General features: G+C 42.6%; 3 protein-coding genes across 5 annotated transcripts; all 3 read left to right on the forward strand.

Moving 5' to 3' along the window:
- The first annotated feature begins 631 nt into the window (after positions 1-631).
- On the forward strand, positions 632-8,316 carry serinc2 (serine incorporator 2). The gene is made up of 10 exons (XM_076755388.1): positions 632-751; positions 2,497-2,658; positions 3,005-3,192; positions 3,356-3,435; positions 4,000-4,137; positions 5,280-5,449; positions 6,584-6,674; positions 6,797-6,959; positions 7,174-7,389; positions 7,481-8,316. The coding sequence occupies exons 1-10, from the start codon at positions 713-715 to the stop codon at positions 7,617-7,619; spliced, it is 1,386 nt and encodes a 461-aa protein (XP_076611503.1). The 5' UTR covers positions 632-712; the 3' UTR covers positions 7,620-8,316.
- A 4,709-nt stretch (positions 8,317-13,025) lies between these two features.
- hivep3a (HIVEP zinc finger 3a) lies at positions 13,026-48,404 on the forward strand. Of its 3 annotated transcripts, none has more exons than XM_076753816.1 (7): positions 13,026-13,088; positions 34,526-38,805; positions 39,279-39,457; positions 42,167-42,336; positions 42,426-42,497; positions 43,992-44,614; positions 47,047-48,404. In XM_076753816.1, exons 2-7 carry the CDS (start codon positions 34,912-34,914, stop codon positions 47,587-47,589), a joined length of 5,481 nt encoding a protein of 1,826 aa, XP_076609931.1. In that variant the 5' UTR covers positions 13,026-13,088; positions 34,526-34,911; the 3' UTR covers positions 47,590-48,404. The 3 variants fall into 3 exon arrangements, with proteins under 3 accessions (XP_076609931.1, XP_076609933.1, XP_076609932.1); XM_076753818.1 differs by having other exon boundaries at positions 13,041-13,141; XM_076753817.1 differs by lacking the exon at positions 13,026-13,088 and adding an exon at positions 30,082-30,337.
- Positions 48,405-54,586: 6,182 nt separating this feature from the next.
- Positions 54,587-58,100, forward strand: edn2 (endothelin 2). The gene is made up of 5 exons (XM_076754877.1): positions 54,587-54,760; positions 55,425-55,578; positions 55,770-55,883; positions 56,485-56,568; positions 56,676-58,100. Exons 1-5 carry the CDS (start codon positions 54,694-54,696, stop codon positions 56,773-56,775), a joined length of 519 nt encoding a protein of 172 aa, XP_076610992.1. The 5' UTR covers positions 54,587-54,693; the 3' UTR covers positions 56,776-58,100.
- Positions 58,101-61,792: the final 3,692 nt, after the last annotated feature.

A 61,792-nucleotide genomic window follows, 5' to 3' on the forward strand; every position in this document is an offset into this window, starting at 1 on the left:
AGTCTAAAGAGGCATCAGCAGGCAGGCAAGGACAAAGACAAGGCACAAAACAAACTCAGTTCCTTTGGAGATTCATGTGTGTTCTGCTCAGCAGCTACAGCCTAAATCAGAGATGAGGAGCTGCTCCAGAGGTTTGCTTAGATCACTCTGTAACTCCACAGCACAGCTGCCTCTGCACACGTTAAAGGTTTTATACAACTTCTTTCACACATGCAGTGGTTCCCCCGAACACCTGGAAACAGACTTTGGTGCTTAAAATGACTTGACAAACTGACAACACAGCAAAATATGGTAATATATATAACTTAACGATGCAGTATATGGGCCACAGTTTGTGAACTGTGAAGTTAAATCACAGATGCGTTTACTCCCAGATCACTCAAACAATGCCGGAAGTATAGTGAATTAGCTGTTAAAATAAAACCGAGGACATTAACATAAACAATATCTACAGCAACGACACCTTTCATAATACTTAGTTGATTCGTTGTTTTCCATATGGCTATTTAACCCAAAATGTACAGATAAACAAAATGAAATAATATCATATCTCGTTAGTGTGCATACTGTGAAAACGATGTACACACCTTTTATTTTGAAAGAAGCAGACGGATTTCCGTCTGTGCTTTTTAAAGTACTTGACGTCGCCATTTTGACTCAGTTTCCTCCTGAAGTTTTAAGACTCTTCGTCGGAGTTCTGGATTAAGACAATATGGGTGCTTGTTTGGCTCTGGGTTCTCTTGCCAGCTGTGTAAGTACACATTTACCGGTTATAGAACTGCTACATGTATGTTTCACCGAGTATGTCTGAATTTCTTGACTAACTCAGCAGACGCTAAGTTTACGTTGTTCAACCAAAACATTAGCAGTGCGATGTCGACTCATCGTCATGTGAAACTTGCTGTTAAAGCCAAATATGTATTGCTGCCTGTAGCAGACATATGAAACATCTGTCTCATGTGACATGTCTGCTCTGAATACTTGGATACTAGTTAAATACGGAACACATCCTGTTAACCAGGTGACCTAATTAACATCGTAGTTGCGTTAATTTGTTCCCACGTTTTTCAGTTTAACAGTCCTCTCATGGTGGAACCCAGTGAAAATAAGCGGTCCTAACATTAAAAGTCGATAAACGTGCTCCACTTTGTTAGGTTCAACGCAATACCTAAGTGAAACAACTTTGAGACCGATTTGTAAAATGTTTCAGCAAAATGGCGATCTGTGAGGTGATAAATGCGCTGATATGTAAAGTGGTAGAGACAGATGTCTTAACAGGAGCTGGACGTCCTGAACTGTTCTTTGACATTGTTCACTGTTGTCTACCAGGGTTGTTCGTCTGTTTTAAGTTTTGAAAATACTGTAGTTCTCAAGTAATATGAAGAAAATATAGCTTCGGTCAGAGCTGCAAGGTGTTTTCTTCAGGCGCATTTCCGGGTTCGCTCGGTTTTCCTCGTGACTCCGTGTTCGGAGGAGGAAGTTAGTGTTTGTTATTCTTTACTTACTGTGGCCATCATAGTCATCCTCCCCTTCATCGGTGTGTGATAGATAGGTAGATACGGATGTTTAACACACAAATGAGGGACTAAAATGAAAATAAAGGAAAAATCTTAACTGTGGTCACCACTTCAAACAAACAGGGTAAGGATACAGTATCCAAGCATCTGTATACTCTTCAGGACAGCGAGGTCACTAATAAAATATGGGAGCAAGTATGGCACATCTGTAAATCTGCAGGCATGTCTAATTTGTATCAAATTCTTAGACTTTGACCTTTTCCGTTTATCCACTAAGCATGGACTGATTCAGGGCCGAGCATCGGCAGCATTGTTCGATACAAGTACTGTTACAACCTTAGTTTCAGTACAGCATCGAGGGTGATTTATTTTATATGCTTTGCTTTGAGAACTGTAACAGTTTTTTTTTTCGACTAAAACCCCATTTTATTAATTTAATCAATAAAGCTCAGCCTCTCAAATGTTACATATTGTCCAAACAAAAGCAGCAGTAGCTAAAGTTATCGTGCGAATTGTCAGAATTCTGGTGTCAGGCAGCAAACATTAGATGCCAGCTGTTAACCGTGATGCTTTCTGATAGGAACCCGATCTCCACTTCAGTCTCCGCCTCTCGTGCTTCACACACCTCTCAGCAGTCTGAATCATTGGGAATCCTCTGCGACGCTGTTCACGGTGCTGATAAGAACAGAGAGAGGAAGAGATTTGTCATGATGGCAGCTCTAATCACAAGACAGATTATTGCCACTGTAAATCACTTCTCCCTGCTTCTCTGAAAGTGTGCAGAAGGAGGAGAAAGATGGCCGCCCTGACAGCAGAGACTGTGTTATTTGTTTTTTTTTTTTTCTTCACAGTCCCTTTCGTTGCAAGCCGTGCATGCATTACCCTAATTATCCCACACCCCAGAGCCCTGTCCCTGAGTTTCATAATCTATGAATCTGTATGAAGGCCCTGCTAACGCTCTCCCTCGTCTCTTCTCAAGGCGTCTTGTTTGTGCGGCTCGGCCTCCTGCCTCCTGTCATCATGCTGCCCATCAGCCTACAACTCCACCATGAGCCGGCTGGCCTTCTCCTTCCTGCTGCTGCTCGGGACTCTGGTGTCTGTCATCATGATTCTCCCCGGCATGGAGGATCATCTTAAAAAGGTACATGAGATAAGACGACTTCACATCAAATTTAATGGCCCACATGGAGCTTTTGCATGAGAGTTTTCTAATCGTTAGATAAGGCTCAAGTATCATTATGTTTTCAGGACCCACATGTCGTATCCAATTCAAGACAAGACAGGAAAATAGTCCAAATTGGTTTCACAGAGCTGTAACCCAGCAACAGTGATACTGTAGAGCAGCTGGGCAGGATGCTTGTTTGTTATTTTTCAACCAGAGCTCATCATCATCATCATCATCATCATCATCATCATCATCTGAGGCTCAGTTTGATCCTTGCCTGTCCTCCACCCCTTCTATCCTTTGTGTGCTTTCACACTGTCAGATACCAGGTTTCTGTGTCGGTGGCACAACCATATTTGGCCATGAGAACAAGGTGAACTGTGACGTCATTGTCGGCTACAAGTCAGTGTACCGCATGTGCTTCGCCATGACCTGCTTCTTCTTCCTCTTCTCCGTCATCATGATCCGAGTGCGCAGCAGCAAGGACCCCCGTGCCGCCATCCAAAATGGGTTCGTACTGTGCAAGCTTCAGCACCACAGTCCTGGATGGTGAAAACGTGGTGCACTCTGGTGGCCAAACATGTAGACTGCACCTCTAAAATTGCCTTTATATGAAGACAAAAACACTCGTGTTCTCTACATACTCAGAAGTACTTTACTCTTTTCTTCTCAGTTTCTGGTTCTTCAAGTTCCTGGTGCTGGTTGGCATCACTGTGGGAGCTTTCTTCATTCCAGATGGGACCTTCAATACAGGTACATGAGAAAGGACATCTGGCAGCGGATGCTTACTCAGATTTCTGCTCTTTATTTTTTTTTTTTAAGCTTTTTCTACCATCAGAAAGTCTTTGTTTTATATCATAACATTCAAGTTTTGATGGTTTTATTCATGTGGAGTTTTTTTTTTATAAAGCTATTTGTGCTTAGATAGATTAAATTTATGTTTGAGAGGTGGCCTCTTGTTTAAAAATAGGGATGTTTTTGGAGAGAAAATGCTTGTATTCCTCAAAGTAAGATCCTGGAAGAAGCTTAATTTAAGTGTCTGTTCCTAAATGTAGGTGTCATATCTGTGCTGGCATCACTTTTACTCAATGTGTTTGCTTGAAATGTTGAACATCTTTCAGTTGTGCATTCTGATTTGTTGTGTTTTGTTCATAAAGAAGCTAAACATCAGTTTATAACAACAACCAGAACTGATGAGGGTTGACCTACAATTGCACACACTGTCCGGATATTGTCCTGCTTTATGGTTTAGTGCTGTAAAAGAAAGCCTGATAACCCTCTAACAAATGCTCTGAATGTCTTTCTGTTTGCTCTCAGTGTGGTATTACTTTGGCGCAGCGGGCTCTTTCATCTTCATCATCATCCAGCTCATCCTGCTGGTGGACTTCGCCCATTCCTGGAACCAGTCCTGGGTGGAGAAGGCCGAGGAAGGAAACCCCAAGTGCTGGTTTACAGGTAGAGGGGAAACCTCCATTTAGCCCAATAAACCTTTTTAAAATTTAGGATTTGCCTAATGAGATTGTGTAGGTTTTTGTTATACCTCTATTAGGATTCAGCCTCCCGTAATATTTACATTGTTATGCCCCTGTGCTGGAGACAGCCGAGTCTGGAAACACTGTGTTTTAATTATGACAAAATTTCACACGAATACCTCAAAATGGGGGGGGGGGTGTGAAGAGATGATATTTTATATCCAAAGGTCAAAGGTCAGCTTCACTGTGACTTTATAGTGCTTCCAACAACACTACTATCCATAAAACCATAACTGAGGAACAGAAGGCAGACTGTGACCATATTTCACATTTGTTCAAATACTGAATTGGTGACACTAATCTTTGTGTCCACCTGTGCTGATTGTAGAGATCTTCTGTGCTGCATGCATCTTTGCAGCATCATCCATATTTAAATGATTGTAGTCCATCACAAGCTCATTGGTTCTGCTGATATTGAGCTTCAGGTGATGTTGTTCCATGTGATGAAGCTCTCTGCCAGAGTGAAGACAGCATGTTCCTCACTGGAATCGTCCGTGTTAATAGAGCGAAACGTTTCTGTTAAATTCCTTCAAAGTGTTCACTGCTTGTATTCTAGGAGTGCGGACACTAAAAGACTAAAGCAGTCTTTTAGTGTCCTTTGGGCTGTATGCAGGTACCTCACTGAGACCAGTGATGCTCAGTAGAAGGTTATAAAAGATGTTTTTGGCTGTTGTAATCACCTGCCACAGATCCTTCCTGACCTGAGCCGAGCACTAACCGATGCTTGAGCTGAACTACATTTGAGTCAGGTTTGATATGATGCACAGATTGCAGTGACAGTGCATATGGAAAGTTTTCAGACCCTTTCAAATGTCCCGCATTTGGTTATGTTTCAGACTTGTCTTAAAATGCATGTAGCTAATGTCTTTCAGTACTCCACAATGATGAAGCAAACGGGTTGTAAATTCATTAAAAATGAAAGACTGACCCTTCACTTACCACTTACTACTGCAGGTCTCTAAATCGGAGAAAATAACTTGTTGAGATGTGTGGCGGGTGGATACGTGTGGATTTGGATGAACTCCGGTCTCATGACTTCACTCTCTGCTCGTGTTTTTCTCGTAGCTCTGCTGTTTTTCACCATCGTCAACTTTGCCTTGGCTTTCACTGCTGTTGTGCTCTTCTACGTGTTTTACACCCAACCTGACGACTGCACAGAGCACAAAGTCTTCATCAGCCTCAATCTGATATTCTGTATCATCGTGTCCATTGTGTCCATTCTGCCCAAAGTTCAGGTAATGTAAAGACTTCAGGTGTGTTCATATGGGTATTTCTGGACTGAGGCTGTGGACTGGAGATATTTTCTGCCCTAATCCTTCATGTATCATACTGCAGTCGTACAGCCCTGTTTCAAAAAAGTTAGGACACTAAAATCTGAATAGAAGCAGAATGCGATGATTAGCAAACACTGAACCCCTAAATTTAATTGAGAATAACACAAAGACAGCATATCAAATTGTGTTACTGAAAGATTTCATTGTTTTTGAAAATTCTATCCTGATTTAGAATTCAATGTCAGCAACACGTTTCTAAAAAGTTGGCTCAGGGTCACGTTTAGCGCTCCGGTGCATCAGCTCTTCTTTTAACAACACTGTAAGCGTTTGGAGACTGAGGAGACCGACTGCTGTCAGTGGAATGTTCTTGCTTGATGTACGATTTCAGCTGCTCAACAGTTCAGGGTCTCCTCTGTCGTAATGTACGTTTCATGATGCACCAAACATTATTAATGGGTGACAGGTCAGTACTGCAGGCAGACCGGTTTAGCAGCCGGACTCTTTTACTGTTGGCCTTGCTGTTGGTATTCGTGCAGAATGTGGTTCCTCATTGACCACAGGACAGTATTCCACTTCGTCTCAGTCCATCTTAAATGTGCTGTGGTGAACCCCTCCCCATCTTTCAGACAGACTCAGCCTCTTTTTATACCCAACCATGTGACTAACCTGTTGCCAGTTAACCTTATTATCTGTGAAATGTTCCAGCAGCTCTTTTCTTTGAGCTTTTCACAACCTTTCCAGTCTTCTGTTGCCACTGTCCCTGTGCTGTATCTCTTTTTTCAAACATGTTGCTGTCATCAAATGAGGATATCATTTTCAAAAAAAACAATGAAATTTCTCAGTTTCTTCATTTGATATGTTTTCTTTGTGCTATTATCAATTAAATATGGAGTTTCAATGTTTTGCAAATCATTTTTCTGTTTACATTTTACAGTGTCCAAACAATGATGCATGTGCATTTTATAAGAAATGAGTATACCTGCTATTTGATGCTCAGTCTGGAAGACAAGATAATATCAAATTAATATTTGTCTGAGCTTGTTTTACTGGCACAGTGATTTATTTTGTGACTCATCCCTTGTCATTTCTCCACAGGAGGCTCAGCCCAGCTCAGGCCTGCTGCAGGCCTCCCTCATCTCCCTCTACACCATGTATGTCACCTGGTCCGCTATGACCAACAATCCCAGTGAGTCACAGCGCAACTGCTTTTTCTTCAGAGAGTAGAAAGACATGTGTCACCCCACCCCCAAGCCCCTGTAGCTGTAGTCGTTACTAGTTGCCATATGTTTTCTCTGTTTCCAACGTCAGACCGGCAGTGTAACCCCAGTCTGTTGAGTTTGGTCCAACCCAGCAGTCCAACTGCATCACCAGGACCCGCTCCTCCTGCTCCAGCCTCTTCAAACGTCCAGTGGTGGGACGCACAGGGCATCGTTGGATTGATCATTTTCTTGTTCTGTACTCTTTACGCCAGGTATGTCATGGTTTGTCTTTACAAGAAGATTCTAGATATTCTTAGAAATGGCTTAAGACACTTTTAAGTTAAAGTTTCCTCATCGACTACAAATAGCTTTTCCCCGCTGTCAGAAACCACAGTGCCACCAGTAGAAGTGCATTTCTGATGCGGCTGTGTGCTGCCGTTTGTTATCGCCTGTCAAGATGACTTCCTGTGCTCTCGCCCACCACAGTATCCGCTCCTCCAACAACGCCCAGGTGAACAAGCTGATGCAGACTGAGGAGAATCAAGATCTGACCGCCGCCGAAGAGTCCGCGATGGGGGAGGACGGAGTCCGAAGGGCCGTGGATAATGAAGAGGAGGGAGTCACCTACAGCTACTCCTTCTTCCACTTCAGCCTCTGCCTGGCCTCCCTCTACATCATGATGACCCTCACCAACTGGTACAAGTAAGTATCTGTTTGTCATGCTTGGCTCACTCCTTCAGACGCACCTTCTTGCAACGCTGACCTCTCTCTGGCTTTGTTCTTCACCCGTCAGGCCCAACACCGACTACGAGGCCATGCAGACCTCCATGCCGGCCGTGTGGGTGAAGATCAGCTCCAGCTGGATTGGCCTGGCCATCTACCTCTGGACCCTGGTGGCCCCGCTAGTGCTCCCCGACAGAGACTTCAGCTAAAAACGGTGAAGTCTGACAACACGCTAGCCTCTTGCTGTTTGCACCTTGGAGAGAGAGATAGCTTTAGCCTCAAACTGATCTGCTTAATTGTTTAGTTTGCTTGCGAATCCACATTTAAAGTTGGAGAATGAAATAGCGATATGCTTCGTTTTTCACCTGAAGCCATCACGTGTTGCCTAAATTTTGACATTTTGTGGCTTCAAGTTGAAATTCACAGTTTTGCAGATTCACACGCTTATTTGAGCTTTAATGACACAAGCCAGTTTTTCCACCTCAGGTTATTTTTTTAGTTGTTAGTCTAGTTGTCACTGTTACAAGTAATGTAATGGAAAGCACTACGTGCCTTTTATAGGACGAGACCAAATGAAACTCAGACGATGCCTGTAGGCAAACAGGTGTTTTTGTTTTGCCTTTTTTTCACTACATTTATGTTAGTTTTTCATACTTTTGTCATTCTCTTTCTGGTCTGATCCCATGGAAAGGTGTTGAGATTTGTTTTTTTAATGTACATTTTTATTGCACGGCTTTGGTCTACTGCACAGTTTTATAAAGAGTGCCTTATTATATATTGCACGCAAGCTATTCAGAGGGACCATTTTGATATATTTTTGACAATCGGAGTTCAGTGTAAAGTTGCTTTCTCAGTATACTGTATTTTCACTTTTCATTATAATCAATAAAGTTACCATTTCTTCAATCAGAGTGTAGGCAACCTTTCCGTCCTGTAGGTGGGGCTGTTGTCCATGGAATGTGACTGTTTCTTTGTCGGAGCTGCTGACTTTCATCGTTTCGTACATATGTGATGTAAGATTTCTAAAGCTGTATAATATCCTGTTCTTTTAATACACTTTCATACACACGACTTTGGGAACAGGCCTGTGTTTTCTTCAGAAACGGCAAAAACAATGTCATCAAGTCGGGTCAGCAGGGATTTCCAAATGCTTCACTGCCCTCCCTCCATTAATCACATGATCCTGCTAAAATGTGATTTATTGTGTTCCTTCAGTGCAGGATTCCCCAGTGCAACACACACACACACACACACACACACACACACACACTTGGCAAGTAATGTAGAGAGAATGTGTTTTCCTTCTATCACAAGATCAGCATGGGCAAGCGGGCTGAACACAACACTTAATTATTCTTCACAGTATTCATTCAAGGCTTGTGTTGGGGAGAACAGACTATCTCTGAAGTGATGTGTGGACATCTGGTGACAAATCTCACACACCGTATTTGGGACATTACTGCATGCATGTCCTCTAATATTGTCATAAAGTAATATTTTTTAAAACCCTCTTTGATTTCCCCTGCTGTTTTCACTCTCATCTTCATATTACAAATTCAACCAGTTTCTGTGTATTCCAAACTGTTCTGAACCGTCAGACCATAGTGCCCTCAGAAGCATAGATAAACTGATGTGGTTTTGCAGTTATGTCATGGTCTGATGAATGAAATGCATTCTCAGTAGTTCTGAGGCACCACTTAAGTTATATTGATGGATTAAAGAAGGGAGATTCGCACAAAAGAAAGAAGAAATAGAAATTTGAATAGATTACACCCCGAAAGCAGTTTCTTTTTTTCATGCATTTATGTACAACAACCTTCACGGCTTCGATAGTTTCCCTCCTGCTCTTCACCATCTGTGTGGCCGTTTCTCTGGCTCTGGAGCAGAAAGATGATGTCCCAGTTCTTAAAAGAATACCCCACTGACTTGAGATTTGGGCATGTTATGCTAGTAGTGGCTAACGTAGCCTCATGCCTATGGAGTTGTATAGGGTTTTTCCATGTACTTTCGGCTACGCCAGATCAAAGCATGCTGTGTTAATATGCCTTTCCATTACCAGTTTGAATCACGCCCGAGATGGATCATCTCTGGAGAGTGTGCCCTACTGCCTCCAAACGGGTTGTGACGTCAGATGGTTTGTTTCAGCGACATGTTTCAGACAGCAGATACGTCATGAGTTCCACGCTAATCTCACCTCCAAAACTCTGGCTGGTTCGGTTGTTTTTCCAACTGCAGGAGCGGCCATCAGCGAGCACAGCGCCACACCTATTTGAGCTGGTGACGATATTAAGAGATGTGGGCAGGGATTCAGAGGGCTGGAGTCTGGCTACAGTAGAGGTCCACTTTATGGAAAATTACCAAACTTAAACATTTAAGTCTTAAAGGCCTTGAAAACTTTCTCAACCAGTCAGTACAATCAGTGTTACTATGAGTCATGAAATGAAAACACTATTTTCTGCAAAGATTAGAACAGTTTTGCTCGTTTCACATGAGAGATTTTGGTGCTTTATCTCACTGGTTTGAAGTAGGAAGCTGGCCAAGTCGGAAAAAGGTGATGTCATCCTCTTCTGTACTGGTTATGTCATGGACAGACAGCATGTTGTTCGTAGTGTTTGAGAGTAAAGAGCACAGCAGCAGCTCACCGGGCCAAGTAGTCCAGTTTAGGTGCCGTTTCGTGTGAGCAGCTAAGGACACTTTAGCGTGAAAGCTAACGTGGGCTGTTGTTCAGAGTCTGGTTCTCGTGTCGCAGGCTGCTGTCTGGCTGTTAGTCATCGTGACCGCCAGCCTACGTTAGAACGCCTGTGTTCCTGCTTTGTGCAAGATTTGATTGGCTGTATTGAAAAATAGTCTCTATTGAGGAGAGATCATGGAACACGTGGATTTCTCCCCTTAGCATTCAGATTTTTTTTTCAGATTTTCCAAAGCAGAAAAAGTGATTTACAGAGCAGATATGTACTATGTGCTGAGGCAGACAAAAACATGCTATTTCATTTCAGTTGGACTCAAAAAAAAAAGTTAACTTGATTGCTGCTTATTTAGTCATAAATGCATAATGATATTAAAAAAAAAGTTTACTCCATAAATACTGTAAATTGACTGGTGAGAAATGGTTGGGTTGGACATTGAATAAAATTCCCTAATTTCTGAATTAGTGTTTCCCAAGCTTTTTGAGCCACGGCACATATTTTACATTAGATAAGTCACAGGGCACACCACCATGCAAAAATGTCACAAAAAGTACATTTATTGAAATAGAATGAAAATCTAGTCTCAATTTACTCACTCAGTGTGAAACCTGGGCCTGTTCACTTGAACACAAAGCTGATATTCTTGCAGGAATTGAAAGACACACAGGAAGATTTCACCTGATTGGTGCTCTAAGCCTTAGAGCCTTCGAGCACCAATCAGGTGAAATTGGATAATCTTCCACGGCACACCCGATGATTTCTCACGGCACACTTGGGAAACACTGATATGAATAATAACAGAAAGCATCAGTGTTTCCTCTAAGCTGATAGGTCTGTTGACATTCATGACATCAGGCAGGCTAATTTAGCACAGCGACAAGTTATGTCAGTAATCTGCCGTTGGTCCAATTTCTCTGCGGAAATTCAGCCTACTCATGCACGTCGCACTTAACATTTGGTGGCTAATGACATTAGATGCAGGGACGATGACACCCCTGCTCCACCTCGGCGCTCTCCTCTCACACTCAGGCTGTGCATAAAGGGTAGCTGCATGGCTAAAGTTGTGATCTGACCCACATTGTTGTGGGTGACAGTGACGGTGGTAGTCCCCAGCCCAGCTGTGAGCAGCAGGCTGACCTAATGCTGTTATATAATGCTGAAAGAGGCTCTGATCAGTTGCATAAGGCAGTTATAGGATCACCCTCTCATTGGGGGCTCACCACACTCCTCTGTGTGTTATGGTTTGGTTTTCTGGGCTCTGCCCTTTGGGACCTTCACCATCATCAACAGCGATCACACCCCTCGTCCGTGGAGGGCTTGAAGCACCTGGCAAGCAGGTAGAACAACAAGCTAAATGGAGCCCTGAAGGTTTGTGTGGGGCAGCCCCAGTAGTCTTCATTAAACGGCTTGTTATCACAGGTTGGAGAGTGTGAGGACAAAAATAATGTCAGGGTACATCACACACTCCTGGAACATGATGCGAGTGTGATGAGACATCAAAAGGGAATGTTTTACATTTAACATGTTAATATTCAAATCAATAAAATAAATTCTAGACTCAAATATTTGTTGAATAATTGATGAGTGCAGCTCTTGGTGATTCTAATGAGGCCACATTGAAATGAGATCATGTTTGGATGATTAAGAACTGTTTCTGTGATTCCTCTTTTACTTGTGCTACATCTTGTCCATAATATGTTTTATTCCGTTTCAGTCTCGTGATGCTCTGCGGTTTGAGAGACTTTCACACACTGACAGAAGCCAAACCTCTGTGTGGAAGAAGAAAAAAAAAAAAACTAATATAAATAATATTAATGTCAATGAAGTGACTAAACGAAATACATTTATTCACGTTAGAGTCTCAAAGCAGCGCAAAGATTTTAGGGTTTTTGTAAAAATTATAATTATTATTTCTAATGCCTCTGGAAGGGGGCGGGGTCTCGCGGCAGTGCGCGTGGGTTTTGCACAGCTGGCGCTCCAGCTGTTCCGGCGTGAGTTCGATATCAGCTGATTCTCAGAATCATTGGGCAAAAATGTGCCAGTTGACTTAACAATCCTGCTTTATTTATTCTCATTTGTGACTTTATATCACGTGTTATATACAGCGTTAATAAATTAGTGATTTGGGGGATGAATAGCGCGAGCTGTGGGGCTATTTCATCGTTTATTTCTCTCTGTGTATGAGCGTCGCCTCTCATAGCTTTGTGTTATTAAAAGTTGTTCTTATTGGCCACAAACGGCTCTTTTTTTTTTTTGAACAACTGAAGGCTACGTAACTACGCTCACTGGACTTTGCTGAAAAAACATTGCCCGGAAATACCGTTTTCTGTTTACCAAACAATGACAGTGATGATGCCAGCGCGGTGGTAAATTGCAGCAGCAACTTTCAGGAGGATTCATTCCGTCCCGCTACCACCAGAGCATCTGGACTGAACCACTCACCTGATCAGCCGGTAACAACTACACTACTTCTTTGTTCCAGTCCGACATGAAGCGAAAAGCCACAGCTAGACCTGTGTTGACAGGTTAGGAAGCCAGATATCAGCAGTTGGAGGTGCTCCGATACATTAGCATAATCACTGTTATCTTAGGTATTGTATGAGATGTTGCTGAAGATGCCAGTATCAAACCAACTGAAATGAAACAGGGCGTTTCCGGTCTAAAATGTAACCATTGGCTATCAAAACACGAAGCTCTGAATGAAGCTCTGGATGAAAACAGATGGATGTGGTGATATTTATAACATAAATTACAGATACATATACGTATACACGTGGAGTCAAAGACAGGAATGGGAAATATTGCTTCAGTATTTGAGCTCTGCTTAGCGTTGCGCATTTTGTCAACGCCCCAAGGCGCGTGCTTTTCCGCTTTTATTTTGAACGCCATTTCTGTAAATTTCCTGTCTCGTCTGGACACACCTCGGCTGACTTGACGCAGCTCGTGAAGCCGTGGCCGCACCGCAGAGAAGTGAAGTTGAGCATCCTGCAGGTAATGTAAGCTCATACTCGGTGTCAGTGACGCGCTGTTGGAAATATTAGCAGGTATTTTCTTGCTTTGTTTTATTACTGTTTTGTCGGCTATTATTATTCAGCATGTTGTTTTCTTTCTCGCTATTTGTTCGGAATGGTAATTAAGGTAGCTAACGTTAAGCTGAACGGCGTAACCACAGCTAAGAGGGAGGATTGTCTGGTTTCTATAATGTTTTTGGTAAACATTTTAGAAGGGTGTTTAGCTACCCGGACTGGTCCTGGGCTAGTCCATTCCCAAAACTGGCTTCATTCATTGTCTGTGAGAGGGAGGAGGAGGTGGTGAGCTGCGGCAAGTCAGCCAGAACTGGACATAAAGAGACAGGAAGTATCGTGATTTCATGTTCAAAATAAACGTCATGAATTTGTCTCGTTTAGTAATATAGGTACAGTATATAGATGGTCTTTATACCAGCTGAGGTGTTGTTAAAATACTCGTAATAGTGAACAGAGTGGGCTTTTTGCTGAAACAGCAGCATGAGTAGAATAGTTTTGTTTTGTGATGTGGTTTTATTTTGAAAGCATATTATTTGACGGCTTTGTTATTCCTGTTAGCTTGACGCTGATTGTAGTAGCAGAACTGCATGGTTCGGTGTGTGGCGCTACGTCGGAAAACTACAGTATGCCACCTCTACGTTGCCCAAGTGTTTTGTTAATCGATGTTGCTTCGTGTCGCTCCAGCTGTCGCTTCAAAAGACAGATGTGCGGGTTTGAAATAATTGCAGCTGCCGCCTGTTACCCAGCCGCCCCATGTTAAAATGCCCAAGTGAGAGTGACACAGGTGCACATCTTTCTGTCATGGCTTTTGGTTATTGGCTCTTCCCCTCAGCTGCGCGTTATGTTGCGTTGGGCTTTATCACCGCTATGCGCCCCGTTTGTAGCAAACCAACCTCCATTCAAAAAATATTCAGTATATTTTACTAATTCGTCTGCAAGCGCGCATGCACGTTATGACGTTTTATAAATTAACGGTATTCTTTGGGGGGAGAAATCAACCACCAACTCGTAATGCTTTTCTGTCCCATTTGTTTTATACAGTCCAGCCTCATACACTTCTGTCCACTGCTGTTAGTGGAGAATCATTGTGAGAATCGGCGCTAAAGGTCCACATTTACTGCATTTATAAATGCCGAATGCACAAACAGACCTTCAATATCTATGACAGAATAATATTCGTGTTATTGGATGTATTCACGTTGTTGAGAAGCACATTTAAACTAAAATGTGGGGTTCTTTTAACGGGGTTTTGCGTTGGCGTTTCCCCACATGCAACAAAACGAAACTCATGGGCTCCAGCGCTGCCTGCGTAATGCCTCCCTGCTGCTCGGACGCTTCTGCATAACCTGCTTGCAAGGAATCCAACATGACATCATGCGTGAGAAACAGTGGCGGATTTTTTGTGGCCTCGGGATCAAATCGCCGATAATATTACATAATCACAACTGAGCTTAAATTGGTGAGTTGATTTGGATGCCAGCGTCGTGGCCAAGTGGATAAGCTTCAACGTCCCATGTCACAGTGGATTTCGGCAACCCCCGTGGTTTTGCTGCTTCTGTTCGGGTTTACATAAAACCAAATATACATGAGAATATAGGTCCAAAGCAGAGGGAATGACCTACTGTACAGACGAGCTCTGCAGCCCAGAAACGCTGCTCATTGCAATGATGCCCGCTGGATTAGAGGGCATCTGAGGACAGCTAAAAAAAAAAAAAAAAACACTTGATACATCAGAGCCTTTTTTCATTTCCTCCATGACAATGTGATTGGTTTATCGTGAGATTTAGAATAAACTAGTTCTCCAAAGGCTCACACCGTTCGTGGACACAAAGCAGAGCCTGCTCTGTGCATGCTGGGATGTACTGTGGTCATTATGATAAACTGACTGTTATGATCCTGAACAGAGCTGCGAATTATCATTGTTTTCATAATCTGCTAATCCATTGATATGCTTTTTTATGGAGTCTATGAAACGTGACATCTTTTGGTTGCTTGCTTTTTAGGATCTACACCCAAAAACCCAAACATATTAATTTTACAGTGATGAATCTGTACATTAACCAGAGAGTGTTCCGCACATGTTCCTGGATAAATAATAGGAATTATTAATCAGTTATCAACATTCTGTAATGTTTTTGTTGATAAACTGTTTAATGTGACATACTCCATGCCCAGCTGATGTCTGTGAGCACAGTGCCAGTAGTCATGCTCGTGTATTTATAACTCCTGTTTCTATGAAGTTTTAACATAGCAAACAGTAATGTGGCAGAGTGTTGCTGCCACCACGACAAAGAAGTTCTCTTGTTTTTAAAGAGACCCTTTTCATGTTATAACCAGACGTTTTCATGTTATAATGAGATTCAGTGATTTGTTGTCATTACATTACATTCAAATAGTAAAAAAAATTTGCTAAAAAATAAGGAAAGAAACAGAGCAGAAGCCTTTTGGTCATTGGAGCATCAATGCAAAGATGCACAGAATGACTCAGGCCATCTTTGTATATTTACAGTAAAGTCACAGTTTGCAGTGCATGTGGTGCTTTCACCCTTTAACTCCAACCTGCGGCTGCCTCTCCCTGTGTTATGCTGTCCTGCCGTCTCACTCCGTACCGACGGGGTCAGATTTTTGGCATTCTTTTGTCAGACTGCATCCTCAAGAGGGATTTTCTTTCCTCAAAGGCTCCGTGGAAAAGCCAGTGGCTGTGACTGCGGTTGTTTATTATCATTTTTCTTGCCTCGGAGTCGTCCTTCACCTCAGGAAGGATGCACAGGGGACATAACAATCCACCGCCGTGCGTTCCGGCAGTCAGGTTCGATGCTGTGTATACCTGCATCAATCACTCACCCAGATGATGTACGGGAGGCGGCTCGTGTCATCCGTCGGCTGGTCAGGGAAACGTTGACCTCGTGGATCTTTTCAAAGCACAACACAGCATTACTGAAACACAGTTTTTTTTTTTTTCCTGTGTCATAAATCCATCTGTTGCACCATGAGTATACACATATTTAAAGGAGCAGTTCAATTCATGTGTCATGTGGCTCTGAGGGGAGCTGTTCAGAGTCTGCAAAATAACCCTGATGATGTCATCAGCTTGGCCTTGGAGACTGCGTTTTTTTTAATGGCAAGCTTGTGTTACGAACTGGGAGCAGGAGTTTGAGAGATGTCGACATTTAGCAGCCAGGGAGGGTCTGACAAATGATGCTATTGTGTTGCATTATGGGCATTTTAGATTCCAATGTTTTTGAGCTGGAGCCACACTGGGGAGCAGAAGTCAGGATATCTGCCCTCTGCTGTATTGATCTGAACCGTTCTTTCTCTGCGGCTCTTTAAAGCCCCTCAGCATTATGGACGTGTGATCCTGGAAAGCCCCTTTGTTGTTAATTGCTCACTGTTTCATGATATCCCAGAGATAACCTGTCAGCCGGGTGTTTTCTCCCTTTGATTTCACGTGGATCAAGTTTCTGTTGATGCCGCTTATTTTTCACTCCTCATTTTTGCTTCCATTTGTTGGGCTCTGATCATCTAAAATGCATAATATTGTACACACTGGAGTGTTTTCCCCCACCAAAGACCAGACGTCAGGTGTTTGAAACAGCCTCTCAATCTCGTGAGCTGGACATTGGTTGGATCATTATTGTTTTATATCAGTGAGCGAGGAAACGGCGCCTGCTCTAATGCGCTTTGTCAGCACTTTTATCCAGAACAACTTCCCAAGCTCTTGTTGTGTCTTCCAGTGTACCGAGCATTACCAAAACCATCATCATGGCCATTATCGATGCTGTAGTTCCTGTTGGTTTGTTATGGATCCCTGCAGGTTAGAGTTGCTTCTATCAATAGTGATGCTTCATGGGTGCTGAAGTGGGACCATAATGGCCTTACTGTGGCACTGATAGGCCCCAAGCTCGAATGACTTTCACTGTGTTTGCAAGTGGAGCTAGAATGGTGTGTGTGGTTTCTTGACACTGGACGTAAGCAGTGCCTAACACATGCAGTGGTGGTATGGTAAACATTTGTGCAGGCTCTCAGAGTGTGTCCTGAAGTTCCACAGCGTGCTGTTGCATTATGAAATGGCATACACTGTTTTTACGGCCCTGTCAAAGGTCCCTCTGTTCAGCCAAGGGCAGCAGAGCCGGAGAGGACAACATCGATATTCATGCAGCTCGTTCTTACGGAGTCACCAGCGAGGTACCTCATCCCTCAAACGTCAGTCATTACAGTGTCCTTGGTAGCAGGTGAAATGTGAGGGCACTTGTATCTCTGGAGCTTCACTGATGTCCACATCACTCTGGCAGGCACTTAGCGAGGGGAGGAAATGCCAAGCAGACATACAGTACAATCTGAACCTTATTGAAGCATGAAGTCGTTCAGGTGAGGGAGTGGAAATGTATTTACACACATGAGAATGTGGAATGGTCCTTTAAGTGGAACGTATGGATGACAGAAAATAGAAAGATTTTCTGTTACTTGTTCCAGTGTGTTACGTGAGTTTTAGTACAATACCAAAACAAAGCACATGAAGGGCCTGTCAGGTGGTCAGATACCGTCTGAAGACCTTTCCCCTGCAGCTCTCTGATGGTGAAATTGTGGGGAATGCATCCAATCATTTTCATACCTTGATGGAGTAGGCACCTCACAAGCTCTTTTTTAATCATTAAAAAAAATAGAATTATTCATAAACAGTCCATACTTCACATTTTTGGATTAAACTCATAACTTTTTAATACTACACAGAAGTCAAATTTCAAAATTATTCCATTAAAAGTTTTGTTTCTGATGTCAGAAAGTAGTGAAAAGTTATTCACAAATTGACCTGTTTAACTTCATTATTTATTTCAAAACAAATGAATTATCACAGAAGATACTTTTGTTTGGATTTGGACACCATGATTTATTTATTTATTTTTTTGTCAATTTGGCTTCATGAAATGATCAGTTGACCATCTAATTTGTTGCAGATGATTTGTTTTTGTTCACAGATGAATCAGATGAATGAATGGACGCGTGTACGTACAGCATGGTTGGTTGGTACCACAAGTGTTGAGGCTCAACACACAGTCTTGGTTAACGTATAACCTCTATAGTGCCGTAATGTGTCCGAGCATCCTCCAGGTCTTAAGAAGCCCGTTCGGGACATCACAACATTAATTCTCGCCATCCACTACAATTTAAAGACGAAGTAGGAAATGACCACTCTCCATTCCCTACAGTGCTTACTGTACATAATGCTGAACTTGCATTGCTCTTATTGGAACAAATCTCTTCCCAATGCAATCTATCATCAAACTCCACGTTCTTGCCTCCGAAGCTGGAAAACACCATTTTTTAACTCTAAGTGACTACAGCAGTAATAAATCATAGATTCCTTGCGCAAAACCGTGTGTTTATGATTTAAGATGTGTCATGTAACCGGCACTCACATGCGAGTTAGGATGTGTAGTACGTACACACATACATCCACAGCAGCAGGGGACCCTATGGTGGCCCTGGTCATCAATCTGTAGGACTTCCCCCTGTCACTGAGACACAAACTCAAATGTCAAAACTGCCGTAAGTGAACAGATTTCCTCCCTGCCAGCAGCCGGCCTGAGACAACAGGAGCGGAAATTGACTCTCCTCATTGTTAATGAAAGGATACACTCACTTGTGTGTGTTTCTGTGTGCGTTTGCGTTCTTGTCTTCGCTTGCGCACAGGAAGACGTGTTGGCACGAAAGCTCGCACGTGAGCTTTGCGAACACCGTATGCTCGGGTGCTAAGTGCCGTGTTTACATGCAGTGTGTATGTGCGTGTGTGTAGAGGTACATGGGAGTCAGAGTGCGTGTGCACTGGCTGCGAGTTGTTAGGCCCTTGGCTGAGCTGCCGCCCTTTGCTGGAAGGGGTTGGATGCCGTCAGTGACCCTGGAGGCGAGCGTATGGACCCAGCTTGGGTTGCTCTGCGAGGTGGAAGGGCCTCTGGTTTCTGCGACCCCCACCGAGAGAGCAGCCTGTCAGGCAGAAGGCCTGTCAGCTGCACTTCTCATTCACAAATAGTGGACACACACACACCCACACACACACACACACACACACACACACACCCATAAGCCACTAAATGTGCCTGCATTTGTGTTGAAAGCTGCCCCTACTCTCTGGAAACATGTCATTCACACAGTGTTAACATTGTGTTTGTATGTGATTATTATGTCATGATTGTGTCATTACAAAGCCGGTGTCCTGAAGTCTGACCACAGATATGCGTGAGGGCTTTGTTATTGCGCCTACATATTCTTCTTATTGTTAGTAACATCGTCCGTTTACTAAGAAGACTGTTGTAGATATTTGACATGTTATAGCAGGTGTAACTAATGACATGAATAATGACTGCTGTCATTGCTGACTGCTTAATGGAGCCGAGCAGTAATTATGATTGTAGTGACACCTCTGCTTTTCCTGCAATGACAAATCAAAATGTCTGTGGTCTAAATGATTTCCATGATCAATTATTCAGACGATTTATTTTTTTTTTTTTGATAAATGATTCAGTCTATAAAATCAGAACATCGTTTACTGTTATATAAAACAGAGAAAGGAAGCAAATCCTCACATTTGACGAGCTTGAACCAACAACTGTAGGACATTTTTGAATGTTGATAATGATAATAACATAATAACAATGATAATAAACTTGATTTAGATGTTACAGCTCCAATGCTTTACAACAAATGAAGTACATCCACCGAGTGCTTTACATAAAACGACATCGAATGAGGGGGGGGGGGCACCCTGATACAATTCCTCCCCACTGAAAGATTGTCCACGCCACACTGTGTGTCCTCTGCTCCCTCCTGTTGACATTGCGATCGTTGATCAAGGTCGTGTTTTCCTCTGAGCGGAGAGGACTATATGGTGGTAGACCACAGGCTTTTGTGTTATGTAACAGCAGTTGTGTCTATTTTTCTGGATTTGTCCCACAGTAGGTCTTTTGTGATCCTACTCTGATAGAGACCGCAGCCCTAGTAGATAGCCTGGCTTCACGTGGAGGTACTGCTGACTCAGCTGGCACCTACAGGTAGACCTCAGTATCATTGGCAGCCATGTCCCAATCATTGCTTTGCATCGTGAGTGTAAAATGTCAAAATATTACAGCTGCCTACAGTAACACTAGCTTCTCCCTGTCCCTCTGTGTGGAAGATATGGATTCTTGGACAGGCAGGCTCTTTGGCAGGCTGCCTCATCCCTGTCTGTTGATCCACTGTTGGTGAAATAAGAGAACATATGGCTGCGCTCTGCCTGCATTACATCACCTTGAGATCCAAGCAGATTGGTTTGCATTTACAGCCCAGCTCAGGCAAAAAAAAAAAAAAGAAAAAAAAAGCTCATTGTGTTTGGATGGGTTTTATCCGAGCTGTGTTTTCCACAAAAATTGGCATGCTGGCCTCTGAAATGAACTGTGTCTTAATGAAGTGGATGCGCAAAAGGTCAGCGACTTTTTTTTTTTTTTGGCTTGAAATAAAAGCAGGTTGGGGTGTACTGTTTTGTGCTCTCTATCCTGCTTAACCCAGCGCACAGCCCAGCCAGATGCATCAGGCTCAACAGAGTTAGTATTGATCCATCTGAGTTATATCACATCATGCAGAGTTACTGCCCGCTGCACGCGTTCAGGCTCCTGTGAAGACTTTGCATGTGGTTGTTATCAGCTATTCACTGGTTTCCATTAGCTTCCTGATTTGGCTTTTCTCCCTGGATCTTTTCATGCACTGATGCACTGTGCATTCTAATTGCTCTGATATTGGTAGTGATTTGGTTTCAAACATCTTTATGGCATCTCAACCTCAGCTACTGTTTCTTCTTTCAAAGAGCCAAAGCTGCAGAACTGAAGCACCAGTTTATTCTGGAGTTTTCAACTGAGTTTGCTCAGTTGTCGTGGAGATGCCTCTGTTGGCATGCAAACTCGGCAGCTTTCTCATCCGTGTTAGCCCATTCTTGATCATAGAAATAGTTCGACAAAACAAGCCCAACTCAAAGTCCAGTTATCAGCTTTTCCAGAGCTTTCAACACCGCTGAGGAATCCCAAAGTGCTTTGTATGAAAATGCTAAAATGCCCTTTGTGCACACTTCTCCATAGATTAATTTAGCTTATCAATTAGCCCTTATGCACAGTTTGTCTTTGGGGCTTCCGTAGCTCAGTATTCTTACTTTGGCATATTTTCCAGATTTGTTGAGTCACCCTCGAGTAGTTAGAAATTGCTGAGTGCATTTTTAAGTTACGTCAGGCCGGTTCGTGTCATAATTGCTAGCAGTTATAATGCTCTTTCTTCATCTTAATAGTGAATAGTGGATCTTGAAGACAGACTGTTTTTGCAGGTAATCAGTTCAGATTTATGTGTCTGGACATGCATGGGTTGCTGTGGTAACAGCGTAGGTGTCGGTAACTGCGTATGCTGGCAGTATGGCTTTCCAGAGCAGTGTGGATGATGCTCAGCTGCTCTCGATTCCGTCACTCTGGATTTGACGTCACTGTGGTGTGTCGTGTTGCGTGTGATGCAAAAGAATCTTTAAAATCTGATTTGAGCTGCCGCTGCATCCTGGAATGCATCTGTAAAAATCTGTTGTGGATCGCATTTCAAACCACCTCTAAATGTGGCTTTGATCTGATTTGCAAAAATCGTATTTCATGTGTTTTTTTGTCCAGACTTTGTAAAATCAACCTGGATTCACTCTGACATGCCAAAAAACAGATTTGGGCTGGCAGTCTGAACAAGGCCTTTGAGACAAATGACTTCAGGGTTTAATGATGATAATTTTGGTCCGGACAGTTCTGCTGAAGGACCCTCCTGTACTTCTGACTTGCCTCCCTCCTCTTCATCTTTCACCTTCCTCCTCTTTCTCCTCAAAATCCCCGACCACAACTCACTGCAGCATAGAAGCTATAATTGAAAACTTGCATTCGAACCCATTGTCCTTGACCTATTGCATGCCCTATTGGCTATTGATCAGCAAACAAAGCTCATAAATAAAAATGGAAGAGGTCACAAGCAGACAAAGCCGTACTGATTGGATTATCATGACATCAAAGCCTCTGAGAAGCAGTGTGTGGAAGTACTTTTGGTTCTACTTGGTTCTCAACTTTGTAAAAAGCAGCTACCTTAGTCTGCAACCACAACAAATCTGAGAACTCAGCTGCTAGCTGCAACCCAAGTGAGGCAGTGGAGGGACCAAGAACAAGAAGAACAACGTCAGTTGTACCTACAACCTACATATTTGTATTTCATGAAGTAAAGAATCTCAAAAGTATCAGAATCCAAACAGAGAAATGGTATTAGCACTAGTACAGAAACATTTGTACGATTCATAGCCGTAGGTTATCTGTCACAGTGTCCCAGTATCCCTTGGGCTACTTCCTGTATAAAAAAACCTTTGTTGCACTTCAAAACACATCTGCCGATTACTTCTTCAATTAATTGAATAATCACTTGGGTCTAATGTCTAAAAAAATGTCATAGAAAAGTGACAAATGCTTATGATAATGTCCCACAGCCCTGCAGGTGTAGCCTTTAGCAGTGTGCCTTTGTCACCATGATGGTGATGAGTGCATGCAAACAGTGTCACAGTTTCAGTCAGCGGCCTTCCCGAAACCCACATTCACACCCTGAAACCACAAACACTTTCAGAAACAGCCTAACTTAGATGCGGGGACAAATATAGCAAGTGGCAGGTCACATTTCCTATATTTAGCATTTTGTCTATTTTCAACTTGTTTTCTCTTTGCTTGCACAATGCCTCCCATTCTATGGGTCTTTGTGCCTCTTTCCTTGTTCCTGATTTGGTTTGCTGGTGCTCTAAATACATGCTTTCCCCACTTTTTTGTAAATGAATCTGTTGTCAGTCTCTAAATACCAATCTGACATATTTTTATTTCTAGAGTGATTACCCTTGCTTTAGCCAGCCTATAGGATAAACATTGGGTTCAGTGAAGTTTAAAGAACAGAAAAGGAATCTCCAGCCAAATGCTCTAGCTTTTATGACAATATTACAGTCATCAGAATGATTATTGTCAACTGTGTCACTATTTGCATGTCCAACTACACCGTGTGGCTTGTTATTCAGATCCTTTCCTCTGCTGTTTTTATCATATAAGGCCATGAAGTAAGTCAACTTTAATCATCCGGCGCTGCTGACCAAGGAGCTGCAGAAACATCAGCCGGTGTCTGGCACAGCTTTCAGTGGCCTGTAAACAGAGTTTTTCCTGGCTCAAAATAGGGCTTTGGTGGTGGACCACCCGTGCAGATCAGTATGGGGAGCATGATTGACTGAAACTGTTAAGGGATTGGTTAACACATTGGTGGTCCGTGCTGCACATCTGTCAATGCACATAAGCTTCCTGTAAATTCTGACAAGGATAATGTGAAGCATTTACCAGGACTTATTTCTGATACCAATCCATGTGTCTGCAAGTAAGATACATACAATCACATTAATGTTCTTAAAAACATCAATTAAAAATGACATATTATGGCCACACTTTATGTGAAGGTGCACATATTTAACATTAACCAGTTGCTCATTAGCACACATATTAGTAGTATATTGGCTCTTTATTTGTAATTATAAATAACTTATTAATGCCTTATTCTAGGGGCTAGGATTATTGAGAGTGAGATTTAGAGTTACTAATATCATAATTCATTTACAACAACTTCCTTACTCACTGTCAATAAGCAGTAATTCAGGGGTGATTGAGGGAAAACTTGGTTAATGGTGTGGTAGTTGTAGAATATGGTTATGCAGAGTAAGGCATTAATAAGTGTTTTATACAGCCTAACAAAGAGCCAAAATGATGCTAATATGCATGCTAATAAGTATCAAGTTATTGATGAATATGTGTCCCTTAATAGAAGGTGTTACCCATATTACTGACAGGACTCTGAGACGTATCAGACACCTGGCTCTTCGTGTCCACTTTGAGAGGACAAGCTGCTGCTCAACTACTGTAGCTGAATAGCTATCCTGGCTCTGTAGGGCCCTAAACCTAACCCAAAGTTCAAGAAAACTGCCTACCAGCGTCTCTTAATCTCTGCAATTAACATGCTTAATCTAGTTTGTTTCATTCGAACAAAGCCCAAAGTATAAAAAGACTAATTGTGGTTTTATGTTTCTTTGCCATGAGGAGTGACACTCTGAAGTGCTGTCATCACTGATCCAGTCTAGCTGTTTACCCGTTTCCAGTCAGTTACCATAAAGGCACACCTCTGAAAACCTTTAATCTTGTGTATTTGGTTTCAGTTTTCCTTTTGGTAGAATCGAAAATAAAGCCCTGGCTGTCTGCGAGTGGCAAAATGGCAAATAAAAGCAAGAAATCCAACACAACAGACATCACTATGCAAAGAGCTTTGACATAATGAAGTACTTGACGAATGAAAACACATCATGAAGCATGGTGTGTAGGATTGGGAGGGTCTTGAAAAGGCAGTGGGCTGGTAGCTGTATGATGGTCATAGTGCTGTGGGGCACAGTTAAAATCTTAATTATTGCACCTTGAGTCAACACAAGGGCCTCTTTGAGCCATAAAGGTACATTTGTACATACATGGAATTAGTATGTTATTGGAACATTTGGTAGTCGGGTTTGAACCTGCACCACCCACCACAGCTGAGCTCTGCACAACGTTCTGTCAGCATGCTCTGCTGCTGGGAAGTCAGGTTGCCAGATTTTTTTTTTGTGAGCTCACATGGCTATTTCTCTCTGTGGACTATAAATCGTAGCATGGTAGCCTTCCATGTGTCGGTCATACTGCTGCTTTCTGTGGCCGTCAGGGCACGTTGAGGTTGAGAGGAGCATCTGTTCCCTTCTGGTTGTTAGTGGTATGGCGGGGGGCTCTCTGGTCTGTCTGTGGCTGGATGTCTGGAGGGAGGCACGGGGATCTGTGATTAGGGTTATATGTTAGGATTTATTGGCTGGCTTTGCAAACACACACTCATGCAACAAGGTACACATCAGCCTTCTAGATCTAGACACACTGTTATTTTTATAGCCAGGTACACACACTGCGCATGAAAAAGGCCCTCTTCTTCTTTGCTGTCTTCACCATACCCTGAGCCTATGATATGCACTTCCACAGATGTGTGTTACCTCAAATGTGCAGTCCCACATATTCAACAGACAGTGATAATGCATTTTAGAAGTCAGAAAGTAATACAGACTGTCTCCATAAAGACCACCCTGTGCTATAGGAGGTAGTAACAGATTCTACGGTCTAAGTGCTGTTTAAGGACCATATGTGTAGCCCTGGACCGCTGGGATGCTGAGGAGGACACTGCCTGTGTTTTCTCCCCTCTGACAGGTGGCACAGTGCCCAGAAACTCCCTCTGTGGCACTGCAGGATGGAGCCAGCACTGTCCTAAGCTGGGATGCTGCTACCAGAAACCAACCAGGGTCGCACCGTTACTTCCCTGTTGTTACTACTTACAGTTATTAAGCAAAATGTTGGTGATTACAAAAGGGGTCACATTCGAATATATTATTTTCAGTAAAAAGCTTCTATGTTGCTTTGCATCTTTTGGCCGTGCAGGAATTCCTTCTTTTGGCATATTTCCAGACAACGTGGGTCAGCAAAGCTGTTGGGACAAATTTAAGTGCAACACCATCAAGGGTAGGATGACTTACAAGGAGCTGTCTGTACTGTTAGAGAGGCTCCATTCATTGGGCACCGCCTCTCATCTGCCAATCATGTGTAATCAGTGTACTGTCACGAGGTTTACACTACCTGGTTTAAAGTTAGGACTTGTCAGGTTTACTGCCAGTTTAAAACATTTGGTAGAAAAAGAATCAAAAAGTAATCAAACGTAATAAGTTACATGACTTTGATGAATTCATTAAAATAGCTACATTACTTATTACATTTTAACAGGGGAACGTATTGACCAGTCACTGTCATGGAGGTTTGTTCATGACGACAGCAAGTCTGCCAAACTTCAAAGCAGAGAAATGATTTCATCGTGGTGTTGTGGGGTTTCGCTCAACTGCTCAGATGTGCAAAAACAACCTGAACTCAGTTAGCAGTGGTTGTGACACACAGGTCATAAAAGACATTTCCTTTAACTCCAGAGCTTGCCTGATATATTTTTACACATTCCTTGGAATTAATAGAATCCAGTGTCGGTACGTGTATGAGCACATTGCAAACAGGAACTGCTAATCGTTGATTCAGCATAGTTTTAATGATGCCTATAGGCCAAAATGTGAAAAAGTTGGGTTTATTTTGTGTGAGGGGAAGCCCATAATGTCAAACTTTGAAAACCCCCACTTAGATCATGTCCTGTGTGGTGAATGAACAGGATTTTCAAATGCCACATCCCTAGTTTGTAACACATCTGTGATCTCTAAGCCAAGATACTCCGGTGATGTCACTTCAGTAATTTTCGCAGACACGAAAAACAGGACAGGCACATTAAAAGTGCTCAGCACCGAGTGATAGCCTTGAAGCCCTTCTTGAGCAGAGTCGCCATGTCGGAGTCGTAAAACTGGTGTTTCTTCATCCGGCCTGAGGCATTAACAGCTTTTACTTGAATCCTGCACTCTGTTAGGCTGAAGGTCATCTGTCCCGGCCTTGTCCTGCTAAAGTCTGTTCTAATGTAGATCACTATTAGAGATTACCCAAATGATGAGATGGGCCATGCAAAGTGAAAACACAAGGCTTTACTGCAAAACAGTGTTGACAGAGGCAAAGTGCTAGACCTGTTTTTAGCATCACCATCAATAAACAGTGATTTTTACAGATGCACATACTTTTGTCATGTTGCAACAGCCAGTGAGCCTGTGGTAGATAAAGAAAGATGCATAAAGTACGCGCTCCAGTACTACAACACACATAAAACCCTTTCAATTTCAGAGAATAATTATTGTATGTTTTTCCCTTTCTCCTCCGCCACAGGTTTATGTCAGCCAGAGAAGAGGGATAAATAAATACAAGTGAAATTAGGCGGATTTACTGTACCCTGTACATCTGCACCTTTAAAAATAGCCCATCATTTCTATTCATCCTCTGCTAAATGTTAATGTATTGTACAGCTTGAGGTACAAAATGAATTCAGTGTTTGGCGTAGTGAAAAGAGGACAGTCTTGCGAGACCTTATCTTTTTGTTTGCATCCCTTCCTCGTCCTACATTCCTAACAAAAAGAAATATTCCTGTTGAGGAAACGTGTTTGGTGGCACGATGTTCACACTGTGACAAGGCCATCCAGACAAGCCCCAGCTGCACAGAGGCAAACCTCCCCTGTGAAAGAGCTCAACACTGGCAGCTCTGTCACCTCCTGAGAGGCTGACAAGTGGAGGAAGACTGATTTACTACACCAATATTAGTCTTCGTGTCATGCTTAAATAATATGACAACAAACCAGAATGTGTTGAAAGCAAAAACCACCTTTATTTTCAGCAGATTTAGGCCTCAATAAACAGTAATTTGTCATAAATGACAGGGTTTTAAGGATGTGTGAGAAACCTCAAATAACCAACATACTCTATCTTGCCATGCAACTGTCAAATGTTGTTTTGTCAAATATTGGCAAATGTGGTTAACACGCACTATTATTAGACCAATTAGGGATATCTATAGTGTTCACTACACCATTTTAATGCAGTCATTATATGTACCTGTATCAGCTGCTGTATGTCTGTTGCAAACATCTTCCCCAGGCCTCTCGTACCATATTGCGAAGAAACGCAGTTTGTCCCAAAGTCAACACTGAATACGTGAAAAATGTTTCTTGTCAGTTATATATTCAGAGGCAGTTCAAATTCAGAAACAGTTCTCAATACCCAGCCCTACCTCCAATATGATGGATGTTTCTAGTCACAGCTATTAACCATGTTTATTTTTCTTCTTCTATCAAATGTTTGAACAGACACTGGAATCCACTGTGGGAAGATTTAACCACCCAGGGAGGGAAGCAGAGTTTCCAGGTGTTGCCAAAAAAACAACTAACTCCACAATCCAGAATTAGCATATTTTTTGGACCGACTATTGTACACTAATCCAGAGCCGGGCCACCCAGAACTGAGTTTGCAGTGTATGTGACATTTCACCAAGTTGACTGGAATAACTATTTACTACAGGCCAGAAGTTGTTATGGAGTCTGCACAAAGGACGTGGTAAAGAGCTAAATTATTACACAAACACAAATACTACTTCCCTCAAGTTTAACCTAAAATCGTATAGTTGTAACATGAGATGTTATTAGGTGGGCGACAGAGATATGTCATCTCATTAGCTCAGTATCAGTAGAAGCTAATGGCTCATTGGTGCTAATTATATATAATATATATCAGAAATATATAGAAATTGTTGAGTTTGAAAGTCAAGTTGCTAACTGGATTGTAAACAATGACTGGAAGAGTGACAGAAGAGGTGGACAGATGATGAGGTCTTGGCCCGGTTATCCATTATCCTGATGTCTGCCGGCTGCACCGAAGCCCCAAATCATTTGCTGTTGCCACCAGAGGGTAAATCATCATGAGACGATACCTGATGAGTTCTGAGATTGACAACGTACAAATGTAATTAGCTGTTCTTGCTAACAGTAGCTAGTGTAGCATTAGCTGCAAACTGTTCAAATTAATGTATGAACACTCATTGCCAAGACACAAATATTACTGTAGCTTGCTGGAGTATTTGCCAGAGCCAGTTGTTGTGTTGGCTGCAGGTGTGAAGCTGGATGGTGCATGTGCCTTCATGTCAGATCATAGAGAATGGGAAGAACGTTCATGTCTGTCTCCAAGTTGTAAGTCCAAGTCTATAGCTATGATATTTCCCAACAGAAGATGTGGCTGCAAAACCTCCATCATCAATATTAATACCAACACAAATAATTCAGCAACTACAAGGTTAGCAATGGGTGGAACTATTTTAGAATAACGACCACACCCAAGTCATGAAAAATGTTTTTTGAACTGGTATGAAGACGTCATTAGTGTTTAGGGGTTTGCTCTCATTTAACGCAGCAATTAACGCAGGATTTAGTAGTATATTTGAAACTGGCAGAACTTCACTGCACACGTCACCACTGAGGAGGTTTCCATGCAAATATAGGGCAGATTTCCATACACAGGAGTGCACAAGGTCATGATTAAAAGAGCTCCCGTCAAACCTCAAATGAGAGAAAACTGTGGAAAACCTGATGGAAATATGACATTTCTCTTTGTTTCATGTAAGACATGCTGGAATGTTTTGTCTCCCCGGTGGAGCAGAGGACATTTAAATCACATGGAAAGTATCATAGTAGTATGTAACATGTCAGTATGGCCTTCACGTTTCAAATTTGGAGCCCAGGTCACAAAAACGCTCTGTTGCCTGGTGCAGGATGGACACCCTGGGCTCTCTTCCATTCCCCTCTCAGCGTCCCCTTTTCAGGCCCGGCCAGATGAGAGGCTGACCGCCTGCCTTCATCCCACCGGCTGGTATTCCCTCAATGCTTCGCATGTCTGCAAGCTTTCAGGCTGCTGAAAAATGTCAGTTGGCAGAGGGGGGGGGGGGGGGGGACCCATGGTCTAAAAGAGCAGAGAGTGATGTCAGAGCTGCCTGGACTCGGTTGAGCTGGACCCGGTGTGGACATTCTCCAGAGCAGCTCTTAAAAACTGGATCCCTGTGCTTTTTTTCCTTTCGGGTCCTTACTGTATAGCTTTTCACATTTTCCAGGGGTTTCTCAGAATGCAGTAGCAATAGCCCTCCACCTATGCTGGAAAATTAGACCTGAATGGGGAAACTGTGTTTTAAAAATATGAAGCAACCCCCTCCACCCCCGTCTCCCAGTCAAATTAAAACACCGACCACTCACCCTGCCCCTCTGCCTCTCACCGCTTTGCCAGCTGTGCAGCCAGAGACCGCTGCCAAAAGAAACACAAGCTTACGTCAACTTCCAAATAAGGAGCTGCTACTTCACTTTGACCTGAAAGAGAAACACTGGGGTGGGGGGGTGGGGGGGTATGGGGTGTATGAAAGAGGTGGAGATAGACAGGGAGCGTGTCCCCTCCTCCTCATTCATACACATAATATACTCAGCTACCTGTTTGTCAGCCCAGTGCACGTAGTGCGGAGACTCGATTACTCCTCTCTCCTCGCCGTCACTCTCATTCATCCTTTCTCTCTCTCTCTCTCTCTCTCCTTCCCTTCACCTCTCTCTGGCTCTCTACTCTCCCCGTCTCCAGTCATTCACAATCGGAGGACAGCAGCACCTGCTACCAGGTAAAAAAAAAAGAAAGCCATTGACATCCTTTTTTGTCAGCTGCAGCGATTTTGATGTGTGTGGGGTGATGTGAGTGACGTGATGTGAGGACTCGGGGATTTTCTCCATTCAGGTCTTTGTTATTGCAAAAGGCTGCTACATCAATGAGCCAGAGAGTGGTGGAAAAAAACCCGAATCATTCGTGGAAACATGTCCTGAGCAAACAGAGACATTTGAAATGAGATGAATATTTTGGCTGTTTTAAACAAATGCAGACAGTGCAGCTTCTGCAGCGAGGGTGTTTGTGCTCATGTGTGTGTGTGTGTTTGTGTGTCTGTGTGTGAATGAAGGAGAGTGCATACAGTGAGTGGTCCGTGGGCTGTGTATGTATTAAAGCTCACATCTCAGACTGGGAGTGAATGAGCTCCCTGTGTCGTGCATCCAACCTCCTATGCTTGGCATGTCCTCCTGTGGACTGGGGAGCACTCCCGACTCGGTGCGCGTGCACACACACACACACACACACACACACACACACACGCACAGGAATGGCTGTGTATGCACTGACTCCCAGAGGGCTCTCCTCTGTCCCTGGAGAGCGCCACTATCAGGCTGCTGATGAAGCTGCGCTTTCTGACTTGACAGCATTGGTAATGCTCAGCTGACATTGTGGTGAAAAGACAACAACAAATGAGAGCATTTGTTGCTAAGTTCAGATGAGTCTGCAAGATGATGACTTAGGATGATGGCGAATAACTCCAAATTAGTCCAAATTCCTACTTTTTACCTCAAGATGTGGATACTATGAATGTCATTGTATTAGTTGAAACCTAATTTTAGGAAACACTTCATAAGTAGCTGATATTCAAGCCAATGTCCTTATTTTTTACACATGAATCTGTTGTATATGCCATTTGAAATACTGGACCTGTTTCACTTAAAATATTGCATTTTTAGATTATGGAAACAGAAGAATGGTTTAAAATAGTTCATGTGGTTGAATTGTTTCGAATAATGTTGAGCGTATCGTGGAGACAGTGTTCTTTGTCATCCCCATGTACAGTATACCTTTTCCTTTCTGCTTCCTCCTGAAAGATTGGAGGAGTATCAGCGTAGTACGAATTCAAGACTCCCAGAGTATTGATTTTCTTTTGAGATGTGTACCGTTCTCTCCTCAAAAAGCCGTAGCTTCTAGGAGGGAGGCACCTTCGACTGCCTCGCTCTCTCCCTCCCTCTGTAGTCGGTGAGGATGCTGGAAGATAAATTTAGCCCTCCAGCTCTCCTTCCATCTGCTACCACATGGTTTAGGGCCGTTACCATAGGAACCACCGCTGGGTGCCCATTAGTGTGAGAAGAGGAAATTGACAAGATTTTTAAAAAGCCATTTATACAATATTCTCTTTCTGTGCGGTGCGTGAATGGACGCAGCATTTCACAAATTTATATCGGAGTTTTTTTCTTTACTCGAGGTGACGTGTATCAGTAGCTACCTGCACATTTTGAGCACATGCTGCAGATTGTAACTGTAAGTGCGTGCCCACGCTGCAAAGATATACACTGCAGCCATTAGAGACATACCAGAAAATGACTTTTATGTTGTGTCATTATATATTGTAGTAGCCTGTTTACAGATTTTTGGAAGATTCTATACTAATACATTATATATTTATATTGCACACATTGCTCATACCCCTGTCTCTTCTTGCTCTATAGGCTGGCTATAGGCTAATGTTCATGCCAGACATTAGCAGGAAAAGCCCAGATGTGATTAGTCATATTAATGATGTCTACATTACATTAACTTCCATGCTAGTTCCATGAATTTGGTTTTGTGCATCCTTGTCTATGGTTTACTGGAACACACAGATGGAGTAATGCCATGAATTGTGTAAGATTTAGCAAAATGTCTACTGAGAAAAAGGCCAGTTGTTTTTTTGGAGAGGATGTCTGACAGTGGTTAAAAGAGCTACCCACTCATTTAGCATTGCACTCCTCTAACATTGTTCGACTCGGACAGATAGATTTTATTCCATGCATCCTTCTGTCTTGACAAAACCTGGCCTACATTACTCACAATGCGACTTCACTGCTGGCAGTTTGGTGAGGGATTTGCGTGTTTTACAGTAGTAGCGGCTAACATCTGGTAAGAGATCTCTTAAGTTCACTCCACACCCCCACATTGTTTTCATTTTCAAACTCATGGTCTTCAGACCCGACCAACGCTGACTCAGGTGAGTCAAGTGACCACTTCAGCAATTTAGCACTCAAAAGGCTTAGCACAACTTTTTAAGCAATGCAGTAGTACTCCTCAAGACCTGTACACAGACTTTCATGTCTAAAGTTCCCCATTAAGCGGATATGTGTTGATTTTGGATGGATTGTACCTATAGAAAGACACTGATATTCAATTCCTACTAAATATGTAGTAATTTGCCCAAGCAAACAGCTGTCTGGCCTTAACACTGAGAACATTACACCTAGACATGTGTTTTCTAGCACAGCCTTGCAACAGTTCACCTAGAGAGAATCACTGCGGATGAGAGCCAAGGACGGGGGAAAACAGGATCCATGTGGAGAGAAGGGGTGAAGAAAAAAAAATTGCCTGTTAGGTTCATTTGCACCATCAGAGGTGCAAATGAACAGTCTTGTGTTAACTCTGGAGCAAGTGTCACACATGGAAGTGTAAATGAGCAGATGCGTTGCATGATTTTAAAAATATCACTTGGTTTTAGGTGAGATTCTGTACTGCAAGCACCCAATCTGAAATTTATTTCACTCCAGTCATTGTTGCCCTCATACAGAGTATGCAGGTTCTCACAGTCTGAGGTCTGAGGCGTTATTTTCAATAAGACGACTGAGTCTTTGACTCTCCTCCAAAAACTCTTAGTCCAGTCACACTACCTGTTTGACCTACATTTACCACCACATTTAGGCCCAGGACATCTGAATAGTCTTCTGCAAAGCACAGATGTAATATAACTACTGTATATAGTTTGCATGTTTACGTTTGAAAGAAAAGTAATATTGGTTTAATATTCATCCAATACTGGCATATATACTGTTCCCACAAGTTAAAGCAAAGATGGTTATCAACCTGTTATCAGTAATTTGGATATATTCCAGCAGCTTTGCCGTCTTCCACCAGAACGTGGGTGTAGAAACCAGCTGGTCAGTGCGTGGGATGCCTTGTTTACTGTTTCAGTATGCTGGCACTAAGAAACATTGGGAGTTTTCTTCAGTATCTCCACTGAGTCACCTTGTGTATGCACTCACAGCTAACAGCCATCCCTTGTCTTCATTTGGCTTGGCCTTTTTCAGTGTCTAAAATCACAGTTAATCAGATGCAATTATCGGTACCATATAAAGAAATAAAGCAGGTAGAAACGTTCACGTGGCTCCAGTGCAGCAGTATTGTGCTATAGCGCCGTCTGATTATCATGATTTTGAAGGAAGCGTGGTCTGACACTGAACGACACAACATGTCAAATATGCAGCATTAATTAGAGCATGTTGAGACACTCTGTCAGGTTCACATGCCACCGTCCCTTAGTTAATCCCAGTGTAATTAATTATGCAAAGAAAACTTCAAGCAAAGCAATTTCATTAAGACCAAAAGAAAAAAAGGTGTTTGTATGGCAACACATTTCAATATAAGTGACTCCCACCTCAACCCAGAGGATCTTGCATTTCCTTTTGAAAATGGCAGGCTCTGCATTGAGTATTATTCCTTTTGCATTTCCTTTTCTGTCTTGCAGCAGGAAAATCTGACTCATTTTATGGGAGTGGGTGGGATATGTAATGCCATCTGACAGAAAGATAGTGTGGTCCACAGTTTTGAAATAACGAGTGCATGGTTGATTAGAAATCATTGACAACCATGACAAATTCAGATTGTGCTGTTATTGGAATGTTCCTGTCGTAGTCATTGGACATACTGCCTCTCTCTGGGAATGTTAGCAGAATCATCATTTTTACTTGGTGCATGCTGTTATATTTTTACACAGAAATATTACATAAACCATTCTAATTTAAAAGTATGCAGCAGCCAGGGGAAAGCTGAATGTTATGACACATACAGTGATTACGTAACACATGAAACATAAATATCCATATTTGGCAAGCGGAGGGTCAGAGGGTTATTTGTGTCTCAAAGTTGAATTGTATGCAGTACTATTCTGCAGTATATAATGAGTGCTTTGTCTTCACAGATCTTTGTGTTGAGGAGACAGAAGAATCATAAGTTCAACGGAGTCAACTGACCGTCAGAGTGTGTGGCAGCAAGACTGGCTGAGTGTTTCATGATGGGCTACTTTAGATCAACATGGCAGAGGACTTCCTCCACAGCACATGACATATCACAGCTGCATTCTTTGATGCCACCATCCTACATTTGATGGCATCATTTTGCTATCAAACAATAAAATTTAAGCAAAACAAGTGAAAATTATGAAGCCTGACAGTCAACGCAAGTAGATAATTTGATAGAATTCACTCACATTAAAACCATTATCCAGTTAATGATTTGGCCTGAACTCTGCAGCCTGGCACAGGCAGACACATCCCACTTGTCTACCTGAGGCTGTCCTTCCATTTTATGGAGGCCTTGCATAGTTGCCTGACGACTGGGGAGCAGTCCGGAGGTCAAGAGAATTGTCAACCAGAGTCTCATCGCAGAGGCCCACAACCAAAGTCTCCCTCCCAGCCCTGTCAGCAACAGCAAACTGGCTCCCCAAAGCCCCATGGCACACTACAGCAGCCCAAACAGTCCAGAAGACAGCATCCTGAACGTAAACGTCTCAGGCAGCAGCGGCAGAGCGTTGACTCAGATACTGCGTCAGAGCACAAACATGAGGCAACAACAACAACAACAACAAGAACAACAACAACAGAAGCAACCACAGTTTCTAGTTTGTCACCAGGAGTTCCAACTTCGTCAGCAAGTGGCTCCACCCAGTCTAAACCAGAAACGCAGGAGGGCACCCCAAAACAGAAACGTGAGCGCAAGCCTCAGAGACCAGGGAAATATGTCTGCACTTACTGTGGCCGTGCATGTGCAAAGCCTAGTGTCCTACAGAAACATATTCGTTCCCACACAGGTGAAAGACCCTATCCCTGCGCCCCATGTGGCTTCTCTTTTAAGACCAAGAGTAACCTGTACAAACACCGCAAATCGCATACACACAGGGTTAAGGCAGGTCTGGCACTTGGGGAGCCAAGATCTTTAGAGGAGCAAGTCACTGAGTCAGAAGATGAAACCAGACAGTTATCATCAGTATCTTCCTATACAGAAAGACAAAGCAGTGTAGCCTCAACCAAGAGTCATGAAACAGACAGCGCCAAGCATTGCACTGGAGGAAATGATGACTCCTATGCAGTGAAAAAGAGATTGGCTCTCCGTCTAAGTAGAGGAAAACATGTTCCTCGAGACTCATCTGATGAAAAGGCCTCATCTTTAATTTTAGGGAGCAAAGGCAGCACAGAATCTGGCTATTTCTCTCGCTCTGAAAGCACTGAGCAGTCACAGGACAGCCCCCCAAACACAAGTGCCAAAAGCTATGCAGAGATCATCCTCGGCAAGTATGGACGTCTGGGACACCTACAGAGGATCCCTCGGCACCATAACCAGCAGCCCTCTGGTCAAGAGGACAAAAACATCGCATTCACAGTCCCCAAGAAACAGGTCATTGACCATATCACCAAACTCATCACTATCAACGAGGCAGTGGTGGACACCAGTAAAATTGACAGTGTAAAACCAAGAAGATTCTCACTCTCCAGAAAGAATAGCTCAGAATCTCAAAAGAGTTCATCGATGAAAGAACCGCTTATCCATAGCCCTAAAGCTGGAGATCTGGGCTATAAAAACAGTGGCTCCATCACCATGGGAGTTCCATGTGAAAAATTTCATCATCCATCCTTAAATGTGGAGCAGCCAGCTGGCCAAACATCAACCCCTCTGGAGAGAAGTCACTCAATGCCATCTGCAGCCAGTTCATTTGACGCCTCCAGTGGTGGCCCCAGTAAATTCCGCCTAAGTCAGTCTTTTGATGAACGACAGCCTTCTCAAAGGCAGGCATCCCGTCGTTATGGGATGCTAAGACGGCAGCCAGCTATTGAAATCCCACTTGGTGCCGAACTCACAAAAGAGGAACATGAGGGTTCTCATTCAATTTACCCTGAGAGCTCAACCACTGTGCCTGACCACAAGCAAAGTCAACCTCAGCCATTTGAGTGTGAGGCCTGTGGCACTGGATGCAAAGATTGGGAAGGTTATAAGAAACACAAGCAAAGCCTGTGCTTAGCACATCATCCCAGAAATGAGGTTGTAATTAGTCAAATGGAGTGCTCACAGTTAATTAACCATGCAGTCAGAGCAGGAACTTCAGCTATGCGCAAGAGGAGGAAAGAAGAGAGTTTTGAATTTGATGATCCCTCTTCTCCCTCATTACCCTCTCCTGCCCTCTTCTCAGGACAGTGTAAAGATGAAAGCAACACAGTTTATGAGAGCCCCAGAAGACCTACACTGCAAACCTGTTCAGTAATTCAACATACTAGTTCATTTGAAAAACAAGAATCTTTGTGCAACGAGAATCAAGGCACTGAGGCAACAAATTCTCCACCTCATGACGAATATCAATTGGTACCTCAGAGGCAACCCCAACAACAGTCGACAAAACTAACAAATCGAAAGTTGGTCCGCCAACACAGTGTGAGGGTTCCAGAAATACTGGTCACAGAGGATTCCAACATGAGCACAGTGGCCTCAACCGAGCCAACTTCCACGGCAAAACATTCAGAGAAACCGAATGAATTTCAGTGGCCGCAGAGAAGCCCCTCTCTGGCCCAGCTTCCTATTGAGAAGCTTCCTCCAAAGAAGAAGCGTTTACGTCTAGCCGAGGCTGCCCAGTCCTCTGGGGAATCCAGTTTTGACTCTATATCCCTGCCCCGCAGCCCTAGTCAGGACAGTAGTGCATCGTACACATCCAGTCGTTCCACATCCTTCGAAGAATCAAATAGACCAGATATGGAGACAGCAACATCGACACCACTGAGGAGATCAAGAGCTCCTCACATGTTGACGGTGCCTGGGGTGCATCAGCATAGAGAGATGAGGCGCTCAGCATCTGAGCAGGCACCTCATGACCCACAACCAAGTGTCCTAATGGCTGAGACCCGCAGTAAATCTTTTGACTACAGTTGTCTGTCCCCTGAGCGCTCTGCAGTTGGCTGGAGGGAAAGAAGAAAATGTCTCCTTATGAGACACACTGCTATCAGAGATCCAGATGAGGAGGAGGAGGAGGAGCAGTGTGTCATACAGAGCCATAGTCCTAAACTTGTCAGCCTGAGCACATCTTCTCAAGCAAGCCCAACTTCTGTGTACTGCAGTAGGTCCCCTACTTCTCCTTTATCAGGTGACACAGTCTTGCATAATCCAGTAAGATTACAAGGCAAAGAGGTCTTTTCTCAGTGGAAACTCAGTCAAAATATTCATTTGACAGGCAGCACAGAAGCCTCCCTCACTCACTGCCCATCTGTTGATTCTGTAAAAGAAGAGGCCTCACACATCCATACAGAGCAGCCCCCTCCGCAAGCACTACAGCCCTATCCTACACATGGGCCATCAGGGGCAGCCAGAGCTCGCTACCTCCCCATGTCTACGGGGCTGAAGCTAGAGATTCCCTTACTACATGATGATCAATCAGAGGTTCGAGTAAGTCACTCCCTCATCCAGCATTCTGTCCCGCACATCACATCCAGTCTGGAATTACTGAGGCCAGTCGCATCTCCAGCAGTAGCAGTGCGTCTTCAAACAGACACCCTCACCTTAGCATGTGCCATATACACCACATTGTCTCAGTCCACCTCCCCCAGGCCCCAGGAGAAGGTCGATAGTGCTTCATACAATGTAGGTACACCAACAGCTGAATACAGAGACCATAGGAACATAAGTCCAGACCTTCAGTTTTGGTCTGACGATGGCCTGAGGATATCAGGCTCAGGGGGAAGCAAGCGAATGCTCTCCCCTTCAAACAGTATAGAGATCCTTCCCGAGTCACAGCAGCAGCAGAAACGAGTGAAAGAAGAAGAGAAGAGGGAGGTGGGATGTGTTGACAAGGCATCGGTGGGCACATGCAATCAAGAACTCAAAAGGGAGAGTCAATCATGTCTACCCAGTGTTTGTTCTCCCATCACACATGTTGGACCATCATTCCCCAGTCTGCTATCCAGCACCTGTCATAGTTGGTGCTATTTGAACTACATTAAACCAAACCCTTCTACTTTGGATGAAGAAAAGCCCTCAGTGTATTCATCGTGGTCCACCAGTGGCTATGACCCCAACCCACCTGGCCTCTCCAGCAAGACAGCTCTGTCTCTGCTTCACTGTAAGCAGAGGCTCAGTCCCTCCATCTACACTATATCCCCCATGTCAGCCAGGACAACAGAGTCAATGGAGCAAGAGGACAACAAAAGACCCTGCTCCACTGAGGTAATTACATGACAAATCACTTATTACAATTGTCCGTGAATCTGTGTGAGTCTGAGAGAGAGTAGATGACATGCAGTAAAAGGCGTGAGTCACATTTGAAACCAGGATACCACATTTACATGGTTGGTGCCCAATGTCAAGGAACCCTGTAGACCCAAAATTCAGGTAGGTTAGCATAGCAAGCCTCTTTGGGTTGGAATTTTGGAATTTCTCTGGAGTGCAGAAGGTGCAGCAAAGGGTGGGTTAGTGTTCAGTAACATTATTTCCTTGCCATATAATCCCCCAAAAAGATATTTTACTAACTTGTGCTAACTCTGCCTGCACTAAATTTATGTTGATGACCTGAGTTTAAAATTTGTATTTTTTACATTATATTTTTAAACATACTGTTCAACGAGAATTCCCAATTTCTTGTCTCCCTGGGCATGCTGGAGCAGAGTTGGTGAATTTGCCCATGTCTCTTTCGAGCATAGGTCTGCAACAGACAGTCATACTGCAGAGACCAGGAGGGAACAAGAAAGGGACAACAGTCAGCAGACGACAACACGTCAAGCAGAAAAGAGGAGAGGGAGGAAGAGAAGAAGAAGGAGGAGGAAGTACAATCATGCTCCAGAAATAAACAACCCCCCAAAGTTTGGATATCTGAGAGAGGGTGAGTATGATCTTATGACAGCTCGGCATAAGAACATTTACTGATGACATATTGTCTATATTTACAATGTTCAATCTGATGTACCTCATTATTTACAGTTTTGAGGGCTTGCGTCACATATTGTGTTATGTTGTGGAAACTGTTGTCTGTCCACCATGCTGAAGAGGCCAAGGGTTGGCTGTCTGCACCAACAGAGCCCGTCTGTTGAGGGGCTGAAGCCAGGAAACTACCTAGCTTCCTTTGCGCCTGCAGAGTTTCATTTACACCAACCATCACAGCCATTCACATGGAGCAGCAGCACGTTTCATTCTCTTGCACTTACGTCAGTGGATTGAGTAGAACATATACAGTACGTACTGTACTTGTACATGCATAGCATTTCAATGAAGAATCTGTATCAAAAGAAAAATACTGTTGTCTTAGGATGTGCTGAGAGAACATGTAAAGAGGGTTTGGAAAATGCTGTGCAGAGAATTTGTAGGTGTCTGTCTTAAACAATAGCCAGGTGGCCATATGAACATTAAAATGAGTTCTGCTTGCAGTGATCATTCCTCCAGCTCATACTGGCCATTAAAAGATCCCTTCCTAACTCACAAGTGATGCGAAACAAAATTCACAGTTCTCATTCTGTGAAAAAATATACTCCAAGTTTTGTCCAAAGTTTATGAGGCTTCAGCAGTCTGTGCTAGACAAACAAAGTGGATATCTTCCAATTTCTTTTTTTATACTAAAAAGACTGCAACTTTGGAGGATACTATCACTCGATTGGTCTTACTCAGAGTGCTGAAGCCTCATATTAGCAGCAGGAATGATCACAGAAAGCAAAACATTTTTAAATGTCCATATGGACACCTGACTTTTGAGAAAGGCTTGAAAAATTGTGAACCTATCTTTTAATACAGTGTGTATAACATCATTTTAAAACATCATTTTAAAATCAGAGAGCGAATGGGTTGTAAGCATTACAATGCTATACTTTGAGGCAGAACGTGGTTTGATTGGGGTATTTTCTGGCCCTGACTTAGGCCTGTCAGGCTTAACAGAGGTTTATTAGGCTTATTAGGCTACTGTAGGTGGTTCGTCATTATTTGTAAAATGTTTTTGGGCGAACACAGTTTGAATGAAATGTATCTTACTATAAATAGGCAGAAAGTCTTGATTGTTTTGTATCAGATCTGATTGGCTGGCAGGTGTCTATTGCTGTATAACCGGACATGTCAAAGAAACATCCAACCTACAGCTTAACCACTGTTATGCATCTTTTTGCCATCCAGTACATTAAATGGTATATTAAAATGGAGTAACCATAGCAACTTCAGCATACTTCCCATTAATGCAGTATTAACAGATACTGACTCCTGCTGAAATGAACCTAATAATACGTTAAAACAACTTGAAAAATGAAAAATGGTTTGTGATGTTGTTCTTTTGGTCAGTGCCAATGGCATAAGCACCATATGTGTTACAAAGATAGATCAAATGTTACAAAGATAGCAAGAACAGCAATGACTGATTCTTCTACCAAAATTCAGTAAAATGCATAATGTAAACATGTAAGGCAGGACTCAGCTCTGTTATTTATTTGTCTTAATTGAAGCACACGCATCTTCTCCAATTAATTTGCTGCGAGGTTAAGCCAGACACGGCCAGTACTTCTGATACCCATCAAAAATAAACACTGCTGCGATGCGATGCAGGAGAGTGCAGAGAGGTGCCATCTGTGTGTCTCTTTTTGGTTTGGGAGTGTGTCTGTGAACAAATCCCTGTTGTGACTCATGTTGACGCTCATCACAGCCTTCCAAAAAGTGTGAGTCATCCTCACGCCTGCTCGCTTTCCCCTTCTCTGTCTGTTCAGTCTGTCTGAGGGACAAAAAGACAAAAGTGATGCAGCAACGTGCTCGAACATTGCCATTTTTTCTTGTTGGCACTGGGGGGAGGCAAGGGCACCTCGACTCGAATCTCGGGTGTGAATCAGTGCTTTATAGTCTAGAAGTATGGTGTCCCACCATGATGGCAAAGTGCTCCTCTTTCATTAACTTAAACATTCATCCAGACTGTAAAAGCCACCGTTTATGATACCTGCCGAGTTTATCCAGCCATGAAGTCTGTCGTGAAAATAGACAAGAAAACAGCAGATTATAATCAGAAGGATTGTTTGTCGTAGGAATGTGTTTTCATTTTCTGTGTTTTTTCATGCTTATTTAGAGCAGCAGCTGGTCTGGGCTCAGGGTTTCCCTCCCTCTCTGGCCTGTTTTTATTGGCCGGCTACAGCAAACCCCAGACCTTGGGCCACATCGTAGGCTCCCCCTTGTTTGTACTCAGTGGTGGTGTGAGCTGTGATGGGGTTATAAGGCAGCGGGAGAGGGGGGGCGTCTGGTTTTGGCTTATGAAAGCTGCTCTGTTGAGGCTGAAGTGGGTGCCTCGCTGAGGGACCCTCAGTGTACATGCAGGGGTGGATGGCGGGCCCAGCTGCCACAGTGTGAGCTCACTGTGTAGTACAGGCCAAACAGATAGCGTACTTACACTGGATAAATACAGGCAGTAAAAAGCTGCTTACAGGTGCTAAAGGGCCTGCAGCCTGTCTGTCAGCTCCAGTTACACTCATATTGATTGTGACAATCATCCAGAGAGGAGCAGCATCGATAGACAACTGACAGGGAAATGCTCCGAGGATGAAACTGAAACCTCTTGCTCTCTTCACACCTACAGATCAAATGAGAAGTATGCTATCATGCATGGTGGAGGTGGAGGGAAGTGCCAATGTGGGGATTGTGGATTCCACCCTGAGAATACTGGTGTTCTACAAAAGTGCACCCATCACATCCCAGAATCACCAGCATATAACTGCAAACATTGTCACGTTTCTTTCAAAGCCAAAGGTAAGGATAAACAATGAACTTTTTTTTTTTTCAACTTTGTGATATCTGTGCGTCCAGTGTGAGCTCAGCCTTTCTTTTTTATTTAACAGGAAGCCTCACCGAACACCTGAGATCTGAGGCACATGGAAAAGAAAGCTGCTGGCCAGATGGAGCAGATGAAGGTACGCGATGTTGTTCAGCTTTATGAGTGAGCTCGTTAAGATGTTTTTATTCCACTAAGAAAGTGTCAGTGGTCACATTTTTCAATTGAATGTACTAATAAGAAGTATTTTCTGCCATTTTTTATGCTAAAAACATTACTGAAACATTGTCACTGAAGTCCAACTGAAATTAAACTGCATGTTTTTGTTTCTAATACAGATGTGCTTTGTAAATGACATGTCCTGTTTTCCTGGTTTTCCCACATCAGCCTACCAGTAGCACTCATATTACCTTTACAGCAAATTGACTTTCCGCTTAATGTTTCCTTATCCATGAGCATGGACGTGTCTTGTGCTGCACCTTGGCTTATTGATTGTGCAACCAAATAAATACCCACTGGGAGAAAACATTTGCTGGCTACTTAGCTAAGTAACTGCACAGAGCTAACATTCAGCTGTAGGGTGAAAAGTTTTAATTCATGCTCAGTCAGCTTCCAGACCAACAAAGTAACTATGAAATGAAAATAATGTGATTCAATTAATAACCTGCATTGTCGCACTGGTAAGTCAGCACTAGAATTCTTGACAAGTTGAACCACAGATCAAGCTGATGTACTGCTGCTACACGTGGCGTGCCTGTTGTAAGTTAGGTAAGAGTACATTAAGTTATTGGCTTTATTTAATTCATTGGCGAGAAGATGACAAACAGTCCTGTCATTGGCGACTACCCACATATATCCACCGCTGTAACCTGAGCTACATGAATTTTCTTCCTGCAAGACTTTGAATCGATAGCCTCAAACAGTGCACTAATCCTGTCGGCTTACACACTTTGTCACTTTGATTGAGCTCCGACATTTCACATTTGTTTGAACAGAAATGTAAACACGGGTTATCAGCAGATCGAGATCTTGGGCGTTCAAGATGGAAGATACAGTATGTGGGACAAGGTTTGCTACGAGAACAAGGGACAGGCTCTTACATGTTGCACCATGGGAAAAAATGTACTCAGCTGGGACCAGCTGGCCAGAACACAGTCCACGCACACCTATACACTTCCATATTATGTGTGTGTGTTTATATATTAGGGCTGTTGAGCAATAAAAAGATTAATCTAATTAATTACATGCTTTGTAATTGAATTCACTGCACATATAATATGTTGCAGGTAGACTTACTCAATCTGCACCTGAACACCTGTTTCATCTCCACTCTCTTCCCTCCTCGCTGTCTCTGCACTATCAAATAAAGACAAAAAGCTCCCAATATTAAGAAAATAAAATACTTTTATTTAGTGTTTCTTCCAAAATTCACTTCCTGACAAGGTAGAAAAAACATCCCCAGTTAGGAAGTAATCTCTGTTGTATGTGCAGTAGGTGACTGGCCAATAACAGCCTGCTACACTTAATATTTAATTGTTTCAGCTCCACAATGGAGTTGATTGTTAGCATTAACAAATGAATAGAAAGGTAAGCAGGCAAAATGTATTGAAAAGTGATTTTTTTCTTGTCCTAGGTGTCTGTGAAAAACCTTCAGTTCACCCAGACAAACCAAAAGATCACTGGTACTCTGATCTGGGGAAAAGTGGACGTGACGAGGACCGGAATGCAAAGGACAAGGACGGCAGACGTAATGAAGACAGCAGGTCCAGGGCACCTGAAAGCTCTCGCACTGCCTCCTCTGACTGTGAGAAAAGTCATCCAGGAGGGCAGCCGATGGAGCCTGAACCCAGCCAGTCCGCTCCGGTTCCCCCCAAGGATTCTACCCAGAAGAGCTCAGCCAGTGCCAGGAGGGCCCTGTTCGCCCGCAGACGCCTTGAAGCTTCAGCATCGGCGTCCTCAGGGGGCTCCCGTTCTCCAAGTACTCCGTCCCTGATTCCTCAGAGGGAGCCGTCTCCACCTCACAGCCTGTCACCCAGGCCTCGCCAGTCCCCTGCTCCCCCTTCCTCCCTCTCCCCATCCAGCTGTCATGTCTCCACCTCCACTCTGAGACCAGGTTCGCCTGTTCGAGGTCTTTCTCCTGTAATAGTCCAGTCCCATGGATCTGAGTCCTGTGGGCCTCCAGGCTCCCTGGCAGACACTTCAGCTCAGTGCCACACCTGCCTTCACCCAAGAGACCGACCGTCTGCAGCAAGACTGGTGAGTCACTTCAGCGTTGGCCTCAAAAGAACGTGGTGACATAACAGCTTTTGCTTCATTTCATTTGTTTTCTGCATCTACCCTCACCCAGCCATTGTTTTTATCTGAGTCTGAATCTGCCGTGATGCTCTGTTTTTGTTGTATGTATAATTAACGCTGGTCGAAAATGTGGCTTTTGTTCAAACCACAGGCTTCACTCACCTGTGACTTGATCCATCTCTGTTAGTTTAGCCTACAGTTTTAAATATATCAGCTTTTGGCTCACAAAGCTAATCTTGTGTGGCTCAGTTAAATCCCAGTAAGTCAACATCTAGATCAAATATAGATAGGCTGGTACATATGAGGATATTTTAAAGTCGCACCTTTATTGGAAAAGGAAGGAAAGGCAACTCTCTTGTTTTATATCACTCAAACCAGGCCTGCAGCGCTGAACCTTAAAATAATGCAGGAGAGCTCCCAAATAGACACAACATGTTTTTCCTGGGTAGCCGCTGATAAAATGAGAAGCAGGCCGATCGTTAAATACCAAAGATTGGAACCACATGTCGACGACGTAAACAACGTGGGTGAAGATCTCAGTTCACCCTCATAAAATAAAATAAAAAAACACGTCTACTCCAAACTTGTGGTTATGTCATGGTGTAACCTCACTGCTTCCTCCTCACACTAATATAAGTCTCATAGGAGCAGACGCTAATTCACATTCTCTGCTGGGTTGTTTTTCACATCTGCACTCATTTCTGCGAACGTCCGCTACGTCTCTAAACTGGGTGTATTTGGAAAGGGAAGCCATTTCTAAATACCTAAATATTTGATGTGTACATATGCAGTAAATGACTGCTGAATGTACGTTTAAAAAAGCACCACACTTGACTCTCTCGAACAGATTTTCTTATTACACATATTTTGGCTAATTTTAGCTATTTGATTATGTTTCAAGTTTCGCACACCGCTCTAATACTGGCTCCTGCTTCAGCACGTCACAGATAAACAGGCTGAATCCAAATGTCCACCCTCCAGACTCGCACACTCGAGCGATGCGGTCACCATTGTCACGTCACGTCTGCAAGGGCATTTGGCCGCGAGGGAGTAGAATGCACCATTAAAATAAGACTTTCTCAGTAGTTTCCATGGATATGAATTCAAGCAGGATATATGCAGGTGTGCTGCTGTCAACATAATAACAGAGGTAGAGGTAAAGGAAGAGCATAAAGGTTGATGTGCACAGTAAAATGTTACCTTTATATTAACTGGATATTCGAATGGAATCCTCAGCTTAGGATCCTCACATCACAGGTTTTTTTTGGGGGGTGAAAATCAAACTTTTCCTGACTCCATGGATTATAATAAACTATTTCATATGAATGCATCAAAAATGAAAAAACATAAATATGGTAAATCTGGTGGAAGCTGCATGTAAACTGTGTGAAACATAGGTAGACTTGTTTTTTTTCTCCTTTAATTGTTTCCCTTTCTTTTAAATTGTCACGATTTTACTATGAAGTACGGTTAATCTTTCGCGCAAAGTCTGGGGAAGTTTGCATCCTCTGGAAGCTCTCTGGATTTTAGCAGCCCTCAGCCCTTTCCAGGAATGAGCCTGTTAGTTCATTGAGTCCAGACATTTGGATTCAACCTCAACAGGAGAGGTGTTTGTTGTTTCCTGCCTGCCGTCCCATTCCCCTCGCTCTCGGGCAGATTGTCTAATGATGAAGTCTTTAACGAGGAACTTAACAGCAGATTAAAAGCAGTGTTTGTTTCACTGACACCACCGTTGTCAAAAGTGTGTTTTGTTGCACCTGTAAACACCAACAGTGATGTAACAGGATGTATCACTGCAGCAAGCTGAGAGGTTAAAGCACTGGTGGTCAGCAAAAACAAGATTCTCAAGGTGTGTTAAGATGCTTTTTAAAGTAACTGACTCAAGAAAATGATGGGAAAAGAACTCCATTCTTTGGTGTCATTGCCACTGTAGCCTCTGTCGAGCAAAAGTTAATCTCGTTTTCAAAGGGACCATCAGAGGCAGCCACTGGCTGGTCTGACCCAGAAGAGACATCCAGTCAAAATATAAGCCATCAGCATGCTAAATATTCTTGATATTATTAAGGAATTAGCAGGTGCTTTTATTGCTTTAGAATGAGCCTTTTAAACCTCCAGAGATAAAATGTCTTTCATTGCTGAATGTTAACTCGTAGCACCTCCTCAGAACTCGTCTCTGAAAACAGCATCAAGGCCAAGAGATCGTCGAATCATTGCTCTTGATGGACAGCATGCCATGGTTGCCACAAACTTTAAAAGTTTTACTTATTGCCCACATAATGTGCCTCACAGGCGACCTGTCTTTTCTTTACTGTATCCTCTTCATACTGTTGTTGTAGTGACCTAGTTTCCCCAGCAGAACCATTCAAGTGTCCTTTCATTTTGTTCTGTTTTAGTCTGTGGATGAGGTTGGTCTGACCCACATCACCCCACATCCCACGCGGCCTCGGGGAGCCCACAACCTCCTGAGTCACCTCCCTCTGCACTCCCAGCAGCCGAGCAGGGCCCCGAGCCTCCTGATTCCCATCGGGGGGATTCACATGATTCAGCCCAGGTCCCTCCTTCCTCTGTACAGCCTGGTGAGCAGCCCCACAGCAGCCACAGCGAACCCCGCAGGGACGTCCTGGAGACTAAGTGACGCTCCGAAAGGGAGGTTTTCTCTACTGCAGCAGCAGGATACTCTCAAAGAGACATTGCGCAGCAGCCCAGCAAGCCCGCCGGACCCCGGTGCATCAGGGGGAATGTCCGAGAGCAGCCGATCGGACGCTGCAATTCACAGAAAGAATCGAGGATTCTTTGACGTCAAACAGCCGTCCAGCCCCGGGACGGAGACGAGGCGTCCGGAGGTAAACACAGATGCACATGTCACAGAGAGGTGTGTTTACCCCGAGACCACCCAAGGCCAAAAAAAGGCTCCTTCCTCCCAAACACAACTCTGATAGGAGGGAGAGTCTGAAGGGACAGTGCAAAAGACTGAAAGTCCAAAAACCAGAGTCCGGTGTAAAAACACGATGCTGGTTTGGAGACTGAGGAAAAAAGGCAAGAGCACTTCAGCACCGCTTCTGAATGACGCTATGATGTAATTATATGAATAATATATATAGACACTATGTTAGATATGCAGTATGTTTTGTAAATCTTTTTTTACCCTCTTGTTTGATGTCATCGGTGTTAATTTATTTATGTGCTATTATGCAAATTCTGTAATATATGCAAAAGCAGCTGGAATGAAAATAGACAAAGTTTTAATCAGTTTCCCTATTAACCCCTTGGACAGCTCTAATATAATATTGCTGTGTTAATGTACTGTATTACCAAAATGGATATAGAAAGGTACTATAAATATTTATTCACCCAAACCAGTATTTTGAAGTGCAATTTTATGTCAAGGTTGTGGTTTGAACTGTCATTCTTAAAGGCTGTGATTATTATGATTTGTCAGGGTTTTTTGTTGTTGCTGTTGTTGTCTTTGTGTTCAACGAAGCAGGGTTACGATCGCCTCCTTTTCTAATGTCTTAAGGAAAAGAAGTTTCAGATCAAGACATTTGGACTGCACTGACAAATAATTTGATACCCAGAGCAAACCTGTTTCACGTACATGGTAGCTATGGTACAGTTTTTTTCATAAACAGATACATGTATTTTTGTGTTGTTGCTTTTATAAATGATACAATCACTCTGTCATTTTCATGTTTACCATTAAACTTCTCATTTTTACAGATTTATATTAAAACTGTGTTCCACTTGTGGTTTTTTGAGTTGGTCATTGGTCTTCTTTTCAAGGGGAACGTGAGGTTTTTTTTTTTTTTTCAAATGCTAATTGATGTATAGGAATGAATGGAAATCAATGGCTGCTTGCGAGACAGAAAAAGGATTAGTGGGCTAGCGCCTAGCCTCGGGTTTAACCCTGGCTTTTCGGCCGCACACAATAGCCTTTGAGTTTACACTGAGTTCAGTTTCCATGGTAACTAACACTGCGGGGTATTTCATAAGGCAAGATTAACAGTTAAGTCAGGCTTATTTTCAGGAAAATCTGTTTCATAAAAGCAGTTTAAGTAAGTCTGACCTAAGTTACCATGGAAACTGATCCATCCAGACTAACCTGAGGTTTAGTTTTCAGGCTTAGTTTCCCTTCAGGCTGAAGCAGCGTCACAGCGTGAAACGCAGTGCTGTCACATGCACAGGCTCACAGCCGAATTAATAAACTCAACAGAGCCTGTTGGCTTAGTGAGACCACTTCTGTAGAATCAGGGATGTTGGGGTTTAGTGAGGCCAGGATCCTCAAAGGGAGCCTGGTTACGCTGGACCTGCTCAGGCAGACTGGTTACTGTGAATCGTTCTCTGAACACACAGGGGTTACCTCCTCCAGCACCTGTAAACCCCCTCAGTGAGCTCAGTGGATTATCCCGAGGAATGATGAGACTGATTTTGGGAAGAGATCTACATCACTTCCTTTGTATGGGAGTGGACATAGTACAACACAACATTTATAAAACCTACCCGCATATTATATTTTGATCTTTTCATGATCTTAAACATGCATCACACCTGTGTGGTCCTCGTCAACATTAGCAGCTCAGTTCGGTGCACGTCCACTGTAACAACTTTAACTCTTTACAGAGTTTACTTTCCTCATGTGTTTCAGTGTCCTACCAGGCACAACCACATCTCTTTCTCTCGTTTTTCTGCTCCAGTTCTACTCAGGTTAAAGAACCCAGCAAACCTGCAGATACAGTGGCGCCACCCTGTGGTCATGGTGTTGCACTTGATGGTGAACTTTCACCAGAAACTGAAATTTCATCAGAAAGGAAACACTCACTTTCCTTAAAATCTACTTTATGGCTTACCCTAGTCATTTTTTTATTTTTATTTTTTGTTAAAAGATTTTATTTTGATGTAGTTCACAGTGGTCTTCTCATCTGTGCTCATAAAGGCAGCTCATCTTTGTTTCACAGAACTGCAGGTATCACATGTAACCACTGGATGGCAGCAGAAAGCAGCTTTACGTCCTTCTCGGCTCATGAAAGAGATGACATCACACACTGGAGGTATTGGCCCATATACTGAAACCCTCTCCTGTAATAAATCACCCAGGAGTAGACACACAGACAGCAGGGATGATCAGACAGAGGGACGGGGACAAGGCGGTGATTTTAATCAGCGCTGTTCATTCTTTTATATTCAAAGTCCACAGTGACAGAAACCATGATAGAAACCATGGTCAGCTATGATTCACTTAAGATGACTTCTAATCTCTTCTGCAGAACTCTACATGGTCCATAAGGAAGTTGCTGGCAGTGGTGGGATGTGTTGGGTGCCAGTGGCTCCACAGCAACAGGCAAAACAAGACCCAAATATTGCCTTGAAATTGTGTCATCAACACAATGATAATGTAATATCAGCAAATGATTAACTGAGTATAAGGACATCAAAGGAGGAATCCTGTGATAAGGTTCATTAGGAGAGGAAATGCACACAATAGGATCATTCATGAGGGGAAACATGGGCTGATCTCTGCCTCTGAGTGAAACATCACAAACATGAATGCATGTGGGAACAATGGGTCATGATGCATGGGTCACAATCCAAACAGAGCATTCACTGACAACAACGACAAACCTGAAAGAATTCAAGATGTGAACATGTTAATATGTTGTTATTGTCACTCCGTCTCTTTTCTCTCCAGTCCTGAATGCAGAGACCTGATTTCTGTAGCATACATTAAGTTCACCAAGGTTCAAAGCGGAGAGCTTAAACACATTCTACATTGAAAGCAGCCAGGTCGGTTTCAGTTTCTCTGCATTGCTCACATTATTCATGATTCACAATACTGACATGAAGTCCCCTCTCACCATTTAAAGACATGAGTCAGCTGAAGTTCATGGGAATATGCAGCTCTTACTGTCAGGATGAATAGAGATGGATACCTAACTCTAAGAAACTTTCTCCAGTTTCATTTAATTCGTGGAATGTAGAATAATAATGTTTTTGTTTTTCTGCAATCTGTTCATAGTGACACACAGTTTAAGGCCGCCTTGGGTCACACGTATCTTCCAGTATGATAAAGGGTCATAGATGTCCTCAGATGTACAGAAGTTAGTTAGTTATTAGTTTTCCTTATCATTGCTTATCTTTTGTGGATTATTTCCCCGCTCTTTCCTTTTCATGCACAGTTTAAGGCTGTGTGGGGCCACACGCTGTGCAGCTCAAATCCAAACAAATCCAACATCAGGAACTCAACGTACAGCTCTTGCTCTACATTATGTGCTCTGTGATAAAATGTTCTAAACTCAAGTTTCACTTTTTTCATTACTTCTCATGACTAGTTGCTGCAGGCAGGTAGAGCAGACACCTTCATGATTCACGTGTCTCAGTTAGATTAGAAGTTTTGGTTTGCGTCATGTCCCATGCAGGCGGTGATGCTGCTATCAAAGCCTCCATCTACTCATGCAGAGGTTTTTTCCCAAATTCTTCACCTCACTCATACCAGAGTGGTGTCTGCATGAGTGTGTGAGTCACCTCAAACTCCATCAACAGTTGCTTCCTCTTTTCTGCACATTTTCTGCTTATAAGGGAGATGGATGACATGTCGGTGTTGTTCTCTGGAAAACCAAGCTAGCAGAGATTTAAATAGCCGAAATTAGTTGGAGCAGTTTGCTAAGAACGAAACTAGATGCAGGTTCATAGCTTTTAAAGCTGCCCAGTTAACCGAACTCATTGTATTGGTTTCGATATTGATAATAACTATGGAAACAACAACCAAAACGACAATAATAATCATAATAATAAGATGCTTTCCTGACACTTTCCTGAAACCTTTTCACTGAATGTGCAGACCTCTGCGTCTGTTATTGTGTCACAGTCCGTATGTCTTTACCTCATCCCGGAGGAATTTCAAAGCATTCCGCAATCATATCTCCGCTATTTGTTTGTCATCGTGCTACCTCGCATTCCTCTGTCGCCCTCAGCAGCAGCCGGAAGCGGGAAATAGATAAGGGCACATTTTTTACACTGCAACTGCAGAGTCACCGCTCTCCCTCTCTGCCTTGTCTGGAGAAAGCAGCAGGGGAAGAGGACATGGGGAAGGGGAAATGAGGGGAGGGGGTACCTTTAGCTTGATCCCATTCCTCCTGTTTGCAGCACTGGACAAATATTTGCTCTAGATGAGTATTTTTTTCTCACTGTAACAAATAGTTGGTCAAATGCCAGTCTTTCTGCATTGTGACATCTTTTTGGCATTTCTGCCAAACCTTAACCTCTATAAACTGTGACACACACATACACACTCATACATATGTCAGCAGTGTTTTTTCCTGCTTCTGTAGTAACCTTTGCTTGTTGTCTTTGCTTCTGCTGAATATTCGCAAGATTTTCCACACTTCAGTTGAAGTTCTTCAATAGTGTAAATACTCCTTCCTGTTCGTAGCTGCATTTTTCCTGCCTCCTACTTCAGTTGGAACCATTTATGGTAGAGAGCAGAGCTGAAAAAGGACCCATACAAAATTTGGAAACATTGCTTCCAGACTTCCAGAGAAAATGTAGTAATGAACCTTTGTCATACAGTATGTGTACAGGGAAACCTTCAATTGACATAAATAGCATTAAAATGAATTTCCTTGGGAAAGGGTCAAGGAGTTTGACTTGAACTGCACATATATTAAATATACATGCATTTAAAAACAACTTTTTTTAATACAACACAAAGGTTACTATAGTATCATAAATAAATATGTAAAAGTTCAAAGAATTTGGAAGCCGTAGTTATATAGTTAACATATTTTCAAAAAGATGTATTTCATAAAAAGAAATTTAAGGATGGGAAGCATCGTAGATACCTTTAACTTTAATAAGAGTTACTAAAATGAAACTTTAGGTACCTTTAACAATAAGTAATGGTACCAGATAAGGAATGATAAAGTATATTAAGAGGAAAATATTTGAGCAACAAGAGAAACATCTGTAACACAACACAACATGCAACATGTAGCATATGACATCAAAACAGACATTTTTGAGACAGCTCTATACTGTAGTCTCCAGACTGGCTGACTGAAGCCTTTAGAGTCAGTGTAGAGTCATCTGTGTATTTAAATATTATGCAGCTGTCAGATTTGTTCTTTCTATCGACTGTGTCTTTCAGTTTCGTAAGGTCTCATTCCAAGTCCACCCTAATCCATCCATTCTTCCCTGTGATATCCTGTTATCAGATGCACATACCTCACTTGCTCCTTATGCACGTACATACCTGTGCATTTGAATTATATAATCCATTATATTGCTGATAAGAGCAATACCTTAGGGTGTTTGCATGGCTGTGTTTAGACTGTGTGGTCAAAGCTATGATGAGTAGTTTTTGTCATAGGCAGCGTAAACTGACAGAGACCGTGTGTCTCTGTCAGTTTACTGTATGCATGGCGGCATGTGTGTGGGTTGCAGAAAGCTGATGTGGCAGACGGCTGCATATCTCTTTACCAAGGTCGAAGGATATTACACGCTGAGATATTGTTTATGTGCCAGCGTAGCGGCATGTGGGGAGACTGTGCCATGACCTCACCTTCCTGCGGGGGGGGGTGCTGACAGTTCTCCTGGACTTCATCATCCTCATATCAGCTGAGTGGCACATGCAAACCCTCTGCCGCTGCTCATCTCTTTCCTCTGCCGCCTCCAGCCTCATCCTGCACGCCCGATGCCTCTGGAAAAAAGAGGGAAAGACAGAAGGAAAAACACAGGGAATGCCATGGCCTCACATAACCTCCTGTCTTTGTAACAATCATCCCTTCTCACTGGTTAATAATACATATTCTTATTATTCTGCATGACTACAGGCTGCTGTGTTAACAAGACATTTTATTAATCAAGAGAGCCAGTTTTGGAGTGTTTTGGGTTTAGAAATGATGAGCAGTATATAGAGTAGTTATAGTTAATGCACATTAATGCACTTGGTGGTAGTTATGATTCCTTGAAGCTGTAAATGTATGGTGTACTTGTATGTTATATTTTATAGATATAAAACAAATGTGTTATTATATGTATGTAATGACAATGTTCATCTTAAACACATCTTCACTTTCCATGACAGCTGAGCAAACACCAGTGGCTGATGAAGGCCATGAGATCAGCTTGTCTTCTGTACACATATTTAAACAGTATTAATCCTGCCTATGAATGATTTATACACGTGTATGAACAGTCTATTACTTTTTTCACACACACTTGTTTATGTGTGTTTGTTCATATATCATGATATATGATTAAACTTATGTTGCACTGTGTTATCATTCATTATAAACCAACTGTTGACAAATGCGCTGATAGACACAGTCTCATATCTGCTTACAACTAATCTCTTATAAACTATTTATGGAGTGTTTGGATGGATTGTGCTTAAATTCCAAAATTTGAAGGAAAGTGATACTGTTTACAAGTTGCATCAGCTCGAACGAAAGGATATCAGTATTTTTGAAGTCCAATGATCAGACTTTGGTATGTAATAATTAATGACTTAATCTCAGTCTGAGTCTTAGTCTGGGACATTCTTAGTTTAGGTTCTGTGTCCAGTGAGGAACAGCCTTTTAGCCAAGTTAGCACTCTAATCAAGAGTAGCTCGAAAGGGAAAACACTCAACTCTTGTATTTTTTTTTCTTCGAAAAATTAAACTCCAATCCAGTTGAAATATGAAGAGCAACAGCTTACTTGTTGATCCCTCACATGTTCTCCCTTCCCTTCTTGGCCTGTTGGGGGCACTGACAGTACTGTGTGTTAAGTTCACTGCTGGAATGTGAGGAGGGCAGGTAGAGTATTTGTGCGTTGTGTAACAACACTGCTCTACATAGACAGGCCGACACAGAGGTAGGAGGGGCCAGCGTGATATCAGCTGCAGGGTTGGTATAAGTAGATGCCCTGGCAGCAACATGAACAGAAAGCACCTGTTGCTGCTCTCCAGCCTCAACTCACACAACTGTAAAGGCTCGTCCACACCTCTTGGAGTGTGAACACTGACTGCTGCTGCTGCTGCTTTGAGACATCAGAACATCAGACACAGGATGATGATGGCTTCCTTCTTGTGCAAGACGCTGACTTTATTCTTCATCTGCATGGCTCTGCAAGAGGGTGAGTAACTTGTCTGTGTTTTTTCGAAGGGGGATTTTAGGCTTGTAAACCTAAAATTGAGGTTTTTAGATTTTTGTTCAAAAAACTACAAAAAAAAAAAAAAAATGGGTTTATAGATTTTACGTGGGTGAAAACATTTTTTAATTTGCTTTCATCAAGTATTGCTTTTTGGATTACCAGTTCTCTCCTGCTGGCTTAAAGGTGTTAAGGTGAAGGCCACCAAAATGAGCAACGTTACAAAAATAGTAAAAAATGTCAGAAATTGATCTAGCAATACACTTAAGATGTAGATATGATGCACACTAAATAGTCAATACTTTTGATCCTCTGCCAGTCATCACAGAAAGTACAACAGGAATGCTGGGCTCAGCCATCCAGAGGTTGTTTTCCTCTGATAAGTTAATACCACAGCAATATTAATACAACCATTTCTTGCTGGAATGTTTGACATGGATTAAGTTCCTTGACTTATAATACGATAAATGTGTACCACTGCTATTCACAATCACATTTGATTAACCGCAGAAGTGGGTGTTAGCCCTCCAAGTGGATTTCGTTGTATTTACATGAGATAATCACTAACTGCACAGTCACACTGCAAAGCATTAGTTGGCAAAGCATTAGTTGGCACTTCCTCATCTTGGGCTCCTTTGTGTTTTTCTAGGCTGTGGACTACCCTTATCTGACCGGGAGGAGCTGCCAGCTCAGGCTCCACATCCACACCGCGTCAGGACCAAGCGCTGCTCCTGTAACAGCTGGGAGGATAAAGAATGCATCTACTTCTGCCACCTGGATATCATTTGGGTCAATACGCCAAGGTACGGCTATAGATTATACACTCAGAAAGATGCATTTGTTACTAGACCAGCGTATTGTGTAAAACCACCTAACATTACCCTCAACCCTAACCCCCTATAGCACTCAGGGACAATTTTCTAAACTAATCCCAGTTTCCCACATGTTTTCATCCACATTGTCCTAAGACGATTTGTTTTGTTTTCCTTTACAGTAAACTCCTTCCGTATGGCCTTGGAAGTCCCCTGTCACGTCGCCGCCGCCGTTCAGCTGACCGTTGTGAATGCCTCAACCCAGCAGATAAAACCTGTTCTGGTTTCTGCCAAAGGTGAGCGCCAACCTTCCTTCTTCCATCTACCTAGACATTCTCATCATGCAGTCTTCATTGGATGCAAGATAGCATCAAAGTAGATTCTGTATCTCCTTCCAGTGTCAGTCATGTGTGACAAGCCTGAGCAGTATTATGTTGACATACAGGCTGAGTCATAGAGGAGACAAAATGATTCAGTTGATGATAATGTTACTGCGGTATAGGGGTAGTAGTCATAATGCAGAGAATGTCCCGCATATCCTTGGAGGCCTTGAAAGAAATCACAAAGGTTTATTAGCAGTGCTGCTATTTCTGGAAAGTTTAGATTTCTGCTTTTGCCCAAGGGAATGTCTGTTGCGTCTTTGAGTTATTGTGGTCATGAAACCACTGGTATGGATTAGTCACCACCTCTAGATGTTATCCTAGGTGGTGTTTTGTGAGGCATTACTGCACATAAGGCATCTGAAAATGCATTAGTTTGGACTTCAAAGGAAATTAATTGGTTGAACTTGAAGTAATGTAACAATAGAAGGTGAAAGCCTCAGTTTGTACAGGTTTGATTGAAGGCACTGGCAGGGTTGTGTCCTTGTTTTAATGCTGTTGTTTTATCTGTCCACAGCTCAGAGAATCCACAGACTAATCTCATGGGCCCATTGGTAAAATCTGAAAGCACAAACAGCAACAAACTGCTGGCATCTTTCAGGTAAATGAAGAAGAATTTAAGGATCAGCCTTTAAATCTATATTGTGTTGTTTGATGGTAATTTCTAAGACAAATGAAGCTTACCTGTTGTCTTTTTTTCCCCTGCAGATCTGTTGTCAAGTCCAACATGGCACTTGCAAAAGAGATTCTGTCATCAAACAAGAACCCAAGTGGAGTCAACAGACTCAGGAGCAGAACAATCAGGTAGAGGACTGAAGGAGCACCAGAAGTGGTTCAATATCCATGGATTCAACCTCCATGGACCGGAGACTCCTCCAGCTGCTTTCAATGCCAGCACCAGGGTTTTCTAATGAGTGAAAAGTCTTACCAACTCTGGGGATGTGGAGGAAGTAAATGGAAGGCCAAAGAGGCAGTCTATCAAGCATTTGATCAACAAAGAGCTTCAGAGGACTGGCAGCTCACCAAGACAGAAGCCCTACGGCACGAGCAATGTTGGGTGGAGAAGTTTAGTGTCATTTCTTCAGCTCTCTTTGAACTTAACAGCAGTCTACACATGTCAAGGAAGGATCAGTTAAAGCTAAGGACATGGAAGCTGCTTCTTGGGTAACCACATCAGGAAAGACTCATCCGTCACTGATCTGTCGCTCTATGGTTACTATAGTAATCGCATTCCTGTGACTCATCTGAATGGACATTTTTAAATCCATAACTCATGTACACTATGGCAGTCATTACATATTGCAGTCATATCAACTCTGCCTTTAGTTTGGAGCTGTTTGTCAATGTTTACTCAAATGCCCTTGAAACTATTTTGTCATTGCTGACCTTTGGTTGGATTTAATATCCTCTGTATCAGAGCGGGAATCTGCTGTCCTGCCTAATGTTTAGGCCAAATTAGCAAAGAGCTTTTTAATAATCAGGCAGTACTTAAAAATGGCAGCTTGTTCACTCTTGGCACACATTGCCTCATAGTGAAATGAAGGTCATCTCTTTGGGATTTATCTAACAAACAATTAACTTTGTACAAGATCCATTGTCAGCTCCTCTACACAGACATATAAAGTATACTTTGTGGTAGCATAACAACTACAGAAGGTCTATTGTGTTGGTTCCAGTGTTTATTGCATAGCTTGTGTTTAACATTTTGATTGAAGATAAGCCAGAAGGTTTCAGTGACGTGCAGCTTGCCAAAAAATGCAACAATTGTTTTCGTCCCCTGACAAACGTTCATTTAATTCCTCTGTAATTAGTCACTGGGAAAGTATGACTCTGAACTTGCGTTATGCCCTTCAGAAGCTATTTATCTGTGGCCTGCACTTTTCCTCTGCCCTGTCTGATTGTTGTCAGCTCACGGACACATGGAAATATAAACCTCCACTGTAACTTGGAGAATATTCTTCCTCTAATATCTCAATGCTGTATATGAAGGATGGTTTACCATCCTAACAGTTTACTGTTAAATGCTGAATGATAACAGTAATTGTAAATATAACAATTTATTTATTCTCTAACTTATTCAGAGATGTATTTATATTTGTTTGAATGGTGCACTAAACTGCATATGAGAAAATAAAACACAATATTCTGTACCAGAATGGTGATTATTATCTGACTCATTGTATGTAATTGCTGTACTCACTGTTGCAGAAAACACTTCCCTATTCCCTGTTGATATGACAGTTTTACATCAACATTAACAAAGCATTTTTTAATGACTACCTTGTTGGAGGTTCCACCATTTGTTCATGATCACTATTCCTTTCAAGAACTATTTTTGGAAGAAGAGATATAGATATTGATATTGTATACAACATACTAATCACATATGGGTGATGAACACCGTGCATAATTTTTAAAAAGCTAATGCTTGCCACTTAAGCAAAGGAATAACTATAACTGTTTAAAAATTTGAATAAAATCTGATAAATTAAGGGTTGTATAGTGGATTGGATTTTGCATGATCTGAATTTATACTGTCCAACCTTGACTTCTTTTTTCTAGAAAGAAATTGAAGGAAATTGGCTTTTCAAACAGGCAATTGGAGATGAGAGAAACTGAAGGGAAAATTGAAAGAACTGGAGTTTCTGGTGAGATGGTTAGATTACAGCTAATGTTGCTTGTGATATATGAAAATACATCATATTGTGATGTATGAAAATCTGAAATGTACTTCGCTTTGGATAAAAGCGTCTGCCAAATGACAAATTGTAATTGTAATTGTACAGTGCAGTGCAGTTGGTACATCGGTGGTGTGAGGCAAATAAACACAAATGGTCCAGTAGTCAACTTCACCCAAATGAGTAGAGGTGAGAATTTGCTTCCCTGAAAACACCTTTAAAGTGCTGCATAACTTTTACCTTGTGAGGCAGTTGGATTCGGGCCAAGAATCCATCCTATCAGGCTTCAGGTTGTGCATTTGTGGCTAAACCACAGCTGCTTTGGATCAGTCAGTGTTCTATGAAGAGCCGCTGGCAGTTATGGATGTGGTTTAGATGTGATGGCAGCAGGATAAGCGACTTTGAAAATAACAAGAATGGCAGCTTCTAAAGGGTTAGCACAGATACTGCTACACACCAGTCAGAACTGAAGAATGTTTCTTCATTGAAAGAAGAGCAAGGAAAGGAATTGAAGGCTTTCTGATGGAAAAGATGTTTTGGCTCTTCTCTTCCAGCTTCAGCAAGAGTCCTCCTACATCGTAAGGGTCACCGATCTGACTGGCTGACATAAGCCTGTGATAAACAAATGGTTCATCCAATCATCTGTCAAGTTTTGTTTTGAAAGTGCCTGCCCTTTTCAAAGAATATTGTTGGTGTCTGTTACCGGAATTTGATTCAGGATGACAGAGACCAAAACTGTCCAGTCAATGAGTTATCATTTGACTTTAAGCTTTCGGTTCTTTTTAAGAGGCCTGTGTGAACAGGAACTGGACCAAATGAACCAAACACTGGCATAAAGCTCCGTTCGACAATTCATCTGCTGTGTCAACAAGACCTATGGGTGCAGCCTTGTTCTCGTCTTCGTCCTTGTGTTGCATGAAGATGTATGAAGTCTAGGTGCAAAGATTTAGTGGACAGAAATTTGACAAATCATTGAGAAATTGACAAGCGCCTCAGATTTCCAAAAATACTTGCCATGCCAGTTTCATTCTTTTGGCCCATCTTTCCCCTTTCTCTGTCACTGTCAAAGTTCATGATACAACAATTGCCACAAAAAAGTCAATTTTGACTTTATTATTGGTGATTGCTGAAAGCAAGGCTGCTGAAAATGACTACAGTAAAGGATATAAAAGAGAAGAGAAACTGTGAAAAATCAAGGCATTTAGGTGTGGTTGAACTTGAGAATATAAAAAGCATCTTCCTGAAACCTCCATATAAATGTACCTTCAGTATGAAGTGATGTTCAAATTGATGGCCTCAGGTGTAACCTCTATATAAAGAAGGGTGATGGATTAAATGACCATGACCACCTCCTACATGTTGCGGTTAATGAAACACTTGAACCATTACTACCCTTCACTGCTGCCTGACTGTGCAAGAAAAAAAAAATAAGGCAAAGTTGAAGTTGAGCTTAACATTTAACTACAGAACAGGGACACATTGAACCTGCTGAGGAGCAGAGAGAGCAAAATAAACACAAGTATGTGCTTACTACACACTGGATTTCCTTGTCCGTAATGTAACGTGCTGTGGTTATCTCCTCTTGGCGGGGCGTCTAACCCCTTGTTGCTCCACATGCTGATGTTTACTTTAGATAGGCTGCTCTGCGAGAGGGACGTGAGCTCCCGAAGTATTTATTAAAAAGGATGGAGGAGACTATTGCCTTCCAGTTATCTGCAGGATGTCCTAGGTTAAAGGTCAAGTGTGTAAGGAATGGCAGATAATAACTTGTATTGTATGTGTAGTGAAATTGGCTTTAGCTTGTGTTTGTGGAGGACTAGGTGTGGAGGTATTGGAGGATGCAACAACAAACCAGGCCATGCAGTGGTAATACGCACCTGTGTCTCCATTAGTTCATAGTGACTTCCTTGTTATTTACCCTGACGTCAGAACGAACTCTCAGACCCCCCAGAGTGCGCTACAGTGTGTGAATAGCTGACTAAGAGCGTGGAATGAAAACAGGATGCTTTTTCTGCATTCCTCCCGAATTCCTTTAGCACAGGAGAGAACGGGGAGAGGAAAAGAAACAAAGGAAAAACAGGAGCATGTCTGCTGTTTGCGCAGGGAGCTGATATGGGCTGGATGGGGGTTGAGATTATAACCTTAATCATGCCGTTGTCATAACACCAGTTGCATTGTTTGACGTTGTATTAGTCCTTGTTTGATGTTGTTGGTGTGATTTATTTTCTTCACGACATGCTGGCTGACGGTCAGTCCTGATTGTGTGAGTATAATTGTTTGTGAAAGTCTTCCTGGGCTCCTGCCTGTTGTTTTTGCATCCACGCATTAAGGGTCAGGACATTGTTTTCGTGGCTTACAAGCATCCAGCAATGACTTGACTGATCGACTGTATGAATATAACTGGGGAAGAGAGGGGCTGAAATCTCCATTTTAAGAGAGAGAGGAGAACAAGAAACCTTCATGAATCCGCACAATTAGCTTTGAAAAACAACAAAAAGAAGGCCAGACAACCACGAGTGACAAAGAACTAGTAAAAGTAATTGCAAGAGTCAGAAAAAACATCTGATAATATAATGCTTTAAATCCCCCAAAGGAATCTAGAAGACTGAATGTAACATAGTCCAACTTTAAATAACTTATTTAACTTTTTTTTTTTTTGGCTTTGGTAGAGATAGAATTTAGTATGATGGGAAAAAAATAAATCCATAAACCTTTATATAGGATTATAGTCCTTTGGATACAACCCACTGAACACACTGAAACCATCATCTGCAGCTGTCTAATTTATTTTAAGTAAATCCTGCAAGGGAATGCTGTAATATAAATATGGGCTGTGAAAAAGTAAGACTTTTCTATGCTCTCTCAAAAGCATTCAACAACCCTCCCCTCTCCCCCTAATAACTTGTGTACAGTCCCTTCAGGCACTGGCATCATCCCTAGGATTAGGTTGGAACTTGAGCTCCTGCAAATAATACAAAAATATATTATATATGTTATTTGTTCACAATAAAACATTGTGACACATCAACTGTTTTTGTGTTTTTGTCCAGTTCCAGTCCAAACTGGCAGTGGTTACTGTAACAGCCGGTGTCGGTACATTCCTCCTCTTCCTGGTTTTGTTTGCTGGGACCAGAGTGGCTCTGGGAC

The sequence above is a fragment of the Chaetodon auriga genome, chromosome 17 (assembly GCF_051107435.1).
Source record: "Chaetodon auriga isolate fChaAug3 chromosome 17, fChaAug3.hap1, whole genome shotgun sequence".
NCBI lineage: Eukaryota > Metazoa > Chordata > Actinopteri > Chaetodontiformes > Chaetodontidae > Chaetodon > Chaetodon auriga.

Excerpts from the sequence above, each read along its gene's own strand:
- serinc2 (XM_076755388.1), top strand. The coding sequence starts at position 713 with ATGGGTGCTTGTTTGGCTCTGGGTTCTCTTGCCAGCTGT. Across the intron at positions 2,659-3,004 it reads TGGAGGATCATCTTAAAAAG|ATACCAGGTTTCTGTGTCGG; the intron begins GTACATGAGATA and ends TCACACTGTCAG. Across the intron at positions 3,436-3,999 it reads AGATGGGACCTTCAATACAG|TGTGGTATTACTTTGGCGCA; the intron begins GTACATGAGAAA and ends GTTTGCTCTCAG.
- hivep3a (XM_076753816.1), top strand. The coding sequence starts at position 34,912 with ATGGAGGCCTTGCATAGTTGCCTGACGACTGGGGAGCAGTCCGGAGGT. Across the intron at positions 42,337-42,425 it reads CGTTTCTTTCAAAGCCAAAG|GAAGCCTCACCGAACACCTG; the intron begins GTAAGGATAAAC and ends TTTATTTAACAG. Across the intron at positions 42,498-43,991 it reads GCCAGATGGAGCAGATGAAG|GTGTCTGTGAAAAACCTTCA; the intron begins GTACGCGATGTT and ends TTCTTGTCCTAG.
- edn2 (XM_076754877.1), top strand. The coding sequence starts at position 54,694 with ATGATGATGGCTTCCTTCTTGTGCAAGACGCTGACTTTATTCTTCATC. Across the intron at positions 55,884-56,484 it reads TGTTCTGGTTTCTGCCAAAG|CTCAGAGAATCCACAGACTA; the intron begins GTGAGCGCCAAC and ends ATCTGTCCACAG. Across the intron at positions 56,569-56,675 it reads AAACTGCTGGCATCTTTCAG|ATCTGTTGTCAAGTCCAACA; the intron begins GTAAATGAAGAA and ends TTTCCCCTGCAG.